Genomic DNA, 72,089 nt, shown 5'->3' with positions numbered 1-72,089 from the left:
GAGAGAGAGAGAATGTAGAAACTCCAATAGTATGTGTGACTAGCCTTCCCTTATTCAAATGTCACTGAAAGAATAAAGAATGAAGTGACAATGACGGGCACCCTGTAATATTCCCGCGTACCGTACTGTAAATATTAACTTTCCGTATACCGTGTAAACCCCGTGCAAAGGGTATCTCTCGCATTTGAATTATTAGGCCGCGTAATGTGTGAGCCGCACAAGAGAAATAGGATCCTCTGCGAGTGGTAAACTGAACCGGGGAATAAAAACCGCTAACCGCACGGGAACACCCTCTTGGGTGGGGCAATTCAATTAATTAAAGGCAAATTTTTTTATGTTTATCCCTTCCCCCAGCCGATGCATGGCTGGAGGAAAGGGAGTGTGTGGGGGGGGATGGGAAAGAGGAGTTTGCATGGGAAGATCCCCCACGTGGGGGAAGACCCACTCCCCACCCCCACGGCCTATATAAACACCCCCTTGATGGGGGGTGTGTGGGAAAAGGAGAGAGGAGGAGGATTCTGCCCGCGGACACAGGGAGAGGGAGAGGACTGTGTTGAGGGAGGAGAGAGGAGAGCCGCCCTCTGCCGTGGGAGCCCTCGCCGCCGTGTTGCTGCCTCCAGCCGCCGTCCTGTTGGCCGCCAGCCCACCACCGCCGCGCTGTCGCCCAACTCACCTCGCCAGGCCGCCAGCTGCCACACCCCCGTCCGCCGCTGATCACCTCGCCAGGCTGCCATCCTGCGCCACGTCGCCCACGGCCTATCCACGTGCCCACCAGAAGCTCTTTGGAAGCTTCTATAGAAGCTTCCATAGGGGCCTCCCTAAAGGCCTTTCCCACGACCCCCCAACCACCTATTCCGTGCCACCAATTTTAAGGGAAAATTTCCACCCTTGGCCCAAAGGGCTTTTTCCACGGCATATTTCCCGAAGATCCCTTAAAGACCGGGATTTCCAAAGAAGTGGAGACGGCGGAGCCTTAATCCATCGAGTGATCTCCGCAAGAAGGGTTAAGCCGCAAGCCGTCCAATTACCGCGCCGATCCGAATTCGTGGAGAATCCGAAGCCTTAGTCAAAGTTCTACTCCGAAGAGGAAACCATCCGCCTACAAGCACAAAGGTAGATCGTAAGTCGAAATTACGACTACGATGGCTCCTAAAAGATCCCAAGAGGCAACCGCGGGAGGTTCGACTCCAAACGTGCAAGTGGACATCACCCCGACACCACAAGTCCAGGTTCTTCCGAGTTAAATTCCGCATAAGAAATGATTAGGCGCGCTTAGGAAGGGAAATTCAAGTTACGTTTAAATTAAAAGCATTGAAAGAAATGCATCTTTTTGGAGCATTATGAAAGATTGAACGGTTAGGGAATTAGATGCATGTAGATGGTATTTTATTAAGATAAAGAATCTAATCCTAAGCAAGAAGACGAAGTTTATATGTGCATTAGTTGCCATCCTAGATATGATGAATTAAGCGTATATGCACATTATGATTTCATAGGGAAGGTCTAGTACCATAAGATTTCAGTCGGAAAGAACTAATAGGGCACTAAAAACAAACGTATGACTTGCAACATAGTTATACGATGGAATAGAGCAACACTAGTTTTCGCTTGAGTATCATCACGACTTAGTGACTAGGAGAATGTTATAGTCTTCATGGGAAAAGGATCAATCATTAAAGAGTCGTAACTAGGTGTAAATGCATGGGATGCCAAGGGATAAACTACAAGGTAGTAGGTACGATTGTTGATGCAAGACCTAGTAGGCCCTAGGGAAAGTTAGTAACCAAATTAGCATGCACCAAGGAAAGATTGTATGACTCGCCAATGCATAAGTTCAAGAGCATAGACTACAAAGTAGTAGGCTGGATTAATTAGGAAAGTTAGCGTACATAATAGTAAGTAATTTACCTCACCAAGAAAACGGCAATCAATCGCTTGTTTACGCGAATTCGATTTCGTAGATTTGGTTTATCACCCTAGAAGGATCATCCTTGTCACAAACAGGCATAATCGGATTGGCTAAGTAATATGAACCACAAGGAATCATATAAACACAGGAATCCTAAGAGATAACTAGGATTTAGTGCAAGGATAATTTGACCTCGCTTAGACAAAAACTGTGAACCTAAGGATCATGATGGAACTCCGACGGAGTTGCATATTCTAGAATCATGAGCCAAACCTAATTAGAAATGACTTGAAGGATACCCCAAAATTCCTGTTACTCGACTAGGGTTAGAGACCCGTGGTCAGAACACTAAGAAATGGATAGGAGGATTCCGTAGAATGGATGCAATACTTGCGAACAAGCCGCAACATTGTATAGTCATGGAGTTGTCCGCAAAGAGTCTTGTCACCTCTCGAAATGAGGTTGATAAGTTATTGAAGGAAGTTAATTTATTGAGGATGAGTAATCATCCTGTTATTTACTTTCCTTGGGGAAAGTTGCCAAGGGAAAAGGTAAGTTAAGTAAATTGCCTTGAAGCAGTTGACCGACAATAATCTAAAGCGACATGGTCGCTGGATCCTGCCACAATAAACCTAATGTAATTGGAAGGGTATGACCCTAACCCAAGGATGATGGGAATCTTGCTAAGTTGCAATTGATTCCGGATCGAATGCGGTTTGCATTCGGAGATAAGGAGTCAATCCTTAACAGTTTGCCAGCTAAAAGACCACTGAAATTGATTGTGCTTGTAACAGTTTAGAAAGGACTGTTTGCATTGTTTGCTCAATGAACTAAAGGATGAAAATATATCTAAAGCTTCAGGTTGGTGCCTGAGAGGCAGCTTCAGTTACCCCCGACTGCCTGCCTAACCCTAACCAAGGGGGTTGTGAACCGCGCCGGGAACGTGGACCGAACCCGCCGTGAGAGGTCTCTCCGTTGAGTTCTGCTTGGAGCAGGAGGACGCTTGGGTGCCAGGGGGGGCTCTGGCTGTAAATCCCTCGCCTTTCGGGCCCTGCACAAGAGACTAACGTGACTCGGGATTGGATCTCGAGGCCCGCATATTAGTCTACGGGCGGAAACTTGGGATAGTAATCACAGGAAGGATTACTGGATACGCCTACGGGCGGGAACTCCTTGTATTTCAAAGATAAAAGGATATAATGATAATAAAGGAGTTGTTTGACATTGTTTTCTTTATGTCCTGTGATAAGATTACGTGAAGGAACCAGTGCTTAACAGGGTTAATCAAAGAAGCTGTTTGTATATGTCAAACTAATGTGGTAGGTAATTACATAACTAAAACAAACCGAGGAAAGTGCAGAGGATGGACCATGGGTCCGTCCTATGGATGGGTGGTCCCGGTTAGCCGGGAACTTTTCTCAAGGACTTCAACGGACAGAGGATGATCGTCTTCACCAAAGCAAGAAAGGAGAACGATGACTTAGGAATACAAATTACCCGATTCAGGCTGTTTTAGGGGGAACGGAATGGGACTATGCCTTTTGGCAGAGAGGTCGAGTTTTGCATCCCTCTCGTTTTCCATTCTCCTTGAACCAAGTGCAGCATGAATCCGCTTCAGACCGGGCGATCTGCGTAAAGTAGTTTGATCAGGTCTGACGCTAGACGCTGTTAGCAAATGACCAACAATTCCATTCGATCCTAAGTGGGAAGCGCCTAGGACACTTCCGTTACGGGGCAGACGCGGAAAGGCCTAGATTACAAAACCCGCAACATTCCATGGGAGTGCCGGGTGGAGTCTCCTAGACAACCTTTCCGATGGACTGCTAAGACGTGTCGTAGAGGATGTTAGTGGACACGTTACACACCCACTACCTATAGTGTACAAGTGTGTGGGTATTGTTAGTGTAACTAATACATGCCCAACTAGACATAGGCACCTTTTCCCCCAACAACACTCTACATGTGTGTAGGTGCTAGTGTTGTTTCCCATAGTACAATGGACTAATGTTCCTTAGAGTGATATGCTTGAAAATCAAGTTTTCTTCCTTTCCAACTCAATCTAGATGTGTGAAAGAAAGTCCCCCAAGTACCAAAATCATGAAAAAGCTTATATGTCAAGTTGATTCTAGTGCAATACAAGTATGAGGCTCTTGGATGGAATTGAAATGCACATATAGCTAGTGTGTGGATATTAAGGGTGTGTTCATAGTGTGGCTTATAGTTGGATTATGGTGGTATACAAGGATAAGTGTTAGAATTATAAGTGGGTGTGAGAGTGTGAGTGTACAAGTGAATGTGGATGAGACCTAATGGACAAGAGCTTGTGATGAGAGCCTGGATGAGAGGTTGTGATGAGAAGGTATGATGAGGACTACTGATAAGAGATCGTGACAAGAGGGTATGGAGTGAGCTTGTGACTAGAGGATATGGCAATGAAAGGTGAGAAGGATCGAAGCTTGGACTCCAGAGCTATGGCGGGAGAGCAAGAGCAAGAAAGAGAGAGACAAGAAATGGGAACTCCAATAGTCATAATGTGTGACGGGGCCTTCCTTTATTCAAACTGTCACTAAAAGAATAAAGAATAAAGTGACGGTGACGGTGACGGGCGTCCGCCACCTGCAGTGTGTAGTGGCTGTGTGACTGTCAGTGTAGTAATACACAGGCGGCTAGGCGGAGGCGCCTTTACCCCCAACTGCAAAGCCCTTAGGCTGCTACATATAAATCTCATCATGCAAGTCCCCATGTAAGAAAGACATCTTGACATCCATCTGGTATAAATCCAAGTCAAGCTAAGCAACCAAAGCCAAGACTAAGCACAGGGTGGTCATCTTAACCACAGGAGAAAAGACCTCATCAGAGTCCACACCATGCTCCTACTTAAAACCCTTTGCTACCAATCTAGCCTTGTATGCCGGCTTGGGGTGTCCAGGGGTACTTTTCAGTTTGTACACCCACTTGCATGGAAAAGCCTTCTTGCCCCTAGGCAAGGAAACCAAATCCCAAGTGTCATTCTTATGCAAGGAGTCTATCTCAGACTGCATAGCCCTCTCCCAGGAGTAACTTGCATGGCAAAGCCTTCTTGCCCGTAGGCAAGGAAACCAAATCCCAAGTGTCATTCTTATGTAAGGAGTCTATCTCAAATTGCATAGCCCTCTCCTAGGAGTGATTGTCACCCCTGCGCATAGCCTCATCATAGGTGAAAGGCTCTCCTACATCTGTAACCAATACATAATGCATCGAGGGCTGAAATCTATCAGGTGGACGTCTGTCTCTAGTAGACTGTCTCACAGTAGGCTCTGCTGCCTGCCCAACTACCTGACTATGAGCATCTGCTGCAGCTGTAGCCCGTCCAACTGGCTGTGCGGGAGCTCTCGGCTCCTCTTGAAATATGACCCTGCGGATCTCAACAACTCTCTCAGGCTGTCGATACATCTTGTCTTCATGGAAGACTACATCATGACTACGGATGACTTTCCGCGCCTGCAGATCCCAGAGACGATAACCCATCTCACCTGCATCCCCATAACCAAGGAAAATGCATTTAACACTCTTAGGATCCAGCTTACTTGGTGCGCAGATCGGATGCTGTATGCTCGCGTAGTGAATGCCGGAAGGTCCCCAAGAACAATAGAACTCTACTTTTTGCACAAAATTCAATGTGAAAAGCATGAACGATATGAACAAGAGACCAATTGGGTGCAATCTCCCCCCATGCCTTGTGTGAGCGCTCCACAAAGCATGTATTTTATGTATTAATCATCTTCAAGCTCAAATAATAGCCCAAATTACAAAATAGCAAGCTTTTAGCTTTTGAGTTTGCTTTAGCACAAAATAGAAATAAAGCTAACGGACGGTGCCCAAAGAGTCTGGCATGCCCAATACAATGTCCAAGTAGAAATAACATAATCGTGCGCCCATGCGCATATAAAATAATAATAAATATCCGACGCCTCAATAAATAAGCGTGACAAAATATAGGCGCCATGCCTAAGGTATGCGCCCATCAAAATATAAGTAATAAATCGAATACTCGCTATCCTCCAATGCTTTCCTCTACCACTGCTGCTATCTCTACACATCAACTGAAGCATTCACAATCGTTAGTAAAATAATACAATTAATCCGACAAAAGTGAATACCTAGCAGTCATCAGCTACATAAATAAATCAACTGGTTAGAAATCAATCCTAACCTTAATTTATTACGAGTACGCACTCTAAACTCATAAACGTTTATTAATTTAATATGCATTTTGCGGAATCACCCGCTATGGAATCACCCATGTACACACTAAATTAATGAAACGCCCGAAAAGGACAGGCGTCCCCATCAACTTCTCGCACAAAGAATCCACTTTGTGTATGAGCCTTGGTCATCAAAGTTTACAGAATCCACCGTAAAACCTCACAAAATCCACCGTGGCACAAAATCCACCATGAAATATGCCTCCTGGCATCATAAATATGCATTTTGCGGAATCACCCGCTATGGAATCACCCATGTACACGCTAAATTAATGAAACGCCCGAAAAGGACAGGCGTCCCCATCAACTTCTCGCACAAAGAATCCACTTTGTGTATGAGCCCCGGTCATCAAAGTTTACGGAATCCACCGTAAAACCTCACGGAATCCACCATGAAATATGCCTCCTGGCATCATTACTTCTCTTGTCCCTGGGCACATGGTAAAATGCCTCACATCCAAAGACACGGAGATGTGCATAAGAGGGAGATTTTCTAGTCCATACCTCCTCTACAACTTGGAAATCCAAACCACTAGAAGGTATTCTATTTATGACATGCACAACTGTATTAACTACCTCAACCCAAAATATCTATGGTAGGTCTGCGTGACTAAGCATACTACGGACACGCTCCTGGATGGTTCTATTCATCCGCTCAGCCAAACCATTCTGGGGCGGGTGTAGGGGGCGGTCAACTGACGCTTAATACCCCTCTCATCACATAACTACTCAAAAGCACGTGAGACATACTCACCTCCATTATCTGTCCGTAGGCATTTTAGCCTATACCCAAACTGGTTCTCAACCAATGCAAGCCATCTCTGAAACACAGCCAAGACATCGGATATCAGGTTAATGGGATAAGCCCAAACTTTCCGTGAAAAATCATCTATGAACGTAACAAAATACTTTGCACCACCCATAGACTGACAAGGCATGGGCCCACAGACATCCGAATGTACCAATGCCAAGGGCTCAGTCATGCGTGCCCTACTGGACTTCTTACGCATAGACCTAGTTTGCCTGCCATAAAGGCAATGCTCACATGAATCAAAACATACATAATCAAGGGGCGGTAAGTACTGTAAACTAGAAAGTATTTTCATTCCCTTCAAAGACATATGGCCCAAACGGGCATGCCAAAGAGATACATGTGGGATAGAACCCACAGACAAAACATGATCAAGGGAAGAAGCTGATACAATCAAGGGATAGAAGCTTCCAGCCTTGGCACCTCTCGCAATCACAAGTCTGCCATAAGTGATCTTCCATGCAGAGTCTCCAAAATATACATGATATCCTGCATCATCAAGCTGTCCAACTGACATGAGACTGCGTGTCAAGGCAGGTACATGACGTACATCCTACATAACAAAACTACTGCCAAAAAGAGACTGTAGCCTAACATCACCAATGCCCACAATATCAAGAGAGCTGTCATCACCCAAGCGCACAGAACCCGAAACAGTACAGTAGAAATGAAACCACTCTCAGTAAGGTGTCAGATGATGAAAGGACGCACCTGAGTCCAAGAAGCAACACTGTGCATACAGTGTATATATGTCATCTGCAAAGCACTAGAAGAAGCTGCTAGGATATAATTATCATCATCAACATCCTCAGGCTACATAACATTGATCTCTTTAATTTTAACACTGGACTTTGCAGGCACTATGCTGCGATCAGAAGACTTGTCCTGCACTTTGTCTTTCCCCTTATCTTTGCGCCTTTCATTGCGCAGTTCATGGCATTGTGGCCTAATATGGCCCTTTTTCCCACAATGGTGACAAGTAACATCTGCATTCCTGCCACAGGATTTGCTACGTGACTTCCCACGACACTTGGACCGAGATTTTTAAGAATCCCGTTCACGATCACTACCACTGCCATGCTTTCCATATCCATCATTCCTGCCTCTAACTGTCATAGCATGCGACACACGAGAGGCATCCAAATTCTTACGGTTAACCTCTTCCTGCAGAAGAGCACTCTCAACATCAGATAATTTCAAGGTAGCAATAGAGACACATAATGCAGTGCGGAATACATCCCATGACTCATTAAGAGTACCAAGCAAGAAAAGAGGAGTGACATCCTCTGCAAAGGTGATGTTCTGTGAAGTCAAGCTCTTGAGTATAGCATGGAACTGGCTCAAGTGAGCAGAAATAGCTACATTCTCCTTCATGTGCAGATCCATAAACTGTTCAACCAATACATCTGACTCGCTGGACTTTTCTTGTCATAGAGATTCTCAATTTTATCCCACAACTGCCATGCACTCTGTTCTTCCTCAAATACATTGTAGTGAACCTGTTCTGTGAGGGAATACAATAGTGGACTTGCATAACTCATCAAGCTCAAGCCATTCCTCATCTGGCATTATTGCAGGTGGATGTCTGCTCAACCTCAAAGGTTTGATCTGCAATTTCTGCACCAACACCTGCCAAATCTGGCTCTTCCAATAAGATTAATTCATGCCATCAAGCTTAGTGATGTTGAAAATAGCATGATCAGTGGACGAACTCACCATAATGCAAGCTGGATGACTGTAGACAGTTCAAAATTGCTTGCTGTTTACTGCAGAAAATGACCAAAAATCACCAAAAAATGAGAGAAAATGGCGAGAAAAGTGTAACCAAAGCTGTTGCCCACCAAGTTCTAGTGAAAGTACATCATTTCAGAATGTTTTAGCATGAAAAATCCATGTCAGTCCATACATATATGCTTGCTGTAATAAATTACAGATTTCAGTAAATAAGAGCTAACAGTGTCAAAATCGAATCCCAAGGCAATCAGATATTGCCAAGACCAAAGTTGGCATCATGTGGACATAACATAGGCCTATGACAGTCGATAAGCATGAATCCAACACCCAAGCATGTCATACAAACATCTGCTAGTAGGCACACCCCCAATCAACGGGGCAAAGTGTTCCTACCACTACCAAAACTTGACACAAGTAGGTGTCAGCTCACAAAGATACGGATCCAAATCTGGGACTCAGCTCATAAGTATACTGTGAACCAAGACATATAAACCATGCATCATCCCAAAGGGTAAGAAATCCCAAAGTCTCAAGTGTCTGTGAGACTGCTCAATAGCATGTAACTGCTCAATGCATAAAAGCACCGCCTGCTCAATGTCTGATAACCATTCAAGAATGCTCCCACTGTCACAAAAGCCATACGTACGAGCTCAAGAGCTCAAACCAAGGCAAGACACAGTGCCAATGACTTATTGACATAAGTCCAAGACAATACATCAATAGTACATCCCGAACATGTAGGCGGTAGAGCATCCATATGTAGCATCCATAAGGATGTAAGACATCAAGTACATCCCAATCCAAACTCTGACAAGCCAAGTAACATCCAAGAAAACTCCAGATAATCAAAAAATGCATCCAAGGTAGAGCTTCAATGAGCACTCAAGCTCAATGTATGCATAGGGTAATCAACCGAGACATGAGCATCAAGCCGTAGGCAATGGGTATGCATAAACCCAAGGAGCATCAATGTCAAAGCATATACCACTATCAAGCATGAACCATGTCAATGAGTGCGTAATGTCAAAGCTCTTCCAAAAGCATCCAGAATGAAATCCACCGCCATTCGCGAAGAAGAGAAGGAGGTGTACAGAGGGCGAAGAGGAGCCACCGTCGCGAAGAGGAGCTGCCAAACCCTTCTTCGAGTCTTTTCGGTGAGTGCATTCTCTCTCTTTTTTACTTGTTTTTTGTATAATTTGTGTATATTGAGAGAGGGAGAGGAAATGAGAGAGAAAGAGAGGGAGAGGGAGAGGGAGAGGGAGGGGGAGGAAATGAAGAGGGAAAGGGAGGGAGAGAGAGAGAAAGAGAGGGAGAGGGAGAGGGAGAGGGAGAGGGAGGAAATGGGAGAGAGAGGTGGAAGAAATGAGAGAGGGAGAGGGAGGGAGAGTGCATTCTCTCTCTCTTTTACTTGTTTTTTGTAGAGGGAGGAAATGGGAGAGGGAGGGGGAGGAAATGAGAGAGGGAAAGAGAGGGAGAGAGAGAGAAAGAGAGGGAGAGGGAGAGGGAGAGGGAGGAAATGGGAGAGGGAGATGGAGGAAATGAGAGAGGGAGAGGGAGGGAGAGTGCATTCTCTCTCTCTTTTACTTGTTTTTTGTATAATTTGTGTATATTGAGAGAGGGAGAGGAAATGAGAGAGAAAGAGGGAGATGGAGAGGAAGGGAGAGAAAATGAGAGAGGGAGAGGGAGGGGGAGGAAATGAGAGAGGGAGAGGGAGGGAGAGAGAGAGAAAGAGAGGGAGAGGGGGAGGAAATGGAAAAGGGAGAGGGAGGGAGAGAGAAAGAGAGAGGGAGGGAGAGGAAATGAGAGAGGGAGAGGGAGACTTTAAACATAATAGGGAAATGAGAGAGGGAGAGGAAGGGAGGGAGAGGGAGAGAGACATTAAACATAATAGGAAAATAAGAGAGGGAGAGGGAGGGAGAAGAAATGAGAGAGGAAGAGGAAGAGAGGAAAAGGAAATGAGAGAGGGAGAGGGGAGAGAAAAAAATGAGAGAATGAGAGGAGAGAGAAACAATGAGAGAATGAGAGGAGAGAGAAAAAGAGAGAAAATATGTTAAACATAATAGGGAAAGAGAGAAAGAGAGGTGAGGGTGAGGGTGAGGGAGAGAGAGGAAATGAGAGAGGGAGAGGAGAGAGAAAAAGAAATGAGAGAGAGAGGAGAGAGAAAAAGAGAGAAAAATCATTAAACAAAATAGGGAAAGAGAGAAAGAGAGGGTGAGGGTGAGGGTGGGGGAGGGAGAGAAAGAGAGAAAAGGAAATGATAGAGGGAGAGAAGAGAGAAAAAAATGAGAGAGGGAGAGGAGAGATAAAAAGAGAGAAAAATCATTAAACGTAATAGGGAAAGAGAGAAAGAGATCAGGGTGAGGGTGAGGGAGGGAGAGAAAATGAGAGAGGGAGAGAAAGAGAGAAAAGGAAATAAGACCTTACAATAAGCTCATCCTAGGCTCATAGGGATTAGGCTGATCCTCAACAAACCTAAGGGATATATGGCTAGAGAACCCTAGCACACTTGTGCCTCCTAGCATAATGTTCTTTCTGCAAAGAGACCTCTCATACATGGGGCTTGTTCTAACCTCCACCACGCAAGTATACAATGAAGGCAATCAACCTATCAGTTAGAAAAACATTCATTTTTCATAACGTAAATCCAAAAATAACTTTGGATATTCCATAAAAATCAATCTCTTCTTAAAAAGACAAATACAAAAAACTAAAATAACATCATTCATATGCTTCGCAAAACTAAAATAGCATCACCACAAGATCTCTTAGGAAACTCATCTTCAACTATCAATTTTAATTTTAAAATATAATATAAAATTACTTGCAAGGAAGGACACTCTTTTATTATTAACCCTCTTTCTTCCTTAGAATAGTCGTAGGAACAAATTTCTACTCTAACAAGCATATATTTGAGCATAATAACTATTTTAAGGTTTATTCCATGAGTAGTAGTAGTATATATGCAACCATCAAGCTAGAGATCCCAATATCATGCCCTCGTAGAGACTATAGTGTGCAATAGTGTGGAGATCAGAAGGTGGGTGAGTTGTAAATGGTAAATGAGAATTCTATTGATGATGGAGAGAAGATGAGGTGAATCGCCAATTCTATTCTTAGTGAGTGCAACCTACCCATAGTATGGCATCCATGATAGATTGAAATAAGTAAGACTTTGAAATCCTACCTCAAGTATTATAACTATTGTTTTGTGGTGGATTTTGTTGCCATAATTCAATGTCAATTTGTGCTTGTGTTTTCCATGGTGTGTTGACTATGGTGTCAAATTCTCTAGTCGGATCTCTCTCTCTTCTCTCAACCCTTCTCTCTCCCTCAATCTTCCCTCTTTCTCTCTTCCTATACTCTCCCTAAATCCTTCTATCTCCCCCTATCTCTTTTCTCTCTCTATCTCTATTTCTATTTCTACCTCTCTCACTTCTCTCCTCTTCTTCTCTAACTTTACTCTCTCCCTAACTCTTGTCTCTCTCTTCATCTCTATATAAATAGTTGTAGTCGTAGTCATGGTCATGGTCGTGGTCGTAGTGGTGGTCGCCGTGGTTGTGGTCGGGGTCATGGTCGTCGTTGTGGTCGTGGTCATGGTCATGCTCATAGTCGTGGTCATGGTCATCGTAGTCCTGGTCGTAGTCATAGTCGTAGTCGTAGTCGTCGTCATCGTCATCGTAGTTGTGGTCGTAGTCGTAGTCATGGTCATGTTCGTAGTCGTCGTCATCGTCATCGTAGTTGTGGTCGTAGTCCTAGTCATGGTCATGTTCGTAGTCGTAGTCATAGTCATAGTCATGGTCGTGGTAGTCGTGGTGGTCGTGGTCGTAGTCGTGGTCGTGATCGTGGTCGTGGTCATGGTTGTGGTCATGGTCCTTGTGGTAGTCGTGGTCGTGGTCATCGTAGTTGTGGTCGTGGTCGTGGTCGTCGTAGTCGTAGTCATAGTCATGGTCGTAGTCATAGTCGTGGTCATCGTGGTGATTGTGCTCATGGCCGTGGTCGTGCTTGTGGTCATGGTGGTCGTGGTCATGGTCATGGTCGTGGTCGTGGTCGTGGTCATGGTCGTATTTGTGGTCGTGGTCATGTTCGTGGTCGTAGTCATAGTCGTAGTCATGGTCGTGATCGTAGTCGTAATGTAGAAAAAGAGAGAGAGATGGAAGGAGAGGATAACAATTTAAGAAAGAAAAAAAAAGAGAGAGATGGAAGAAGAAGATAACAATTTAAAAAAGAAAAAAAGAATGATAACAAAAACAAATTGTTTGTCGTAACATAGACAAAATGGAAAACGATGAAGATCCTGTTGTTCAAGATTGCGAGACGTATCTTAATCAACATGTCCCATGTCCTTGCTCTCAATGCAAGCTGGCAATTAGACGAAAATGTCGATTGTCTATAGAACACGTACGACGATTTGGCAAATTTCAATCTGAGATCATTGATGAGGCGATTGCGGATTTTTAGCAAATGGTAAGGAAAGTTAATATCAATCATGCATTGTACTCGCAAGCTAATTGAATACCATATACAATAAGATTGGGTCTGACTGGCAAATTTTCTATCTAGCGAGGTGACATCTCGTCCCAAGGAGGAGTGCACCCTTTGCGGCCAATTAGAAGAGTTTGTGGGCGTGCGATGGATGGAGTGCATGAGCCAATCCACAACTTGCAAGGCCAATCTATACCGTCAATGCTAGAGGAGACAAGCAGCCTTCCAGACCTACCTACAATCTTGGAGCCTAAGATGGAGGCAATGATCGATGCATTGATTCCCATGGATCTCGAGACTTCTAATCTGCTTAGAGAGGAAGCATCCATATCATTATATGATGGGTGCCGAGTATCTCGCCAGAAGATACTACTGGCACTCTTAAGTGTGCAAGCAAAATACGCGTGGAGCGATGCGAGCGAGTTGTTCAGGTATCTTATACATACGCTTCGTTGATTTCTTTTCGGCACTATTAGTAAAAACATTTGTGCTTTTTCAAGGTGTTTTATGATTTTTTTCAAGTTATTGAAATATCATTTATTACCACCTGCAAATACCATGCCTAAGTCTCGTGATGATGCACGACATGTTTTACGAAAGCTTGGCATGGACTACAACAACATCCATGCATGTATCAATGATTGCATACTGTTTCGAGGAGAATACGAGACTATGGAGACATGTCCAAAGTGTGGTGCTCACAGGTATCGACAGAACTTGCAAGGGCAAACCATCTCTCAAAAATTTCTCAGACACTTTTCATTTATCCCCCGCATAAACCACGGTGGGTAGCGGCGTCGCTATTGGCGTCGCTATTTGCATCGCTATTTGCGACGCTCCACAGGGAAAAAAGTGGGCCGAAACCGAGCGCGGTTTCATTTCGCGTTTGCACATTTTGTGTTTTGAGAGCGAGAGCCAGGGAGAGAGCGACCGTCGTGAGAGAAGGAGAGGAAGAAGACTTGCCGCCACTGCCGCCGCCACCACCGCTGCCGTTGTTCGCGAAGGAGAGGAGGAGCCTTCATCGAAAAGAGGAGCCGCCCCACACTTGTCATATCTCATCGGTGAGTCTCCCTCTCTCTTTCTTTTGCTTTTTTAGGAGAGGAAATGAGAGAGAAAGAGAGGGAGAGGGAGAGAGAGGGAGAGAAAGAGAAAGAGAGGGAGAGGGAGAGGGAGGGAGAGTGCATTCTCTCTCTCCCTCTCCCTTTTGCTTGTTTAAGGTCTAAATCACTTTCTTTTTTGCTTTTTTAGAAGAGGAAATGTGAGAGAAAGAGAGGGAGAGGGAGATAAAGAGAAAGAGAGGGAGAGGGAGAGGGAGGGGGAGGAAATGAGAGAGGGAGAGAAAGAGAAAGAGAGGGAGAGGGAGAGGGAGGGAGAGTGCATTCTCTCTCTCCCTCTCCCTTTTGCTTGTTTAATGTTTAAATCACTTTCTTTTTTGCTTGTTTAGGAGAGGAAATGAGAAAGAAAGAGAGAAAGAGGGAGAGAGAGGGAGAGAAAGAGAGGGAGAGGGAGAGGGAGGAACTGAGAGAGGGAGAGAAAGAGAAAGAGAGGGAGAGGGAGAAGGAGAGGGAGGGAGAGTGCATTCTCTCTCTCCCTCTCCCTTTTGCTTATTAAAGGTTTAAATCACTTTCTTTTTTGCTTGTTTAGGAGAGGAAATGAGAGAGAAGGAGAGAAAGAGAGGGAGAGGGAGAGGGAGAGAGAGGGAGAGGGAGAGAGAGAGAAAGAGAGGGAGAGGGAGAGGGAGAGGGAGGAAATGAGAGAGGGAGAGAAAGAGAAAGAGAGGGAGAGGGAGAGGGAGGGAGAGTGCATTCTTTCTCTCCCTCTCCCTTTTGCTTTTGGAGAGTGTTAAGATATATTGTGAGAGGGAGAGGAAATGCGAGAGAAAGAGAGGGAGAGGGAGGGAGAGGGAGAGAGAGGGAGAGAAAGAGAAAGATAACATATATTGGAACGATAGCATATCCATGATTATGGTAATGGTATTCACTTTGCTTTTTTTATGGGTACCATTACATCGACTCCTTAAGAGGGCTAAAAATTAGTCATACACTTTATAAAGTCTAATTAGGAGATTTAAGATGCATGATAATAGACTTATCGATAATGGTATGCAATGTGCTTTGCCATGGGCCACGTACATTGGTGACTCTTTAAGATGGCTTAAAATTGGTCATGTCCTTCATAATGTCCAAGTAGGGGATTTAATTGTGATATGCATAATTCATTGTTTTTGTATTAACTTTATAGGCATAACAAATTAGAAATCATGCCAACTAGTCAACGGAAGGACTAAAAGAAAATGATACCCTAGCTAATGGTCATTACGGTACTTCATCAAAATGAACCCAAAAGTATTGTTATAGAAGAAGAATCCCTTAAATTGAGCATAGGATATTTTCTCTCAGGTCTTATGACTATGAGTAGAATTGATTGAAACAAATTTTATTACTATAGTTGATAAATTTCATAGATGGCATTAATTTTAATACGCGATCCTAGGAAAAAAAAACCACATTTCTAAGATGCTTTTTGTTGAGACTGATTTATTATTAGACTAAGAGATCCTCAATGATGCTCATAAATGGATTACTTATACTCAAAGCCCTCTAGTGTAGTTGTATAAGTAATCCTAGTAGAGCCCCTCTAAGATACTCAAAGTACATAACCTAGAGACCATAGCTAGGTATATAAGGTATAATGGTTGTACAAGAAGACACCTCAATAATTGACTTATCACCATTAAATCCCAAAGAAGAATCATGTTCCATCCCCTTCACCTTGTGAAGAACTTCATTAATCATAGCATCCTTGTCACCAATCTTTTTGTTGCAATGATGAAGTAACATATTCATCACTTTTCCTTTTAGCATCTAAGCCATTATCCAATCTTTTAGTCAAGTCCAAACATTTAGTCTTCGACTCATGAACCTTATGTACTAATGCTTTTTTTTTTCAATAACGAATAATTATCTACCGGGACAAACAAATCTTGAGCATGATATAGGGCCGAGATATAACATCAATAAATCTCTCAACTACTATGTACAATGCAAGAGCTTATGGTCAACTTGCAACTTGACATACATCTCCATAAAGCTATCCATTTGAGCCTCGTTTGCTATAATGTAGATAAGATGGAAAACGAAGAAGGTCTTACTGTTCAAGATCGCGAGGCGTATCTTAATCAGCGTGTCCCATGTCCTTGCTCTCAATGCAAGTTGGCAATTAGACGAAAACGCCGATTGTCTATAGAACACGTACGACGATTTGGCGAGTTTCAATCTGAGATCATTGATTAGGCGATTGTGGATTTTCAGCAAACGGTAATTTGAAGTTAATATTAATCATGCATTGTACTCGCAAGCTAATTGAAAACCATACACAATAAGATTGGGTCTTGTTGGCAAATTTTCTATCTAGGGGGGTGATGTCTCGTCCCAAGGGGGAGTGCACCCTTTGTGGCCAATTAGAAGAGTTCGTGGACGTGTGATGGATGGATTGTAGGAGCCAATCCACCACTCGCAAGGCCAATCTATACCGTCAATGTTAGAGGAGACAGTCAACCTTCCCGACCTACCTACAATCTTGGAGCCGGAGATGGAGGCAATGATCGATGCATTGATTCCCATGGATGTCGAGACATCTAATCCGCTTAGAGAGGAAGCATCCATACCATTATATGATGGGTGCCGAGTATCTCGGTTGAAGACATTGCTTGCACTCTTAAGTGTGCAAGCAAAATACGGGTGGAGCGATACGAGTGTGATCGAGTTATTCAGGTACCTTGCACATAGGCTTCATTGATTATTATTATTTGACACTATTATTACAAACATTTGTGCTTTTTCAAGGTGTTTTATGATTTTTTTCAGGTTATTGAAATATCATATATTACCACCTGCAAATACCATGCCTGAGTCTCGTGATAATGCACGACATGTTTTACGGAAGCTTGGCATGGACTACAATAACATCCATGCATGTATCAACGATTGCATACTGTTTCGAGATGAATACGAGACTATGGAGACATGTCCAAAGTGTGGTGCTCATAGGTATCGATAGGACTTGCAAGGGCAAACCATCCCTCAAAAAGTTCTCAGACACTTTCCGCTCATCCCCCACATAAACCACATGTTTTGCACGTCCGGCATGGCAAGCTTGACAACGTGGTATGTGCAGAATAGGTCCATAGATGGAGTTCAACGAATATTAATGGATTCACGTGCATGGAGCCACATTGACTCTACCTTCCCAGGCTTTGCGCGAGAGCCAAGGAATCTTCGGCTCGGTCTCGCAATGGATGGTGTGAACCCATTCGGTCTGCGCTCAACTTCTTACAGTGTGTAGCCTATAGTGCTTGTCAACTACAACATCCCTCCATGGCTTTCTACGAAGAAAGGACATCTCATCCTTAGCTTGCTCATCCCAGGCCGCTACAAAGTAAAAAATATGGACGTGTATCTTCGTTTATTAGTCGATGAGCTTAAGATTTTGTGGGAGGAGGGGGTCACTGTGCAAGATATGAGCAGGCGCGATGGTCGGCGGTCAGCCAACATTCGAGCCATTCTCATGTGGATGATGCATGACTTTCCGGGATTGGGAGAGTGCTCAGGTGAGCAGACCTTCATTCTTACTGGTAATATCTATATTTTATCTCATTCAATCAAGTATTCACTAGGGCCTGGCTCGCCTTACAGGTCTGGTTACCTCAGGTTATCATACATGTCCATTGTGTGGGCCACAGTTAGACTCCCGAAGGTCACGAACCATGAAGAAGATGGTATATCAAGGACACGCCACTTTCTTGCCGGAGGATCATGAACTTAGGGTAGGTTTCCTTGGACGACCTCGAACATGTATGAACGCTGCAAGCTGGTACGAGCTGAAAATGGTAAACCCGGAATCATATCCAAATGGAATGCGACGGTTCTCAGTTTTCTACGAGTTGCCATATTGGACCCACTTACAGGTCAACCACTTGTTGGATCCCATGCATATTTTCAAGAATGTGGGCAGCTTGCTATGGGACCACATCACAGGAAAGAGAGACACTATAGGGGCATGAATGGATTTGAAGGAGGTAGGTAAGATGGAGGCGCTTTGGCCGCAGTCGAGTGCTAATGGTGGAGTGCAGCTTCCTCGCGCTCCTTGGGTTTTGTCCACTAAAGAAGAGCGCATTGTGAAGCAAGTAATTAAGTCTATCTGCACTCCGACGGGTATGATGCGTCTTCACTGGTGGATTTAAACCAGCACAAAATTTTGGCACCTGCTGTGTCATGTCCGTCTGTGGCGCATACTTAAGAAGTGAGATGAATTTAGAGTAGTATGCATCAAGAGTGAGTCCCAGCTGTTTCAGCTCGTAGAACTCATTCATTTTCTGCGTGCGATACGCAAGTGGTAAGTATCTTCCTTGCACGACTTTCTTTAGTTTTTCCCAGGTAATGGATCCTTCTGCGATCCCTTGATCTTTGCACCATTGCTTCCACCAAAGCCTAGCTTCGCCGGTGAGCTTCAGCTCTAACGAGCATAGCCTAGTTGGCGGATGCAGTACCGGCTGCTTCAAAGTAATCCTCCATAGACTCTATCCAAATTTTAGTATCTTCTTCGGATTCGGCAGTTGGAGAGAAGACCAGAGGATATTCAGCTAGCTATTGACAGGTTGAAGGTTGCTAGACTAAGAAATAAGGACAGGTTTGACAGCAGGCATCGCTTGCGGCCTAGAGCAATACAAGAGGGAGACTGGGTATTAGTCTTTGATAGCAGCCTTGAAAATCAACATACTGCACTTCGAAAGATGGTGAAAAGATGGTTTGGGCAGACATGTCTTTGATAATGCAACATATGAGTTGACAGAATTGGATGGGACAGTGCTTAGAGTGCCTATTGCTGGAAAAAGAATCAAGATTTTCAAGAAAAGAGATGATGAAGATTATGCATTGGAAGAATTTTCAAGAGAAGAGCAATGAGAAGAAACTCCAATGGAAGAGACAGATGATATGACAGAAAATCTTGTTGATATACCGGAAATGCATAAAGAAGAGATTGATATGTTTGTGGATCTTGATGATAATGATCATGGGTAGTTGGCCCATCCGGAGGATGCGCAGGATTAGAGGGGGTGGATGTCGTACTGCTGTGCATCCGAGATGTGGAATCCACCAAAAAGGTTATGCTGAACATGGACCATTTGTCAAGGCACTTGCTTGTTATCATCACATGTAATTAGAGGGTGTCTGTCCAGATGTTGTCAGCCATTAGACATGGGTTTCAACTATATTACAGTCAGCGAATGAGACTTTTACATATGGAATAAGTGGATCTTTTTGGTATTCCACTAGCTCAGTCGTACAAATACTTCTCTTCGGTATCATTGCAATGGAAATTAAGCGAAGGGCACCAAAGGCTCACACTATTTTGGAACTTGTTCGACGTCGCTGGGGTCATGCTGTTAGCTTTGTAATCTTTCAAAAATATCGATTCAGGTCTATTCATCAGATGTCTATCCATTGGGAAGCATTGGCAATGTCTGGAGAAACCTCAAAACATATGCCCATTCTGTACCAGTTTCAGGAAATAAAGATGGCAGTTATTTGTCAATATTGAGCAAAGGGGGTCTAGAATTTGCAGTCCTGAATTTTATTACATCATTTGGATGGACAGATCAAGCATATTGGCAGGGGGAGTGATTTTGATATTGTCTATTGTATTCATGGCAGTAACTTCTGCAGGATCTGCAGAATTTATTGCAATGAGTTCTCTTTTTACATACGATGTTTATAAAGCACATATTAGGCCTAAAGTTGAAGGTAAAGAATGGCTTTATGTTTCTCGAACTGCAGTTCTCATAATTGGGACCGCCATGGGAGGATTTTCATGCCTCATTTACATGGTTAAAATCGACGTGAACTTCCTCTTTCTAGTTATGGGATTGATGGTTTCATCAACAGTTCCTCCGCTCTCATTTATGCTAATATGGCCTGTTGTTTCTAAAGGAGCTGCAATAAGTGGTGTCATTGGGTACAACTCGTGAATATTAGCATGGAAAATGGAAGCTTTTCTAGGGCCGCTTTATTAGTCTGAAGGCGAATTTAGGAGCCGCCTAAAACGGAAGAGCATGTCGTCGATTGGAAGGGGGGCGACTGAAATTCTTCGACAAGAGGGTTGAGGTCCTGTACCATTTTATGTATCACCCAATTCAAGGAAGAGAAAAAAAAAAGCGGGCTCTGCAAACTGGGATTTTCGCAGTTCACTTCAAGGCTAGTCTGGTTCCGAAGGATCTTGGCATTTAGGTGCAGGGCGAACCCGTGCAGTCAAAGAAGACTACCTTTTGGCACGTTACCAAAGCAGAAAGATTTAGGTATGGAGGGATGAAACTTGTATCAACTCTAACCTGTCCTGAGAAGAAGAAGAAATGCCCGTCCTGAGGAGAAGAAGAGCCATCCTGGAGAGAAGAAAAACAATCGTTCTGGGGAAAATTAGGACAGTCATCCTTGGGAGAATAACAACAGTAATTACAACTGGTACTTGAGCTTGGGAAATAGTATGTTTTCCCATACAGTGCTAATAGTTATGGTCTGAAAAGCTTTTGAATTGGAAAACCCTCATCCAGATGTTGCAAAGCTTTCTTCTAATCCAGATGATGGCATGTCAATGCTTCATGAAGAGCCATGTATAGATGCTCATCCCACATCAGTTTTGTCTTGAATCAAGTACCATTAGTCCTTGAACCATACCATCAAACTATCTTGAAGAAAGAAGTCGTGTTGTCCAAATTTCCAGTTCACCGATTGCTATTTCTGTTTTTTATGCCTGTGCATCATGGTTGATGAGAAAACATGAGATTTCAAGGCATATTCTAAGCTTTCCTTTGACCATCCATATTCCCCAACAGAAATTATGTTTGTTCCTGATAAAGAGTGCCAGAAATCTGACTTATTAGCCACAACTGATGACTATCTCTGGGTCTGACAGATCTAGGAACATGGCAGATTGAAGGCTAACATAATATGTAAATATGGAAAATTTGAAGACTGTCTCTAACCGTAAGCCATCTCAATATTAGTAAATAGTCACCATGATGGAACTTGGATCAGAAGATTATCCATGTTCATCAACTTTCTCACTCATCGATGAAGACCATACTCTTGGAAATTCTCTTTGATATGTATGGATGGCCTATGCCCAGAGGTTGCTTGGGTTTCTTCTTCTTGTACCTTGTATTTATTATTGGCAGAAATAAAATAGAGTCTTGGCATCATTTTCTCATCTTGCTTATTCACCTATTTGATCTTCTATCCTGAAATTAGTCAAGGTCTTCAGTAGACACGACTTTGCTTTGCTTTGGCAAATCCTTCGACAGCGTCTGTATGTGCATGTAAAAGAGCGTGTAAATAGACGCAAATTTTATGTCTATATATCTGCGCAAATAGATGCGAATATAGACGTGTTTTCAGACGCGTCACTACAACAAGCAGCATTATAGATGCGCGCATAGACGCGCACTAAAATTTTTAAAAAAATTTAAAAATATAGGCGCAATTGCACGTCTATATTTGCGTCTAATTTGCAGGTGAAATCGCATCTATGTGCGCATGTATATGCGCATGTATAAGCACGTGTATAAGCGCGTGTATATGCGCATCTATAACTGCGTTAAACTATTCATATATAAGCGCGTCTATAAGCAATTCCTGCTCTATATACACGCATTTATAGACGCGCACTAAAATTTTAAAATTTTTTGAAAAATATTGCTTCTGTGTCATTCTTTTCAAAGTAGTCCCGTCGTGCATTTCTTTTGGGTTTTTTTGACAGGCGCACGACACAAAGAGAGGAGAAAGGAAGAGGCAAAGAAGAAAGGGTAAAGAGAGGAGGAAGCAAGAGGCAAAGAGAAAGGAGAGGGAGGAGGAGTTTGTAGCCCTGTCGCCGCCCATCACAACACCGATTCAAGGTGAGTCCTTCTTCTTGTCTCTCTCACTCACTCACTCACTCACTCTCTCTCTCTCCCTCTCCCTCCCTCCCTCCCTCCCTCCCTCCCTCCCTCCCTCCCTCTCTCTCTCTTTCTCTCTCTATCTTTGCTTTGAGTTGTATTTTGCTACCTTCTTAGCTTTTGGTATGTTTGTTGCGACAAGGAGAATAGCCAAAGAGCAAGGAGATGGAGGAGAAGAAGGAGTTTATAGTTGTGCCGCTACCCATCACAACAAATATTCAAGGTAAGTCCTTTTTCTCTTCTCTCTCTCTCTCTCTCTCTCTCTCTCTCTGTGGTTACTATGATTTGTATTTTGGTTCCTTCTTAGCTTTGGGTATGTTAGTTGTTGCTTGCTTTTCCTAGTTTTATTTTGTGCTTCACTCCTAATTCGCATCTACAAGCACGTCTGATACACAGAGTAGACGCTCTCGTAGACGTGCAAGCGTTGAAGATCCATAACACCTCCTAGGTTTTTTTGAGTTTTGTGGACCTAGCGCATATAAGAGCGCGTTTGATCCACAGAGTAGATGCGCCTATAGACGCGCTCGCATTAAACAACCACATCACCTTTGAGGTTTTTTTTTCATACACTTTTTTTCGTGTCTATAAGCGCATCTATGTGCACATGTATATGCGCGTGTATATGTGCATGTATATGTGCATGTATGTGTGCATGTATATGCGCGTGTATATGCGCATCTATAAGTGCGTCTATAGGAGCATCTATCTTCGGGTGTATATGTGCGTCTATATGCACGTGTAGTTTTCACTATAAGCGCGCTTGTAGACGCTAAATTTTAGACGCGCTAGTAGATGCGGTAATAAACGTGCCCGACATTTTTAAACACAATTCAAATATTGCGTCTACAAGTGTGTCTATGGAGCCTTTTTGTTGTAGTGTTCTACTTTTATAGATCGCATTGCATTTCTAAAAGTGTATGCTGATTGCTTTTCTCTGTCGCTTCCAAGGCAACTACTGCCTAAAAGACTTGAAGATCATCAGATAGATTTGATCACTAGCAATAGCCCTCCTAATAAGCCATCTTCTAGAGTCAGTGCAATCCAACAAGAGGAGATAAAGAATCAGATGAATGAGATGTTAGAAAAAGGTCTAATTCAGCCCAGTCTCCCTTTTATTCTCCAGTGCTTCTGTGTAAAAAAACAATGACTTGTGGCATATGTGTATTGATTATCATGCATTGAATGAAATCATCATAAGAAATCAATTTCCAATCCCTCAAATTGATGACATTCGAGATAGATTGCAAGGGGCAACTATTTTCAGCCACATTGATTTGGAAAGTGGATATCATCAAATATGTATTTGACTAGAGGATGTACCAAAGACAAATTTGAACATTTTTCACGTTGTATGAATTTCTTGTCATGCCTTTTGAACTTATGAATTTTCCTACCACTTTTAATTGGATGATGGATCGCATCTTTAGACCATATAGAGGATTTGTGGGCACTTTCTTTGATGACATGATTGTCTACTCAAAGAATGAGGTGGATTATAGAAAGCATTTAGACATTGTGTTCAATGAATTGCGTAAGCATAGATTGGTCATTAATGACAAGAAGAGAGTTCTTCTTGTGTGAGATCCACTTTCTAGGGCACGTTGTATTGGTTGATGGCATTCATATGGACCCTATAAAGGTTGAGGCAATACGTTCATGGCCATTGTTGAAAAATATGCATGAGATCCGTAGCTTTTTGGGTCTATGTTCCTATTATAGGAAGTATGCACACAACTTTGCTAAAATTGCACCTCCATTGCATGCTTTGTAGAAGAACGGCGTGCCCAACTATGGAAATTTTAGCATTTGAGAAGCTAAAGGAAAAGATGACTTCAAATCTTGTGCTTGTGTTGCTTGATCTAAGAAAATCATTTGTTATTCAGTGTGATGTATATGGAAACAACTTTTTTTTTGCAAATAAAATGTAGCTAATTGTATTGATTCAAAGAAAACCTAAATACAAGGAAGTGCTCATGCTCAACAGACTAGGTGGAGCTGATGCAGAGTCACATATATATCAGATGTACAAGCCTCTCAGGGTGATCTAGGGGGGATGGGGACAAGAAGCCATGGAGGGGGGAGTGTATAGCCATCTGGGGCTACTTGCATGCATCACGAAAAACAAGTCTTGGCCGCCCCAACTGCGCATGAAATGACAACGGAGCTCCTGAAGAGCCCTGCACTCGCCCTGCACTTGATCCCATCGGCTGCTGCGGAGGGACCAAAGCTCTACTAAGGTTGCCTATACTGAAAGTCTCACTCTACCAAATGCCTCTTGACACCGCGCCTTCCAGATATTCCATCCAGTAAAATCACTATGATCTCCCATACCTCAAAGTGGTTTGTTGTGGGCTCTAGTACTTGACAGATGGGTAGAGCCTCCAAACCGACCACCACGCACGACCTTGCCTCGATAATGAATATCGTGTCTTGCATCCCGATCTCATACAAAAGGTGACGGCTCTGGCTGACCGCCTACTAGCAGAAAGCTCCCCATGAGATACATCCAAGGCTGGGCGCTATACGGCGAAGGATGCGGCATGCTCCTCTCCACACGAGTTGCGCCGCCTCACACAACCAAAGGCAGTGCTTTGGGGTTTCCAAAGGGTGATGTGTGCAGTACTTACAACCTCCCTCCTTTTGCATCTGGGCAAGCCAACTTCCCACCGCCAAGCCTCCATGTGCCACCAGCCATAAGAAATACGATACCCTTCCTGGCCTCTAGCTATCCCATAGGCGGCGCCAAAAGGTCCGTTGGAAAGGCTCCGTGATGTTGTGCTCCGCCTAGTGCCTGCTACGTGACGGTGCCCAAACTATGTCCTCCTGCATCAATACGTGTCTACCAATCCCGACAGTGTACTCCAGGAACCTTGGTGGCTTCTTGGCGACCGCAATGGCCGGCCATAGCCACTCTTCTGGATCCCACTCCAACTCATCAAGTCGCCTACCCTCCCAGATCTAGAGGCGCCACTGCATGAGCTCCTCCCAAAAGACAAAAGGGTCCAGCCACCATGTCTTCCCCTGAAGACCAAACACCCGGACCCTCCTCCATGAAAGGAAAAATATTCCCTCATCCTATTGCCCTCTGTCAAGAGCCAGACGCCCCCCTCCTACATAGTGAAGAAGGTCCCAGGTGGAGCGCCGCCCAGTCTACCTACCATCTGTAGGGGGATACGTGCTGGTGAAAACCTAGTGGCCTATACCTCGCCGGGCTCTATCCGCTCTCGTATCGAGGGAGCAAGCCACTCTTGAGATATTGCTGCATCTATCTCTCTTCTCCTCAACTCCACTCCTCTCTGGCAGCGTGATACTCACTACAACACCTCCTTTTCCACCATCCTGTATACCTCCGCCATGTCCTGATGGTACGCACCAAGCCGGCCTCCCAACCAGCCCAGTGGATGTGGGAGCGCTCGTCAATCTGTGCCCCTTCTCGATCTTTGACGTGGGGGTTCCAGATCATCAATTGACAATCTATCTCCTCCTGGAAATCTAGGGGGCTCTCGATTAGGGCCTTACGGAAGCCCTGCCACACATAGAGCAAGTTGTGTAGGAAGGGGGATCTAAGAGAGGTAATCTGGGCTATCGTGAACATCCATTTCAGAAATGACCTCCACTCACCGCCAAGCCTCGGTCCACAATCCTGAAGACCCTTCTGCAATAGGACCTTCCAAGTCTACCCTACTAGTGTGAGGCCGCGGACTACTAGCTTTCCAAGAGAGCCATAATCTGATACTCTAGGTCTATGATCCCAAGCCCTTCCTCTACTCAATACTGGATGATGGTCACCCATGCTACCTTGGCCCTGGAATCCTTGGAATTGTCAGACCCGGACCAAAGGAAATTCCGCACTAGGCGGGGAAGCTACACTACATAGGATGAGGAGAAGCACCAACACAAGGCAATGTACCAGGCCGTCGATAGGAAAACCTGGTTAACCACCAGGGCTCGGCCTGCTAGTGAGAGGCGTGCAATACTCCAGTAGGTCAGCTTCCTCCAAATAGAGTCGAGGACTGGAAGAAACTGCTAGGCGGGAGTGATGTCGAGTCCCATCTGAAACCCTAGGTAATGGACGGTCTACCCTCTTCTCACACATTTAAATCCCAGGTGGACGCCCCACTCCGTGCTAGAGCCCGGGTCTTTGAGGCAACTGACCAACTTTCACCAGTTGATTTTCGCTCCCGCTCCAATACAACACACCTCAAGAGCCAGCCTCACTCTCTCCAACATCAACTCATCATCCTCTATGTAGAGTGTTGTATCAAGTGCATACTCTGAGTCCAACAACTAAGTCTCCTCTCTCACTAGAAGTCAGAGGCCGCGTAACCCGCTCACATGTGACCTGAGGAAGTGAGACATCATCTCTGCAAAGAGTAGGAACAGGCATGGAGCTAGGGGGCAGCCCTGCTGGACTGATCTCTCGAGCCAAAACTCCTCCCCTCGCCTATCACCTATGAAAACCCTACTACCACCTCACCATGGTGCCCTTTAGGAAATCCCAATCCACCCTATCATAAGCTTTCTCGAAATCCAAGAGTAGTACGGCTAGTCCCTGCCCACTGTGCTGAGCCCACTCTGTCGCCTCAAAGAAGGTCAATACATTGTCTAAGATGGTCCTATCCTAGACAAAGCCTGTATATGTGTCATGAATGATGTTTGGAAGCACAAAGCGTAGTCACCTACCAATCATCTTTGCCAGTGCCTTATAGGCCCCTGACAATAAGGTGATTGGTCTCCACTGGGGAAGCTCCAAGCAGTCTCCCCCCGTGGGGAGAAGACTGATGAGGCCTGCAGAAAGACTCCCTGCTATCTGTCCTGAAGTAAAAATCTCTTGGAAGGCCATCAGTAGGGGATCCTTCACCACCTCCCAGTAGGTAGTGAAGAAGGCCTTAGAGAGGCCACATGCATTTCTGCATGTCCTTTGTATGGAAAGCCTCCTCTAGTTCCTTCTCTGTGAAAGGGGCTAGGAGGGAGCGTCCCATCTCCTCTGTGACGAGGGACGGGATGTGATCCAAGACCTGCTCTCTACATCGTTGTTCTCTAGCTAAGGCTATCTTCGGTTGGAAAAGGCATCTGTAGTAGTGAGTGGTAATCTCCATCACCTCGTCTGGGCTAGAACAAGTTCTCCCATACTAATCCCGAAGGCTGCGTATCTGCTCTCTTGAGGTGCAAGGTTGGTGCACCTGAAAAAACTCCCTACACATCGTGTCCCCCTTCCGCACCTAGAACGCTGCTGAGGTGCAGAAAGAGAACTCTGAGCACCTGTCCTCTAGGCCAGCGATGCCTGCTCGCGTGCGCACCTCCTGTGCATGGAGGGTGGGATCCCTTGGTGCCTCCTATAATAATCTTTGCGTGGCTGCAAAGTCCCGCCGGAGTGCTCTCTCCTCCTCCCAACTCTGCTACTTGGCCTATATAGCTACCTCCTGTCAGATACTGCTCAACTCGGCTAGGATCTTTGCAACCTCCTCTGCGATCTGATCCCTCTTGTCCCACTCCATGGTCCAAATCTACTCAATCTGTCTCTTCACCTCCTCCCTCCTATAGATCAAGTCAAGGATCCATAGGATCATGTGTCTAGGGCAGATGCTGGGGGATCAAGTGTTAGGAGAACCGGGCAATGATCGGACAACATGGTGCCGGTCGGTTGTCCAATCTGGCCTCCACGAGAGCATCCCCACTCTCTCACAAAACCTATCCAACCACTCCAACAGGACTCCACGTAGCTACTTGTATCCCCAAGAGAAGTCCAATGACCTCTCTCTTTGTGGAAGGTAGGGTCTCTCTATTGAGAAACCCTTCACCTGCAGTTTGCGTTTTTGCATTTTCCGTTTAGGGTTTGCGTCTAGGATTTGCAACCCCAAAAAGGGGCACCATCCTAGATTGATGGTGCCTATTTATAGACCACTCTCTCATTCATTCCTCACGGCTGATTCATTTAGTCTGTCACCTTTTCTCTCCAGCCTCTCCACTACCCTCACACCCCTTTAGGAGGACATTGTAGTTCGTGGTTTGTGGTTGTCTTCATCATCTTCCTTGTGCTACGGCACCCTTGTTCCCTTGTATCACATTCACTCCATGATTCAGAACTTCATCATTCCATTCATCAGAGTTTCTTCTCTCTTCTCTTCTCTTCTCCATGTTTTCCTAGTTCACTCCGTATTCCTCCCCGCAAACCCTACTGTCTCACTGGTACGTCATCTTTTGACACTCTCCAAGCATTGTGTACTCCTACTGCCAGTAGAAAGACCTCTCATGCCTCTTGATCCTCCCCAGCCATGCCCTGGTAGTTTCTGCCTCTGCCTTGCTGGTCCTGTAAAGTCTCTAGGTTGTTGAAGTCTCCTCCAATGATCAAAGAGTCCTTTAGCAATCTCCACCTAGAACCTACTGCATGCCCTAACCTCAGTAGGGGCATAGACATTGAGGACTCCAAGGCATGAGTCCCCAATATTCAATCTGATCCATAGAAGCCTCCCTACCAGTATCGTCCCGTGGTCTCGTACACAAGCGGTGAGACTCGGGCCAATAGAGTTGCATTCGCCTCCACTCCTGTCGTGGACACCGATGGCGTGCTCCCAGTAAGTGTGGGAGCTACTCGAAAGTACCTTCCGTACCCACTGGGCTTGGGCAGGAGTGAGCTTGTGCTCCTGCAGAAGTAAGATGTCGACGATCCATCCGGCAAGGGCAAACTGCAGCTCGTGTGCCGAAGAATCAACTTCCTGGAACCAGGTGCTCCACTATAGTGGAGGCTATTCACATTCCAGGATGCAAGGTGTAAACTCATACGAAGACCTGTGACTGACCGAACAAGCATCTATTCGGTGTGGAGGCTGCTGACAAAGAAGAGAAACTATGAGGTATTCGTATATGCTTCATTGCCAGCCTGGATGGTGAACTCCATTCCCCCATGGTAGCCCTCGGGTGGACCATGGGGATGATGGATGCACTTGATGGTACCACCAAGGCATCTATTAGCCATGCTGAGAGGCGAGACTCCGTACACTGGTAGAAACGGGCCGTCTATGCTAGGGGCCACTCGATCACATCCATCGGCGCTCTCCATTGCGGAGAGGCTTGAAAGATAATGCTTAGATGAGGAACCTCGGTCCTAGTCCACCAATAAATGTCCATCATGCAACCCGGCCACTGCTAGGAGAAAAGTGCCCATCCACCTTCTCCCATCTACTGGGAGATGTAGTTTGCCACCTAGCTCTTCACCTCCTCCTCTATCTAAGTCATCATCTAGTCTCCTATGTGAGAGGTCTGAAGGAAGAAGGCATAGTTTGGTCCATCCGATGGTGCTAGTAGATGAACCTTACCGCTCCTAGACTTGCGTACCACGAAGATTCCCACCTCTAGGGGTAGTGGAAGCACTTCCCGCTCTGCAACTCTCAAGTAAGACCATGGCCCAAGACCACGGCCCACTACGAAAAAACTCCTATGGTAGCAGCTACACCTGTCTCAGGAAAGTGTGACGGGTGGTATGGATGGAAGAACTGGTGGCTATGTGAGGGGGGGAGGGGAGGCTAGACTGCCCCGGTGGGTGGAGGATGTCAACGTCTGGGGCTCCTCGCCTCCTGTGGGAGAGGGAGGATCGAGGAATGGTAGGGTGGTCGGAGGCACCTGGCGGGTGTGGGAGGGCCCAGTAGCTCTGGGGGGAAGGGAGGTGTGGACTAGGGTCAGGGGGAGAGTCGTGGGAAGGGAGGGGTGGAAGGGGTGGAGGCTGTGGGCCCTCAGGTGAGGCAGCCTGTGACACCTCTATGGAGGGTGGATGTGTAGACCTGTGGTCTTGTCAGGTAGGGTGAGAAGGGAGGGGCCGCATGGTGCTTTGTCGGAGAGGGCGACCCTCACCCTTCTGCTCTTGCTGCCGTGGCTGTGTCTGAGGAGCTGCTTGTGGCTCCCCTTGCCGTCTTTCTCTCTGTCATTTCTGTACTTGTGTAAAACTATCCACATCCACCTATGGGCCTGTCGACGAAGCCGCCCTATCTTCGAAGTGCGTGCACTCTGCTACATGGTGCCCAAAGTCATGGTAGCGTAGGCTTTTCCCTAGCTGCCCAATCACAATGGCCTGCTACCTGAAGGAGTGTTTGCCTGCCTCAATCTCTAGAAACTATGGAATATTCTTGGTCTCTTTCACTGCCACCCATACCTTTGGGACTCCTGCGGCTGTCAGTGCATCTGCGAAAGACACGGGAAGGACAGTGCCAAAGAGCCGTCCAAAGTCTTCCACCAACTGGCGATACTCTATCGCCAGTCCGGGAAGGGTAACCGGGTGTCTAATGAACTTTTTGTGGAGCACGAATGCCTCCACTATGAAGCCACTATACAAAGGGACCATGTAGATGACCCCCTCCACAAGCCGGGGTCGTAGGTAGGGATACAAGATATCAGAATTACAAGATCTCCCTCGACGGGGATGAACAAAATACAAGACAATACTAGACAAGATCTCGTACTACGAGATTACAAGGTGACAAGACAATAGGAGTATAATGAAAGACAAGACAAGACTAGATACCATGATTAGACAAGAACTAAAACTAGAACTTGAAGCTACTTACTTGGAGGTCTCAACTCCTTGAGCTCCCAAGACTAGCATTGGCAGATTGAGGAGCTCTATTGTAAGCCCCTCCTTTTATAGATGTTGGAGGGCAGCTAAAGATCTTCTAGAATGTTCCATGATGGCATCATCGATGGTATAGGCAATGGCATGGCATATGTTCTAGAAGGTTTTATGATAACATCATCGATGATGTAGGTGATGATGTGGCATATCTTCTAGAAGGTTCTATGATGGCATAGGAGGGTTGGATTCTCATGGTTGGCTCGAGGATGTCCTGTTAAGGGTATGTTTTCTAGAGTGTGGATTCATATGGCATGAGCAAGAATTAATAAATACACTTGATCATGGCATGTCCTTGACATCACCCCGTCCTCTAATGACGAGTTCCACGAGGAGTGGCTTGGTGGTTTGATCCAGGTTTCGTTGGATTACTCTTGTGAAATTCTTTAACTTTGAGAGGTGCTCTTTGGAGATATTCTACAAGTTCCCAAGTGTGATCATTGATGTCATATTCTTTCAGTGAATAAGGTATTCCAATCGACCTTGGGAGATCCTGGAGTCTAAGACATGCTCGACCTCAAATTCTTCATGATCTTCAATCTGGACAGGTGGTGATGGATTCGATCTCTCCACCCTCTGCGGGTGAGCTATGGTATGGCTCGAGCAAGGAAACATGGAAGATTGGGTGGATCTTCAAAGTGCAAGGGAGTTGGAGTCAGTAAGCAACTAGGTTGATCTAGGCTATGATAGTGAGGGGCCCAAATCTCTAGTGGTCTAGCTTAGTGGAGGGTGTTGAGAAACCCTTCACCCGCAGTTTGCGTTTTTGTGTTTCTGTGTTTTGTATTTAGGGTTTGTAGCCCCTAAAAGGGGCGCCTTCTAGACTGACTAGGCCTATTTATAGGCCACTCTCTCATTCATTCACTACGGGTGATTCATTTAGTCCGTCACCTCTTCTCTCTAGCCTCTCCACTACCCTCACACCCCTCAGGAGGACATTGCGGTTCCTGGTTCGTGGTTGTTATCATCATCTTCCTTGTGCTACAACACCCTTGTTCCCTTGTATCACATTCACTCCATGATTCAGGACTTCATCATTCCATTCATCACAATTTCTTCTCTCTTATCTTCTCTTCTCCATGTTTTCTGAGTTCACTCCGTGTTCCTCCCCGCAAACTCTATTGTCTCGCTGGTACATTATCTTTTGACATGGTATCAGAGCTGGATCTGCTCAAACAGCGGCAAAGATCCTCCACTCCGGTGAAGGCAAAGACCGGTAGTGAGTTCGGCATCCACTTCTCTTATTCTTCCGCTACATCAAAATCTAGTTTTTGCCGATTTTAGGTATTTCAGCTTGCTTCCCACACCCTAAATGCGGAGAACATCACGGTCCAAGCTGGCCATTGTTGTCTACAAAAGTCTGGCACATGTTTCCAGCCTATCACACATTGTTCGGAGCTGATTTCAGCATATTGATTGTTGCTGCTGTTTTTTTTGCGTTTTTAGTCTCTCTCACCTCTGCTGCCTACGTTTTTAGTCTTTCTCTCTCCTCACCTGCGTTTTTTTTACTGGCTGCAATCTCTTACTGCTGGTCACATCCTCCTCCCACTGGCAGCTCACTTCCAGCCCTTCCACTACCCTCCCACCCCTTGAGGCGGACATTGCGGTTTGTGGTTCATGGTGGCTGACCTCTTCCTTCTTCAGCAAGGCACACTGGTATCCATGACTTCTTTACCAATAGATGACCAGACTACTGGGTGCTCCTATTGTGGCATCATCGGACACACCACCAATGCTTGCCAACTTCAACCCTTGCTCCCCACCCCCCCAAAGTACATGCGTCTTCCACCAGGCACTCCTTGTGCCACCTCTCTTTTCTGGGCCATAGAGATTATTCTACATCAACTATCAGAGTACTATAATCAAGGCAACAAGACGCATCCAATGTGCACTAAGTCCTTTCGAGCACATGGAGGATTGATTGGTGCTATGACCTCCTGGAGATCGTCGCAATGCTAGTGGCAGTCTTCTCCCACTTATTTTCAAGTATAGTGGCTTCCACAACCTATGGATGTGTAGTCCACTCCATCGAGAGACAGTGATTGTTTGATACCGTCTCCTCATCAGTCTACTCCTTTGAGAGACAGTGGCTACTCGACTCCTTCCTCTCCTTCGGCTACCCAGTCTGCTCCACTAAGAGACAGAGACTGTTGCCCATCTCTTGCTCATTCTAATCCCCACCTTTTCCCACCCTCGACTACTTAGGTTTGAGAGGCTACCTCTGGGAGCTCTTTGGTACCCTAGATACCTTCTTCAGCATGACCGGTGGCACTTCCTTCATCATCGAGGACATTTCAGAGTCTGTGATCCATGAGTTTTTGGATTCCCTATCTACTTTAGAGGGGGATTCAGAGGGGGATGTTATTTCTTTGCCCTCAGAGGGGGCATCTACTTCTTCTTCGACTTCAGCGGGGGCCCCTACATCTCCCACCTCAAAAGGGGAACCTACTCCACATGAAGCTCTTTACCTATCCTCTACTTTCTTAGGGTGGTTGTCTTCGACCAATCATCTCTTCTACTGATATCCAGGATCTTTAGGTACCACCTAGACAAGGACCTCAAAGGTTCAGCCGCAACTTGGTGGCGCAGCCTTTGTATTCCTTCCAGCATGGATGCATGGAGCTAGTGGCTTCTCTCCGGAGGTTGTGTTTTGGGTTCTCTAGTTCACTCTGTCTACTAGTCTTTACTTTAGGTTCCCTTTCCAATGGAAATCTTGGATCTTAGGGATCCTCTACATCTTCTTCCTCCTCTTTTCTTCTTGCCTTGGCCACTTAGTTAGCATGGAGCCACATCCTGAGATCGAGTACAGACATATCCTTATGGTTCTTGGTACCACACAAAGTTTGACATTCCCCCTATGCATTGCATGTTTTCATCATCTTTGTACTAGGGCACTTGAGCAAGTAAACAATTTCCCCACGAGGGACATTGTCAACTTGGCATGTGCTGCACGAGCATTCTTCAGCATGTAGCATTGCATCTCCCCCTCACTCTTCTCTTTTTCCCCTTTTTGGGCCTAAGAAGGGGTGTCCAGAAACCCTTCACCCACACTTTGCGTTTTTGCGTTTTTGCTTTTTGCGTTTAGGGTTTGCGTTTAGGTTTGCAGCCCCAAAAAGGGACGCCTTCCTAGACTGACTAGGCCTATATATAGGCCACTCTCTCATTCATTCACTACAGCTGATTCATTCAGTCTATCACCTCTTCTCTCCAACGTCTCCACTACCCTCACACCCCTTCAGGAGGACATTGCGATTCGTGGTTCGTGGTTGTCATCATCATCTTCTTTGTGCTACGACACCCTTGTTCCCTTGTATCACATTCACTCCATGATTCAGGACTTCATCATTCCATTCATCTGATTTTCTTCTCTCTTATCTTCTCCATGTTTGTCGAGTTCACTCCGTGTTCCTCCCCGCAAATCCTACTGTCTCACTAGTACGTCATCTTTTGACAGAGAGCCTTGTTGTTTGGAGGTTATGCTTGAGTAACCATACTTTATCACTGACTTTGTATGCTGGATGTTGGAGATGATACTCGTCTGCATAGTGCTTGTACTGAGTTGCTAGGTGTTGAGCTTTATCTCGGGCGGCAGGGTTCTTTACTTGATTGGAGAGATGTACATCCATCCTTGGATGCTGGCCATAGTTTGCAAAGAAAGGAGTTTGCTTGGTAGATGCATGGATACTATTATTATAAGCAAACTCTGCAAAGAGCAAGAACTCAAACCAATCATTCTAACTGTAGTTGATGGTGCAACGGACATATTGTTTCAAGACTTGATTTACCCATTCTGTTTAACCATCAGTTTGTGGAGGATTGGCTATGGATAACTTAACTTGGACTCTAAGGAGGTTGCAAGCGCTCTTCCAAAAACTAGATATGAATTGGGGACCCCAATTGCCAATGATGTCGTCTGGGAGTCTATGTAATCTGAAAATGTATCCGAGGAAGAGTCTAGCGGTAGCTGCGCCTGTGATCATCTTGGTGATAGGAATGAAATGTGCAATTTTTGTAAACCTATCTACCACAACAAGAATAGAGTCATATTTGTCTAATTCAGGAAGGTCTATTTTTTATGAAATCCATAGACAAAGAAAACCAAGGCCATGCTGGAATGGGCAAGGGTTGTAGGAGGCCATGTGGTTTGTGATAAGGTACCTTGGCCCTATTGCAGTTATCACATGATTTTATATAATCCTTAACTTCTTTCCGCATTTGGGACCACCAAAAATCTATTGAGATAAGCTCTAAGGTCTTATTAACTCCAAAGTGTCCAACTACTGAGATGTCATGGCATTATTGGAGTACCTAGAGTCTCGGCTTTCCTTGAGGGATGTAAAGTAGATCCTTATAGTATAACAATCCATTAGTTTCCTGAAACTCACAAGCTTCATTTCCTTTTCCCTCTTGATTTTTTCCCTTGATATTGTTGGCCAAATCATCATGCGGCAGGGCTTCATGGATTAACGAGATCAAGGTAGGGTTGAGTGATAAAACTAGAGATGGCTACTAGCTGGAGGTGCTCTGGCTTGAGTAGTATTGCTCATTGTTGATCAAAAGCTTCTTCTCCCTTCTCAGGTGCCTGATAGGACCATGATAAAGCATTTGATTGGCATTGTTGGCATCCTAAGCGATAGGTGATCACAAAGTTAAACCTAGATAAGAAGTTACTCCAACAGGATTGTCTTCGATTAAGAATGCAGGTTGTCATAAAGTGTTCTAGATTTTTGTGATCTGGATAGATGATAACTTTATGGGCTATGCCCTCTAGGTGATGATGCCAAATATCAAAGGCATCTACAATGGCAAGGAGTTCTTTGTCATGAATCTCATAGTTTATCTCTGGAGGGGAGAACTTCCTTGAATGAAATGCCACTAGATACATATGACCATCATCACCATGTTGGGACAAGATGGCTCCTAAGACATAGTCTAATGCATCAGTCTCCAAGAAAAAGGTCTTGGTAGGATCTGGGTGGACTAGGATTTGAGCAATGGTGAAAGCAGTCTTCAGGGTCTGGAAGGCCTTCTTGGCTTCTGGGGTCCATGAGAACTTTGAGTATCCTCTGATTTTGGTGAGTGGTGTGACTCGAAGTAACCATACCTTGTATGGAAGGCTATATTCCATTCATCTCCTTCTCTGATCTGTACAAGATTGTAAGCCCCTCGCGCATCAATCTTTGTGAAGATCTTGTCTTTTCCAAGGTGTTCCAAGAGCTCTGGTATCAACGGTAAGGGCATTTGTTATTTTGTTGAGTCCTAGATAACCCACACACATTCGAAGTGATCCATCTTTCTTCTTCACGAACAAAATTAGGGCTCTAGCAAGAGACTTCGAGTGCCTAATGAACCCCTTGGCTAAGTTCTCATCAATGTTCTTGCGTAGCTCAGCTAGTTCATCAGGGGATAGCCTGTAGATGGGTCAAAAAGGTGATTGAGCCCTCTCATGGAGTTCTATAGCATAATCATATGGTCTATGCTCGGGCAAGAGATCTACATTCTTGTTTTCAAAGACATCTTGGAATTCTTGATACTGGCTTGGTAGCTTGACTGACTCATCCTTACTAGATTCTTAAGTCAGTATATGATATATCATGTAGATCGGCTCCTGCCTTGTGTGCATAAAGGCTTTGGCTCCTAGATATACCGACTTTCCTTGATTTTCACAACATGTAATCTTTTGCTTAACCCAATCAATTTCTAAGTTGCGTTTCTTTAGCCACAAGCATCCCAAGGATGATTAGATTTGTGGGACTAGATATAACATCAAAGCATACATGAGATTTGTGGTCACAAAGAGTTACCATGAGTGGTTGGGTTTCCTTTTGGTAATATCTCCAAATGCTAGAGGTCTTCCATCCACCACTTCAACTAGTGCAGGAATGGTCTTTTGGAGTACTAGTTTCTGCTATCTATTCACAAAGCCATCATCAATGAAACATGTGGAGGCCACGGATTCGACTAGGGCTTTGAGGCAAAGGGTCTTTCTTGGCAGGATCATCTGGATTGTGACAAGGAAAGTTTCCATGGGTGTGGCTGGAATCAAGAGACCCTTTCTTATATCAAGGTCTAGTTGTATGGTCTCATTTACAATTGGATATCCTTGTTTTCCTGCTCGAGGGTGGTTGCAACAACTCTTGGGGTTCTTGCCCTCTTATTTGGGTAATTTGGGGCGATGTGTCTAGGGTTTCCACAATATATTTATAGATGATTCTCTCTTTGTCTTTGCTTTTCTTGTGGGGTCAAGGGCTTGAATTCGATACTATCTATTTGCATCGGTTTGGGCTTGGTTTCTTCTTTGACTAGGTCTCTGATTGGGGCTGGGTCCCATTGGCGAGGCCTTAATTCTTCTTGCTTTTCTTGCTTCCTCATGAACAATCTATTATCACACTAGATAGCTTGCATGATATAATCGCTGGAGTGTTTTTGCCTCAAGCATAGTGAGCATAAGGTCCTTCATGTCATCTTGAAGACCCCATCTAAATTGGTTGATAAAATACTCCTCATGGCAAGTGAGGTCACAAATTAATTTCCTAAATTCAAATGCATAAGCATAGGCAAGGCAGTTACCTTGTCGTAGCTTCCCAAGTGAGGTCATAGAATAATTGCCTAAATTTAGACGCATAAACTGAGGCAGGGCACTTACCTTGTTGTAGCTTCCGAAATTTTGTTTTTGCTACTCGACCAATGTCTGCATCTCCAAATGTGGAAATGAGCTCATTAAGAAATGCCTCATAGTAATAAAGTATTGGCATATTCTTTTCCAAGATTGGAGCAAACCATGATAAAGCTTGATCACAAAGCAAAGTCCCAATGAATCCCACCTTGGAAGCATCATCTGGATACCTATCTAGTTGAATGTAGATATAGAGCTTTACTTGTTGCAGGAATCCTTTGAACTTCGAACGGTCACCATTGAAATTCTCTGGCATGCTAATCTTGGGTTCTCTTGTTAGGGGTTGATAAACATGCAGAATCATTTGATTACTTCCTTCGTTGTTCTATAAGTCTCAGATTTGGTCTTGCATCTCTTCAGGCGCAGGACCTAGATGAATAGGGTGTTCTATTCGAAGTTGCGCTTGTCGTTCATTCAAGTCTTGAATTTGTTGTTGGAGCTTTTGAAGGGAAGCCGCGATTCTTTCAAGATTCGCCTCCATGGTGCTCAGTAGTGCTAGAAAGTAGTCTTGCCAAACTATTATGGGAGCACTAGACTTTGCTCAAGAGACCAGACTAGATGCAAGATTTGTTACAAGAATTCTCAATACAAGATAATCCCGCATAGGGGCACAAGGTACAATGATAACTTAACAAGATACGTAAAATCCCACAACCCGGGACTGTAGGTATAGACAACAGGACTCGATAGAATATGAAGGATCCCACAACCCGGGACCATAGGCAGGGATATAAGATATTAGAATTACAAAATCTCCCTCGAGGAGGATGAATAAGATACAAGACAGTACTAGACAAGATCTCATACTACGAGATTACAAGGTGACAAGACAATAGGAGTATAATGGAAGACAAGATAAGACTAGATACCATTACTTGAAGGTTTGGACTCCTTGAGCTCCCAAGTCTAGCATTGGCAAGACTGAGGAGCTCTATGGCGAGCCACTCCCTTTATAGGTATTGGAGGGCGGCTAAAGATCTTCTAGAATATTCCATGATGACATCATCGATGATACACACAATGACATGACATACCTCTAGAAGGTTCTATGATGACATTATCCATAATGCAAGCAATAGCATGGCATATCTTATAGAAGGTTCTAGGATGACACGGCAAGGGTGGGCTCGCATGGTTGGCTAGAGGATGTCCTGTTAAGGGTGCGTTCACATGGGGTGTGGATTCATATGGCATAAGCAAGAATTAATCCGTGCACCTAATCATGGCATGCCCGTGACACAGACTGGAAAATAGACAATGTCTTTCATATGAGCTTATTGAGGCCTTTTCATCGTATTGTGCCTAAGGATGTATCTGCTGAAATTCAGCCAGAAGTTGAGGAGTAGGATAAGATTTTGGTACCCAACCGGAGAATTTTGGCACATAAAGAGAGAAATATCAAAGGTAAAGTTTCCAGAAGATATTTGATGAAGTTTTGGAACTATTCACTAATGAATCCTAAGTGAATGGAAGAGAATGACTTGGCAGACCATCCTCAGTTGTTGCAAATTTATCTCAAGGCTTTTTAATTAGAGCCAACATTGAATTAAGCTCAATCAAGTTCAACAAAGCAGGGGTCCAAAGCATTTCCTAATGATCAAGAGGGAGGTAGCAAGAGGTAGCACTTCCCCTCCTCCAATGTGAGTGCGCAATGGAAGAGATGAAAATACAGAGAGAAGTAGAAAGAGAGAGAGAGAGAGAGGAAGTAGAAGATGAGGGGAGAATATTGTACTAATTGAAGAAGATTGTTAATACAATGATGATGGAGTGATCAATCCTCCTTGCACACAGCCCAAAGTGTTAGTGAGGGCACCAAATCAGGCTAATGACAATGGCAACACCAAGCACGGAGAGTCCAAGTGTCGGAGTGTGCACCTGTAAAGGGAAGACTGAAGATTGAAGTGTGTGTGTCTCTAGCAAGTAGGGTGTGTAGCTATAAATAGCAAGAGCACCAAAAAACTAGCCGACTTGATCCAACAAAGGCCATAAATGCTGGTAGACCAGTAATAAATGTTGGTCACATAGAAAGAAATGCTAGAAAAAATAGGGTTTAGGATAGAAAGTGAGAACAGAAGTGTCGAGTATGCACTCCACCTTACACAGCCACAACGAATAGTTTGAACCATCGAGTTTGTCTTTTTTGAGTAATGAAGGTAGAATAGGCGCCTGTACAGAAGGTATCAAGGATGGCAATTCATTGAGGATGGAGTCTTTTGTGAAAGATGAATAGAAGGGGGAAGGGTGTGAACAAGGGACTCCTCATGTTGACTATAATTGCGATAATCACGTCTCTACTCAAAAGAGTGTTTGGAAAGAAGCTCGTCCTCTAAGTCATCAAAGCTCATGAATTGGTAAGATATCTTCAAACCTGCAATCACCCAAAAAGCTGCATGTGACAAAGACTATCGTCTACTACCAGGAGACTATCATCTGTGGAAAAGCTGTCACCCACATCAGAAAGCTGTTGCTAAGGTTGAGGAAGTTGTCGCCTGCAAAAATATGCTGACGCCTACAGGAGGGAGTGAGCACTAGCGAAATTGCAAATTTGTGTTTTGGGCAAAATGCAAAAGGTAATGCCACCATGCAGAAAAGTTTCCTTCTGGTCCTTGGAGATTGTCGCCTAGCTATCTAGGGGTGCAAGCATACTGTGGACCACCTATTTGAGCTACAAACCTACTAAACATAGGCTGAAAATTTGCGTTTTGGAAATGTAGGCTGCTACTCCATGATAAAAACCTGTTTTTCAAGAAGAAATCTCTAGATTGTGTCCTCACTAAAGCTCTAATACCATGTCAAAGTGCACAATGGAAGAGAAACACGTACACTGAGAGAAGCAAAGAGAGAGAGAGAGAGAGAGACAGAGAGAGAGAGAGAAGGACTGTGTGTGTAACGTTGCGCCCCTGTGGGGTTGCGACCTGTGAGCCACCAGCTTGCATCTCAGCTGCTTATCGCCTGTTCCTGCAGCGATTGAGAGAGAGAGAGAGAGAGAGAGAGAGAGAGAGAGAGAGAGAGAGAGAGAGAGAGAGAGTTCTGCCCTCACCCCACGATCAGACAGAAGGACCACGACTGCAGTGGGCGGGTGCTGTTATTCTGTTGGACAGTCATAGGCGCTACCAGTCTGGCCATGATCACGTCTACCACATGCAAGGGTGTGAACTAGCTAGTGGGAGCAGTATATACAGGAGGTTTCTGACACAGCAGAAAGAATTCTATGATACAGCAGAGGGGCGGCCTCAGTAGTGTGAGAAACAGGCATACAGAGGTGCAGATTTCTAACACCAGACAGAGATCTGTGATACAATGCACACACACACACACACACAGGCCTGTGATGTTTCTGTCTTCCGTGAGCTCCAGGCTCAGCATCCAACCTCCACAAGTGGTGATACAATATGGATGGTCTGGATATGGCCTTTCTTGACCAAACAGTGGCAACCCTTGGTTCGGATTCTGATATAGAGGAACCAGAGGATATGGTTCCTTGTATGGAGGAGATGTCCCTTGGTCCTAACTTCCAGCTTGCGGGCAAACGCACCAAGTATACTTTGGAAGAGACAATGGATCATCAAGAACATTCTTATGCGCAGGTTGCTTCTGATTCTGTGGATTCTCAGGATGTTGATTGGGAGCATTTGTTGGAGTTTGCCAACACTCTGCTTGGCGATTGTGTTCAACATAATCATGAAACATTTTCTGACTTTGGAACTGAAGATGTTCTGGAAGCCACTGTGGACCCGAAAAATGTCTTGCGCTCACTCTCACTGTTTTATGAACGTGTTGTTATACTCTTCTTCATTGGTAGGATTCCAGTGCTTTCCTATATTCGCCAGTGGTGGCTGCAAAGTCTACTACAAGGGGAGTGTGTTGAAGAGATTTTTGTTGGGCCCCAAGGCTTTTATGAGGTGCTGTTGAATTCCGAGAAGCATCGTGCCGATCTGCTGACTAAACTGCCATTGTTTTTTGATCGCCGTTTGGTCCACATTGTGCCATGGTGCCCAATGGAAGATTTTCAACGTCTGCTTCAACATGAATGCCTGGTGTGGGTTGAGGTGGAAATTTGTCCGGTTGTCTATTGGCCACTATTAAAGGATCCCATGGCCGTTGTGGGCACTGTTTTGGTCCCCCCGAGCCTAAGGGCCACGAATCGTAACCGTTTGTGTATGTTATGGAGCACTGCTCGGAAAAGGCCTGCTTGGTTACATCTTAACTGCTTTGGCATGCATCCTTTGCACTTTCTTCTGAAATGGGGTAACTTTGCAGGCCATTGTTTTTCGTGTGGAAAATTGGGGCATTTTATGGCCGAATGTCCAGCAAAGCAACCGACTTCAGATGCTGAGCATGTTTTGCCTTCCAGGGAAGATATGGTGCTTGATGCTCCGTCTCGCAGGATGCGACCTAGCCCCCTAAAGTTTTGGATAAAGGCAAACATGTTTCGGGCTTGGATTCCTGTGACAATGATTGGGCAGATGTACGTGCCAAAAAAGGTAAAAGGTGTGATGCTGGCATGGCAGATACTATGCCTAATGCTTCACAAGATTCCTTGCGTACTTATACCTGCAGGAAAGACATGTTGTCATCAGAGCACCCTTCTCCATCTATGGTTTCTTCTGTTCCTCACAATCAGCCCACTAGTAAAGTATATACGAATGGTCCAAAGGGCCCACCTGCTAAGTTGGATTTTGATGCTAGAGGTAATGTGATTACCCCAAGGGATCGGTGTTATCCCCGTTCCATCCCCAAGTCAGTGGATACACCGTCTACCTCTAAATCTACCCGTCGGAACTCTTTTTCCGTGTTGGCTGATTTTTTGGATGAGGGAGTCCTTGACTTTTTAGCAGAAAATATTAATTCGAGGCAAGCGTTGCCTCGTTCCTGATCTTCTTTTTGAATGTACATGAAGATAGCCATGTGGAATGTATGAGGTGTTTGTTCTCGCAATAAGCAGCATGCCATGTGGAGTTTATTGCATGAGAATCAGTGGAATGTCTTGTGTGCTGTTGAGCACAAGAGTCACGGCGAAGCAGGAAAAGTTGTGGATTGTCATGGCTTTCGCTTGTTTTATGCAGGGACACATGCCATGCATTATTCTAATGTGCTTATGATTGTACATGAGAAATATCAACCTGTTCTTATAAAAAATGATGTACATGGTCGTTTTGTGGTGATTGAAGATTTATTTAAAGGAGAGATTTTATGGTTACTTAGGCTCTATGCTCCAAATGACCCTTTATCCCACCGGGATCTTTGGAATACTTTGCAGACCTCCTTGTCACTTGGCAGAGGGGGTTTCCTGATGCGAGATTTTGATATGTGTGTTGATCCTTCACAGTCCACATCAGTGCATTTGGTGATGGATACTCCGGAAAGCCGTGTGTGGAATGTGTTTGCTCTTGCCGTACTTAAGCAAGATCTCTGGTCATGGCTACACCCTTCTTCTACAGGTTTTACTTTTCATTCTGCGTAGTATACATCTACATGGTCGCGGTTGGACCACATGTACATCATGTAGGATGATGCTTTTCTTCCTGAGATGCTGGAAATGAAAGTGTTGCAGCAATACGCCTTGTCGGACCATTTTCCTCTACAACTTGAGATGCTTGCACAACCCATTGCACCTTTTAAGCAATTTCTGGATAGACTCACTTTGCGTTTCAAGTCGTCTTATTTGAAGCATTCAATCTTTCAGGGTTATATGCAGCAATTGATTGATAGATTTTTATTGGACTTCCCTTTTGAGGGCAATGCTTCTTTAAAACAATTGCTCTCTAATGTGCAGCGGGTTGTACGGCAGTATGGGATCCATCATGCCTCTCTTTGTCGGCGGCGTCGACACGCAGCGGAGGAATTAGTGGTCTTGGTTCGTTCTCTATTGGTGGAGACTCCAGATGATGTATTTCTACTACCACTAGCTATGCGTTTGGCTGATCTTATTAAAGAGTTTCAGTTGAAATCTTATCAACAGGCCAAACTGCAAAATTTGACTGAGAATTGCAAGATAGTGCTTGTGAGACTCATAAGTTCTTTCGAGCTCTCCATGCATCTCCTGCTCGAGAGAATATGACTAGACTCCAGGATGCAGAAGGTCAAATGGTCATTGATCCTCAGACTATTGTGAATATGTGTAGGAATTATTTTCTAGACCTTCTTGGTTCTACTCCTTCACCTTCTGACCAAATTACTCATGCTCGCTCAGTTTTCTATGATTTGTTCCGCAATCAAGTTCCACATGACATGCAAACTACTTTGGAGACAAATATTCGTGAGGTGGAGGTTATGGATGTTTCGTTACACTTGCCCAAGGATAAAAGTCCCGGTTGGGATGGTCTCACCAATGAATTCTTTGAGGTTTTTGCTACTCGACTGGTGAAACCAATGACGGCTATGTTTCAGCAAGTTTGGGAAACGGGGTTCATGCCTTCCTCATGGAAAGAAGGACTTATCAAACTACTTCCAAAAGTTCCTTCGCCATCTATGTTGAAACATTGGCGATCAATTTCTTTGATGGGTTCTATGTATAAAATCTTTTCCAAAGTGATGGCGAATCGGCTCCATAAGCATCTTCCTGCCATTGTGCATCCTCTTCAATATGGTTTCATTAAGGGCTGAAACAGTCTGCATAATGTCTTAAATGTGCAAATGGCTATTGACTATGCAAGGCACTCTAATCAGGAGGTGGTATTGATTCAATTGGACCTGGAAAAGGCTTTTGATTATTTAGACTGGTCTTTCATAGAAGAACTTATGTCTACTATGGGCTTTGGTACTCGGATGTCTTGTTTGATCTACACCATTAGTGCTGCGGCTTCTTCGCGAGTTATGCTGAATGGTGGTGTTACCGAGCCATTTGTCCTTGCACACTCTGTGAGACAGGGTTGCCCTTTGAGTCCTCTTTTTTTTTCCCTTGCGACTCATCTGGTTCTTTCAATGTTATCTCATATGGCAACTTCTACTCAGTTGGCTGGATTGTCTCTTCCTTTTGGACAACACTTCATTAGTCAATCCTTGGCTGATGTGACAGCTTTATGATTTTGCATGCAGACAAGGATAATCTTCGCAAAGCATTAGATGTTTGGACTCTCTTTGGTCATGCTTCTGGTCTTCATATCAATGCTTTGAAATCAGCCATTCTCAGCTGCACGGAGTCAGATTTGCAGTCACTGGACTGGCAGGGAATGGTTGTTCCCCGTGGTTCCATTATCAGGCATCTTTGGTACCCTTTGGGTGTTGATGTTCGGCCGAAGCAACTACTAGAGTGGATTTCACAGAAACTGACAGCTAAGTTTCTGTATTGGAAGTCACAAGCTTGGCCTTTCCATGTTTGCCTCAAAGTGGCTCAGACAATTATGTTGCCAATGCTCACATATTTCTTGCCATTGCTGCCTTGGACTACTACTACATTGAATGCTCTTACTTAGTGCATTCGTTTCATGTTATGGAAGAAGAACTCCTTGCATACTGGCATTTCATGGATTTCTTGGTCGCATGCATGTACCCCCAAATGCATGGGTGGTGGGGCTATTTTGGATGCCGAAACTCATATATTGGCACTCCATTGGTCTCTTTTTCGTGCCATGTGCTTAGATCATCACCCGTGGGTCTTTATAGCCTGTTATTTTCTTGAGGATCACGGGCTTGTGCATGGAATACCCAAATTTGGAGCTCTTGGTGGCATGTTCTTAATGCAGACTCTCGATTTTCTAGTCCTTCATCAACCCTGCTTGCTCATTTGGTATGGTCCTGGAAATTGGTTTTCAGAAGGCTCAGTGGCATCCAGCGGAGGACCGCTTAGCTACTAACTCTTGGCAGCCTCGCGATTACTTTCTTGGGAAGGCAAACATGAGCTCATGCCAAAATTTAACCGCATGGCACGTTTGGGCTTGACCTCAGTTGTTTGCAGATGCCACCCTTGCCAGTCGCAATGTGTTGATATCGTTTCGTATAGCCATGAGGCTTTTCAGGATCCCTCATGGATACTGTGATTTATGGGGATAGCTTTTGATGGTGCTCCAAAGCAGACAACCCTTTTGTACCCTTGCTTCAAATCGTCCTTGGCAGGATTGGGACCTTGCAGACGAGCTGAATTTGGAAAAGGTCTCAGCTAACCAGATGTATCATCTTCTGATTAAAGATCATCAATGGTTGGTTACTAAAGCTAATGCTGTATGGGGATTGTGTAAATCTCAGTCATGGTGGAAGGTAACTGTGATGGAGAGCTGGTTGAACAAGACACCTTTCAAATGCAAGGTCTTTCTTTGGAGGGTAATGGTTGGTGGTCTTCCTCTTGCTTCTGCCCTTTCCAAGCGTCGAATCTCCAACAACAATTGTTTCTTTTGCACCACTAGTGTGGAATCGGCCCGTCATCGATTTGTTTCTTTCCCTCTTGCTAAGAAAATATGGTCACTCTTGTCAGCGGTTTCGCGAACAGTGGTTGGTTTCTCACTAAGCCCTTTTGATTGGGTTTTTGCGCAGCCCAAATACCCCACACCGGCACAGTCGTTGATTCAGCCTCTAATGTTCAGGGACATATTGCTAGGCTTAAAGGTCTCTTGCATTGGCAGATAGATCTCATTCGACACTCTGACTTACTCCCTCGGGAGGACTTACTTCCCTGGCATATGGCAATTTCCTCTGTGTCTTTGCCATGACTTTTGTAACTCTTTTGTCGTTGACTTTTTTAACTCTTTTGTTGTTTAGTACTTTATAAATATAACATCCATTACGAGAAAAAAAAAGAGAGAGCAGAAGATGAGGGAAGAATACTACACTCGTTGAAGAAGAATGCTAATGCAATGATGATGGACTGATCAATCCTTGTACATAGCCCAAAGCATCAGTGAGGGCATCAAATCAGGCTGATGGCAATGATAGCACCAAGCACGAAGAGTGAAAGTATCGGAGTATGCATCTACAAAGGGAAGACTAAAGAGACTGAGGAGAGTGTGTTTGCCAAGTGGGGCGTGCAGCTATAATAGCAAGAGTACCAAAAACCTGGCCGACCTGATCCACGAGAGGCCATAAATATTGGCTGACAACAATCACATAGAAAGAAATGCTAGAAAAAATAGGGGGGACAAAATCCTAGATGGCAATGGCAATGTCGAGCAGGTATAGGCAAACTACGAAAAGCGGTAACTGGCCTAGGAATGCACACAAGAAGCCAACAAAGAAAGAAAATGCACCTAAACTACCAGAGCTCCTATGTCTCCATCAAACTCTAACAGGAGCTCACAACCAGGGGATCACAAACTGACATGACTAACACAAGCACGCTAACAAGCTCTTGTGTATAGTGGATCTCGAATGTATTCAACATGCATCCAAGGTACTTTGCTAACCGTATATCTACCGTGAGGTCACTATTCAGTGTACTAGTCACTAAAGTTTGTATGCAGATGAGTATGGTTTTCACCATGGCTCTAAAACCATATGTTTGCATCAATTTGAGATTAGTTAGAGATCAATTTTGTGATCATCATATAAATTGATTATGATCAGTTTATGCTGAATTTTCACTAATATTCAGCTAGTTCTATGGACAACAACATGTTTAATAAATGCCATTGACAGTTCTATTAACGGATATGTCACTTAATGTGTGAATCTATTCATGTTTCATTGGGCTGGGTACAATTAGATATTTTAGGAATTTTATATTTGTCATTTTCATGGTGATTTAGGCATTTATTGCTAGCCGATGCCCAATCATATTAATGGCATATTTTTGGCTTATTTATTCAAGCACTCACTCATCCTATGTCATTCATTGTATCACGCTACATACTTCCATAGCAGATCCCTTCCAGCTTGCTAGTAGAGGTGATGCAGCACATCCCTCACAACTCTCTAGTGCTAGAGAGGGAGTGTGAGAGAATGGTGAGGTGGGGTAGTTGTGCCTCATCTATATAAGTATACAAGTGCACAGGATCTAGCAAGGGGTTTCCTTATTACATTGACCAAAATCTGGTAGGTTTTCAAATCCTGGAGCTAGAATTGAGATCCAAGTTTATGATGCAGGGAGCGGGCTTGGCCCTAGTGGCCCTAGTCTGAGTTCACATGAGGGGACACTCTACATCTGGCCAAAGGCAAGGAATCCATGGTCATTTATGTGCTACGGCATTGGTGAGAGGATGGTCACATGTGCTATTTAAGAGGTATTGTTGACAAACATAGAAAGTTGCTATGATTATTCTCTCTCTTTGGGAGTTGGTATGATCAGCATCAACATTGGGTTCTCTCCAAGGCACCTTGGTAGTGGCTTGCACAACCACTACTTGGGTATTCATGGTTCTATCTAATTGACATTGTTGGATGTACTATGATGGCTTATTATCATTGTATATTGTATTGTACCAAATCACCCATGATCTCAGAGAGGGTGTTAGAGGATATGTTGGTTTATGTGTGAGTCTGTGCATGTTCCACTAGGCTGGGCATGGTTAGATATTTTAGGCATTTTATATTTGTCATTTTCATGGTGATTTAGGAATTTGTTGCTGGCCAACCAACATTCAATGCTGGCCAACCTACTCTTATCGATGGCATATTTCTGGCCTATTTATTTAGGCGCTCCCTCCTCCTATGTCATTCATTGTATCACTTTACATACTTCTAAGCACGAACTGGTGGAGAGAGGGAGCCTATGATAATGCCCATACAGCCGGTGACTCACATTGTTTTTGTACAGTCTCATGCTTTGGTATATGGATTCCATTTCTTGGGCATTCTTTCCAAGTTCTTGTGCAGTGTTCTTCTTTCCTTTGCATTGTTTCTTCTTTTCTCTTCACTCTTGTGTTATGCAGTTTATTACAACAGTTTTCTACACTTCCATTGTTGCATTCACTTCTGACAAATTCAGCCATGGTTTGTGCTCCGTTTATTCTGTACTATGGTTTCTTAGCCAAAACAATTGAGAAACATGAAAAATAGATGTATCCTGTGAGTTTCTGGCAACAATTTTGAAATCATTTTCAATTTTATGTTATTTTTATGCTAGTTGGAAACTTTTAGCAAGTGTTTGAGTAGCATGGTTAAGCACCAATGGCAAACCTTGTTTTGACTATGCTATCTTATGGAAATTCCAGTGCTGTATACTTTGCTTTGCCACATTATAGTGCAATCGAGGACAATCGCAAGATTTCAAGGGGGAAGTCTATCCTAGTGACATGAAATCTTAATGCTTTGCTTAGCATTTGATTAATTTATTAACTAAATGTGTAAATGTGAGATGTACATGTGATGTGCAAGCAAGTTATTTCATGATAGCAAGCCAAGGATCCCAAAATATAAGTCAATGCCAAATGCAAAAGTTGTAACAAGTTATGTTAATTAGGTTCATAGTGGTTTCTAGTGTAAGATATTGGCCTAGAACACTCTAATTAGTTATAAGTGTCCGTGGTGACATTAGACACTTGGCATCAATTAACTAATTAATGCCAGTCTAAGGCTAATAAGTGCTCCGAGATACTTGGGGGGAAATTGGCCTAGCCAATTTAATTGCTGGCTAGTTAGATTTCTGTTCTAGACACAAAAATAATTATTGGATTTTTTTTTAAACTAAGAAAATTAATATAATGGGCTCGATAATGCTTGCAATTTAGTTTAGAAGGTTGCCACTTACCAAAACTTGCCTATACAAGTTTGGGAAGGCTGAATTGGGGCTAAAGGGAGAAAAAAATCTTGGTTTTGATTTTGGAGTTAATGGAAAGAGATGTTGGATTAGTTCTACTTGCTTTTGGGACCATTTCTTCGTTATTGGAGACCGTTTTGGTGAAGATGACTACATATTCTTGACCAAGAGAAGCTAGCAATTGCTGTTGATACACTTTCTTCTAAAGATTACAGCCTATAATGCTCTCTTTGCTATTGGTAAATCCATTTGGGGTTGGAAAACTAGATTAGCAGCTCAATTTCACCAAATTTTCATGACAAATCTTTGAATTCTCTCTCTTGATAGCATTCTCTCTCTTCCTCCAATCATTTTCCACCTTTGCTCCAAGTTTTACAAAGATCTAGCCATTGAAGATGGAGATTTTGGTGAATCTCTACCGTAAACCCTAATTTACATAAAAAATTAGGGTTTGACAGCCACCTCTGAAAGTGTGCCTAGATTTGAAGGCTTAGAACTTGAATTTTCAGAGCTAAAATCAGTGTATTTCAAAAGGATTCAAGAGGTCACCCAACGAGCATTGAATTTGGGGTTAAGTTATTTCCCAAGGAGCACAGGAGGCAACCCCTAGCAAATCAAGGGGTAAATCGATTTGAAGGCTTGCTGGTCATTTATGATAGCGAGGCACTTGGATTAGTGGAGGAGGTTGAAGAATCTCAGTTGTACTTGTGAGAATGGAGATGGAAGCTTTCAGCTCTAAGAGTACACAGTAGACAACAGAGTGAGTGAGAGTGAAGACACAACATGACACACGATGCAATTCCCAAGTGTGTAAGTGAGAGTAAAAAGTATAACCCTTAAGACCTTAGGGTTGTTAATGTGCATTCACACCCAAAAGGTGTAAAACACAGTAAGTGACTGAACTGTGTAACATAAACACATAAAATAGAAAATAATGTAACTAGGGGAAAAAAACCTCTCGTAAGGAGAGTAAAAAGTGCCCAGTGTCCTACTACGGATCACTGACACTGCTTTATGTGAGTGTAGGTGTGTGTGGAAAATTGAGGCATTTTATGGCCAAATGCCTAGAGAAGCAATAGACTTCAGATGCTGAGCATGTTGCGCTGCCCATGGAAGATATGGTGTGTGATGCTCCGTCGCAGGATGCCACCCAGCCACCTAAAGTTTTGGATAAAGGTAAACAACAGGTTTTGGGTTTGGATTCCCGTGGCAATGACTGGGTAGATGTACGTGCAAAAAAAGACAACATGCTTGTTGCTGGCATGGCAGATACTATGCCTACTGCCTCACAAGATTCCATGCGTACTTATATGCGCAGGAAAGAAATGTTGTCTTCAGAGCACACTGCTCCTGCTATGGTTTCCTCTGCTCCCCGTCATCACCCCACTAGGAGAGTGTATACGGATGGTTCAAAGCATCCACGTGCTAAGCTGGCTTTTGATACTAGAGGTAACATGATTACCCCATGGGATCGTTGTTATCCCCGCTCCATCCCCAAGACAGCGGATATGTCGTCTACCTCCAAATCTAGTCGTCAGAACTCTTTTGCCGTGTTAGCTGATTTTTTGGATGAGGGAGTCCTAGACATTCTAGCAGAAAAGGTCAAATCAAGGCAAGCTGTGCCTCGTACCTGATTTTCTTTTGAATACACATGAAGATAGCCACATGGAGTGTGCAAGGAATTTTTTCTCGCAATAAGCAACATGTCATGTGGAGAATCAGTGGGATGTCTTGTGTGCTGTTGAGCACAAGAGTCACGGTGAAGCAGGAAAAGTTGTGGATTGTCATGGCTTTCGTTTGTTCTATGCAGGACACATGCCATGCATTATTCTGGTGTGCTCATGAATGTACATGAAAAATATCAGCCTGTTCTTATTAAAAATGATGTACATGGCCGCTTTGTGGTGATTAAAGTTTTATATGAAGGAGAGATCTTATGGTTACTTGGCCTCTATGCTCCAAATGATCCTTTATCTCGCCGGGATCTTTGGCATACTTTGCAAACCTCCTTGTCACTTGGCAGACGGGGTTTTTTTATGGGGGATTTTAATATGTGTTTTGATTCTTCACAGTCCACATGAGAGCATTCAGTAATGGACGCTTCGGAAAGTCGTGTGTGGCATGAGTTGGCTCTTGCCGTTCTTAAGCAAGATCTCTAGTCTTGGCTACACCCTTCTTCTACAAGGTTTAATTTCCATTCTGCACAGTATGCAACTACATGGTCGCGGTTGGACCACATATACATCATGCAGAATGATGATTTACTTCTTGAGATGCTCGAAATGAAAGTGTTGCAACAATATGCCTTGTCGGATCATTTCCCTCTACAGCTTGAGATGCTTGCACAACCCATTACACCTTTTGAGCAATTTCTAGATAGACTCCCTTTGCGTTTCAACTCGTCTTATTTGAAGCATTCAATCTTTCAGGGCTATATGCAACAATTGATTGATAGATTCTTATTGGACTTCTCCTCTCAGGGCACTGCTTCATTTGAACGATTGCTCTCTAATGTTCAGTGGGTTGTTCAGCAGTATGGGATCCATCATGCCTCTCTTTGTCGGCGGCGTCAACAAGCAGCAGAGGACCTGCTGGCTTTGGTTCGTTCTCTGCTAGTGGATACTCTAGATGATGTATTTTTGCTGTCACTGGCAATGCGTTTGGCTGATCTTATTAAAGAGTTTCAGTTGAAATCTTATCAACAGGACAAATTGCAACATCTAACGGAGAATTTGCAAGATAGTGCTTGTGAGACTCATAAGTTCTTTTGAGCTCTCCATGCCTCTCCTGCTCGAGAGAATATGACTAGACTCCAGGATGCAGAAGGTCAAATGGTCCTTGATCCGCAGACTATTGTGAATATGTGTATGAATTATTTTCTAGACCTTCTTGGTTCTACTCCTTCACCTTCTGACCAAATTACTCATGCTAGCTCAGTTTTCTATGATTTGGTCCGCAATCAGGTTCCACATGACATGCAAGCTACTTTGAAAACAGATATTTGTGAGGCGGAGGTTATGGATGTTTTGTTACACTTGCCCAAGGATAAAAGTCCTGGCTAGGATGGTCTCACCAATGAGTTCTTTGAGGTTTTTGCTACCGAACTAAGGAAACCATTGAAACGGCTTTGTTTCAGCAAGTGTGGGAAACAGGGATCATGCCTTCCTCATGGAAAGGACTTAAAAAACTACTTCCAAAAGTTCCTTCGCCATCTATGTTGAAACATTGGCGACCAATTTCTTTGATGGGTTCTATGTATAAAATCTTTTCCAAAGTAATGGCAAATCGGCTCCATAAGCATCTTACTGCCATTGTGCATCCTCTCCAATATGGTTTCATTAAGGATCGAAACAGTCTGCACAATGTATTAAATGTGCAACTAGCGATTGATTATGCAAGGATTCTAATTAGGAGGTCAAACTGATTCAATTGGACCTGGAAAAGGCTTTTGATTATCTGGACTGGTCTTTCATTGCAGAACTTATGTCTACTATGGGCTTTGGTGCTCGGATGTCTCGTCTGATCTACACCATTATTGCTGCAGCTTCTTTGCGAGTCATGTTGAATGGAGGCGTTACCGAGTCATTTGTCCTTGCCCGCTCTGTCAGACAGGGGTGCCCTTTGAGTCCTCTCTTATTTGCCCTTGTGACTCATCCAGTTCTTTGGATGTTATCTCATATGGCAGCTTCTACTCAATTGGCTGGATTGTCGCTTCCTCCTCGACAGCACTTCATTAGTCAATCCTTGGCTGATGACAACTTCATGATTCTGCATGCGGACAAGGATAACCTTCACAATGCATTAGATGTTTGGGCTCTCTTTGGTCAGGCTTTGGGTCTTCGCATCAATGCTTTGAAATCAACCATTCTTAGCTACACGGAGTTGGATTTGTAGTCATTGGATTGGCAAGGAATGGTTGTCCCCATGGTTCCATTGTCAGGCATCTTGGGTACCCTTTGGGTGTTGATGTTCCGCCAAAGCAACTACTACAGTGAATTTCACAAAAACTGACGGCTAAGTTTCTGTATTGGAAGTCACAGGCTTGGCCCTTCCATGTTTGCCTCAAAGTAGCTCAAACAATTATGTTGCCAATGCTCACATATTTCTTGCCATTGCTACCCTGGACTACTACACTGAATGCTCTTACTCAGTCTATTCGTTTCATCTTATGGAAGAAGGATTCCTTGCATCCAGGCATTTCTTGGATTTCTTGGTCGCATGCGTGCACCCCCAAATGCATGGGTGGTGGGGCTATTTTAGATGCCCAAACTCATATGCTGGCACTCCGTTGGTCTCTTTTTCATGCCATGTGCTCGGATCATCATCTCTGGGTCGTTATAGCCCGTTATTTTCTTAAGGATCATAGGCCTCTGCATGGTAATATCCAAATCTGGAGTTCTTGGTGGCATGTTCTTAATGCCAAGTCTCGGTTTTCCAGTTCTTCATCATCTCTGCTTGCCCATTTGGTATGTTCTTGGAGACTGGTCTTCCGGAAGGCTCAGTGGCATCCAACGGAGGATCGCTTAGCTACTAATTCTTTTTAACTGGAATTGTTAGCAGTCTCGCGATTACTTTCATGGGAAGGTAAACATGAGCTTCGACCAAAATTTAACCGCATGGCACATTTGGGCTTGACTTCAGTCCGCAAATGCCACCCTTGCCAGTCGCAATGTATTGATATCGTTTCATACAGCCGGGAGGCTTTTCAAGATCCCTCATGGATACAAGGATTTATGGGGACAGCTTTTGATGGTGCTCCAGAGCAGACAACCCTTTCCTGCCCTTGCTTTGGATCGTCCCTGGCAGGACTGGGACTTTGCAGGCCGGCTGAATTTAGAAAAGACTTCAGCTAACCAGGTGTATCATCTTCTGATTAAAGTTCATCAATGGCTGGTTACTAAAGCTAATACTCTATGGGGATTGCATAAATCCCGGTCATGGTGGAGGGTAACTGTGATGGAGGGCTGGTTGAACAAGACACCCTTCAAATATAAGGTCTTTCTTTGGAGAGTGATGATTGGTGGTCTTCCACTTGCTTCAGCTCTTTCCAAGCGTCGAATCTCCAACTGCAACTGTTTCTTTTGCACGACCAGTGTGGAATTGGCCCGTCATCGATTTATTTCTTTCCCCCTCGCTAAGAAAATCTGGTCATTCTTGTCAGCCGTTTGGCGAGCGGTGGTCGGTTTCTCGCTACGCTCGTTTGATTGGGTTTTTGTGCAAGCCAAATACCCCACACCAACACAGCCACACATGAAGATCTTGTTTCATTTTCTTAGATATTGGGGCTGTTGGCATAACTGGACCATTCGGAATGCTTTTCTTTTTTATTCCGCCTATAATGTTCAGCGGCATATTGCTAGGCTTAAAGGTCTCTTGCATTGGCAGATAGATCTTATTCGGCACTCTGACATGCTCCCTCGGGAGGACTTACGTCCCTGGCATATGGCAATTTCCTCTGCGTCTTTGCCATGACTTTTTGTAACTCTTTAGTCGTTTTGTTCTTGTAGAGAGACATAGTGTTTTTACACACGATGGAATAGAGCCATCGTGTATCTTGTAATCATGTAAGCTTGTACCTTTTTCGTAATTAATACAATTACCTTTTACGAAAAAAAAAGAATGCTGACCTGATGGTCTAATGTAAATATTTACTACTTAATTCAATTATCTTCACAAAAAAAAAGAGACTGCAAAACTTTGAAAAATGCAAAGTATGAATGTTGAAGACTGAAGAAGAATCTATACAAGAAGATATTGAAGCATCACCAGTGGGAGCTCTTAATCTCGCCTGCAGAAATTGAAATCTAAATATGTGTGACCCCCCAACTAAGTTGGCTATAAATAGCCTGAAATAAAATAATAAAAAGCAATTAGTCAACCAGGCTGAAACTGACTGACTGCAACAAATTGAATATAATAATAATAAAATAATCATACGATGCTGCAACTGCTGTTGGACTTCCATGTGTGCAACAAATGCTGGCGGCTGCATTAAAACTGTTTGACCTGCTTCAAACTAGGTAAATCTGCCCTAAACTATCTTGACACAACCTGTGCCCATCCTAGGGATGACCAAATCTCTAACAGCACCTTGGGTTGTTTTATCCCAAGGGAGGATCATTACTGCTAGATTACACGCTTTTTTAGATTTTGACTGGGCTGGCTCTTACCACACTCCTATATCCACAAGTGGTTTTTGCTTTATTCTTGGTAGCTCATGCATATCGTGGTAGACCAAAAAGTAGCCCACATTACACACTTTTTTTAGATTTTGATTGGAGTGGCTCTTACCACACTCCTATATCCAGATGTGGTTTTTGCTTCATGCTTGGTAGCTCATGCATATCGTGGTTAACCAAGAAGTAGCCCACTATTCCATGTTTAGCTGTGAAGTTGAGTACAAGGCATCTTTCACGAGTATGGTTGAGTGTGTCAAATGCCTCTTGGTTGATTTCAGTGTTGGATAGTTATATGCCACCACCATCTTCACTAAGAGTTAAGAGTGCATTGGCAGCTATACAAAATCCAGTGTTCCACGCACATATTAAGCACATTGAGGTGCACTATCATTATGTCAGGGAGAGACTCTTTGCATGAGAGATCAACTTGGCCTATATGCCAACACAAGACAACCATACAGATCTTTTCACAAAGGATTTGCCTTGTGAGAAGCTCAAAGATTTCTATAAAGCTTTGGGCTTACTCCTCTTTGTGGATTAATCTAGTCCACTCGGTATGGCACTTCCCTATACATAAGTGCCATCTCTCATTCACTGCATCACTCCTAGAGGGGATAACCATATTTTGGTAGTAATTTGTGTGAACACACTTAGGACCACTAGGGCACCTTTTTCCCTCTTTAGGAGGTCTTTTTTCCCCAGCCTTGTAAGTTGTACATATGCCTATTCACTTTTAGGGCATACTTAGTCTTGTAAATGTATGCAACACTCTATTTCGCATACGAACTTGTGGCTTGTTTTAGTTGCTACAACCATACTTTTCTATATACACAGTCTTTGCTCTTGTATGTTTTATGTGTGCTATTGAAGCTTCCTAACATAAGCACATGGCAAGGAAGCATCAACTATCTATTGTAATCAACTATCTATTAATAACATCTCGGACAAAGCCCCCTAACTTAAATACAAAGTACAAGAAACTCTGTGAAGAGTAACTAAGTACATCAAAGATACAATGGTTGTGTAAACAACCAGTCTGGTGGGCTAAAGCGCCAGACCATCTGAGGGGTAGTATGAAAGAAGGTGTCTGAATCCCAAATCCGCAAGAAAGCCTCTCTTTTCTTTCTCATCCTCTCAAAGCTGCCCTTGCAATCTCTTCCATCTCCCACGAAGAGTGTGGACTATCTCTGTCCAAATCCTTGATAAAGACTCCCCAGTGGGTATATCCTGAAGATCAATGACCTAGCTACATCTCGCAATCCATATGTACCAAGCTATAATGCTGGAAATCAGCTCCCATCTATGACAATGTCCCTAAGTCCACTGTGTCTGTGAGTAGTCTGGGGTAGGGATCCTGCTCAAATGCTGTCCAATGATGAGAAAAGAAATGCTCCCTTGAGTGTCATCATAGCCGCTTGATGGACCTCTGTCTCTGACCCAAGCTACAATCCCCCATGTCGCCACCATGGACTCTGCTATACCATGGAATACTATCCTAAGAGCTCTCCTCCAAATCTCATGGGCTCTCGGACAGTCCCATTGGCAATGTCTCTGTGTCTCCTATGGCTCACCACATCGCGCGCATGCCACTGGGCCAACTGCTAAAATCCTATGGCTAGAAGCCATAGAAAGAGAGATATCTTCTTGGGCCTAAATCTGTCATGTAGCTGCCTCCAAAAGTCATATAGGAACTCATCTGAGACTCCCTCTCTATGCCAATGAGGGGTGGCTGCATGCTGTGCTCTAATCTTGCTCATCTATATCTTCCGTCCCAATCTAGTAGTGTAGCCAAAGAAGGGGATGTAGGATGGCCTATTAAGGAAGGGATCCCTCCACACCCACTCTCCTGGATCCCACTGAAGTCTCGCTAAAGGCCTTTGGGGCAACTTCCATGCTACTTTTAAGTACTGATTGTGCACTGTATACTTTTACAATCTGATGATCAGTTAATTAGGTATTCATTCTTTGGAATGAGAGAGGCTTTTGGCATTACTCCTCGATGGTTACAGTGGTTGAGGTAAATGGCCTTTTTCTTTACCCAGATGAAATGAAACTACTGAAAGTAGGTTAGCTACAATGAAAACATACGCTGGTGAAGTATGAAACAAGATCTGAGTGAGGGTTAACATAGCAACTTTGAGGCAAGTGCGAAGATCTCAACCCAGTGAATTGATGGCTTCCCAGAGAGGTCCTTAATCTGATTCTTGCTCTGCTAATATCTCTGATTGCCTGTCAAGCCCTCTTATTCTTTATTCTTGTCAGTTTGGTTTGTTCTTCAGTTACTATTACAAATTTGTGCTTTATCTTTAGTTGTCTGTGCTAGTATTGTCATGGCTAGGCATTATAAAATTCTGATGCTACGTTTATTGTATCCTTTATATTGATAAAATTCCATAGGCTTACAGTCTTTGAGGTGGCTCATTGGGTCATTGGTATGTCTACTAACAATGTAAGAACTTTGTCCTCAACCAAGTATACATACTTGAGTAAAGACAAATTTGTATGGTGGTCATATTGCGCATCTTAATTCTATAACCCCTTCAATTTTGGGGAGCCTCAAAATAAAGAGGAAAGAAGAAATCAATACCAAAAATGAACCTTCACCAATGACTCACCTTCATATGAGAAGGTCAGGAATAGCCAATAAGCTTACCACCTTGCATATGGAACCACTTAAGTATCCTATGGATATACTCTAACGAAGGAAATTCAATATGGCAGCCTCTATACTATGCCAAACTCCCTTCTGCCACAAAGTGAATGAGGTAAGGGAACCACCTAGTCATGGAAGAGCGGACTAGGACATTATGCAAGAGGGAGAGGAGCTTGTGAGGGAGAAGAGAGGAAAACACAAAGAGAGAGAGAGAGAGAGAGAGAGAGAGAGAGAGAGAGAGAGAGAGCATTGGATGTTTGGACGCTCTTTGGACAGGCATCTGGTTTTCATATCAATGCTTTCAAATCAGCCATTCTTAGTTGCACGAAGTCAGATTTACAATCAATGGGCTGGCATGGATTGGTTGTTTCTCGTGGTTCCATTGTCAGGCATCTTGGGTACCCTTTGGGTGTTGATGTTTGGCCAAAGCAACTACTAGAGTGGATTTCAAAGAAACTGGCAGCTAAGTTTCTGTATTGGAAGTTGCAGGCTTGGCCCTTCCATGTTCGCCTCAAAGTGGCTCAGACAATTATGTTGCCAATGCTCACATATTTCTTGCCATTGCTGCCTTGGATTGCTACTACTTTGAATTCTCTTACTCAGTACATTTGTTTCATGTTATGGAAGAAGGACTCCTTGCATGTGGGCATTTCATCGATTTCTTGGTTGCATGCATGTACCCCCAAACGCATGGGTGGTGGAGCTATTTTGGATACCGAAACTTATATGCTGGTTCTTTGTTGGTCTCTTTTTCGTGCCATGTGCTTGGATCATCACCCGTGGGTTGTTATAGCCCGTTATTTTTTGGAGGATCACGGGCTTGTGCATGGTAATACCCAAATTCGGAGCTCTTGGTGGCATGTTCTAAATGCAGACTCTCGGTTTTCTAGCCCTTCCTCATCCCTACTTGCTCATTTGGTATGCTCCTGGAAATTGGTCCTCCAGAAGGCTCAGTGGCATCCAACGGAGGACCGCTTACATACAAACTCTTTTCAACTGGAATTGTTGATAGCCTTGCAATTACTTTCCTGGGAAGGCAAACATAAGCTCAGACCAAAATTTAACCGCATGGCATGTTTGGGCTTGACTTCAGTGTTGCAGATGCCACCCTTGCTATAGTCACAATGTGTTGATATCATTTCGTACAGCCTGGAGGCATTTCAAAATCCCTTGTGGATACCGTGATTTATGGAAACAGCTTTTGCTAGTGCTCCAGAGCAAACAACCGTTTCCTGCCCTTGCTTTGGATCATCCTTGGCAGGATTGGGACCTTGTAGGTCGCTTGAATTTGGAAAAAGCCTAAGCTAACTAGGTGTATTATGTTTTGATTAAAGATAATCAATGGCTGGTTACTAAAGCTAATACTGTATGGGGATTGCGTAAATCTCAGTCATGGTGGAAGGCAACTGTGATGGAGGGCTGGTTGAACAAGACACCTTTCAAATGCAAGGTCTTCTTTGGAGGTGTTAACCCCAACACGAAGAAAGCAAAAGGAAATAAAAAAGACGTAGGGCAAAGGTGGAAAAAAGATAGCCCGACTGAAGAAAGAATAGGAGAAAAGACCAAAAGCGCAAGGGCAACCTTAAAAGTCTAAGACAAATGCAAAAGGGGAAAGGCGCATTTTAAAATAAAAAGGCACACCCTAAAATCTTGTAAAAGAGCGCTCGGCTCTCACCCGTGCAATTTGTAAATATAGACGGGCGGTGGAAAGGAATCTAGGAAGATAGAAGGACAATGGGAAAAATGGCCATGTAAAAAAGAGGAAAAGGGGATGACCGCCCAAAAGGGATTTAGGGTTTTGTATATAAAGTTCAAAAAGTGAATGAGAAGATCATTCTTGTGTGTGGCCAAAGCTTCTTCTTCTTTTCCTCTTGTTTCTTTCCTTCTTGCTTGTGCTTGAGAGAGGGATTGAGAGAGTGTGAGAGAGTGAGGGAGTGATTGTGTGAGAGTGAGGGATCTTGGAGAAAAAAAAGCTCTCCATCTTCTCTCTTCATCTTTCCCTCCTCTCTTTTGTTCTCTTGTCTCGCGCATGGCTATGGAGGATGAAGCTCATGGGAGAGGGATTGAGGTTGCCTGAGCTCGCCTCAAGGATCGTGGAGCTACCGATGTGCAAGAAAGAGGAGGGTACTCGATCGAGCATCAAGGTAAGCTCACTACACCCGTAAGGTAGGCATTGCGCGTCGGCTATGTGAGAGGTAGCCATGGCCGCTCGGTTTGAAACACTTGAGCAATAAGTGGTCCATAGGTCTCGGGGTAGAGCTTGTAGCTCCCCTTCAGGAGGGTCATGATTGGTAGTCTTCCTCTTGCTTCCACCCTTGCCAAGCGTCGCATCTCTAATGACAACTGTTTCTTTTGCACCACCAGTGTGGAATCGGCCCGTCATCGATTTTTTTCTTGCCCTCTCACGAAGAATATCTGGTCACTCTTGTCAGTGGTTTGGTGAGTAGTGGTTGGTTTCTCCCTAAGCCCTTTTGATTGGGTTTTTGTACGGCCCAAATACCCCCACACCGGCACAGTCACATATGAAGATATTGTTTCACTTTCTTAGATACTAGGACTGTTGGCACAATTGGACCACTTAGAATTGCTTTCTTTTTTATTCGGCCTCTAATGTTCCGGGACATATTGCGAGGCTTAGAGGTCTCCTGCATTGGCAGTTAGATCTCATTCGGCACTCTGATTTACTCCCTTAGAGGTCTCCTGCATTAGTAGTTAGATCTCATTTGGCACTTTGATTTACTCCCTCGGGAGGACTTACTTCCTTGGTATATGGCAATTTCCTCTGCGTCTTTGCCATGACTTTTGTAACTCGATGGCTTAGAGCCATCATGTATCTTGTAATCATGTCAACTTGTACCTTTTTTTGTAATTAATATAATTACCTTTTACGAGAGAGAGAGAGAGAGAGAGAGAGAGAGAGAGAACTACAAAAAATAGATGAATCAATAAAACTTAAGAGGGCACAAGAGACAGATAACCCTCAAGACATAACCAATATACACAATATGGACACCAATAGCATGGGCTTATTACATTGTAGAGCATGCATAAGCTATAGTAAGGGAATGAACTCCATAAGCTCATGAGAGAGAATGGGGAAGGCTCAATAGGGCTGAAGAAGGCCTCTTGGCTCTCTCTTGCAAATTACAAAGGAGAAGGCATCTTTATATAGGCCTTGAGGGTGAGGAGGTTAAGATAGAATAGGAATCAACACCACCAAAGCTGCATTAATGCGGTTCCACCAATGTGGAAGCTCCATCTAGATGTTTTGTTGACCAATTTTGTACTCAATCAAGTTCCATCATAGGTGAGTTGTCTCCATCCCCCCCCCCCCAGCTTGAGTCCAAGAGCTCTCCTCTAAAAAAATATAGAGAATCTTCATAAAATAAAATCATATCTAGCAATAATGGAGAGAGAGTAGTGAGAATTCATACATTGCTACTACAATTAAGGATTATTTGAGGGTGATTTAGGAGGAGAATTCTAATGGTTTATTAGCTTGAGAGAGAGGAGAAGAGAGGGGAAAGAGTCTAATGAATGATGTTTTATGGAAGTGTTAAGTGTGGGGAAGAAAGTGTGGGTGTATATAAAATTGGGAGGTGGTCTCCACCGCAGTTGAAAAAATTTGGTGTCCACAATTTTGGCCATATCTCCCGACTCATAGCTCCAAAAAAGTATTAAAAAATACCAGCCAAAACTTCAGCTCACGTGCTATAACTTTTATGTTGAAATTTTTTTTAAGATTGGAGTGAAAGTATTTTTAAAAAAACTTACAAAATCATGTGCCTGATTTTTCTTCCACTAATGCTTCCAAGAAGGGTCCCATTTGTTTGAATTATCATAAGGCTCCAAAGCCATGAAATTATGAGCCTCACATGCCCTTTGGATGGCTCCAAATCCATTTCATGTCTTTTCTTTTCACATTACACATTTTCCCTTCACCTTCCTCCATTGATCTTTACTCTTCACCCCCCTTGGTAAACCGGTCCATGAAATATTTTCATCCAGTGATTTCTTGGATTTCCCAAGAGGTTGTTCCCACCCTCTTATTTAATTCAAACCTCCAAATGTACAAAAAATCAACAAAGTGTTAGACAAATATTTTTTTTGGTGATTTTCTAGGATCAACTCCTATGATAAATAGAGGAGCCCTTTAGAGTGATCATGCGTGATGCGTATACCAATAATGTGCATAGTATGCCCCAAATTCATAATATCAAAGCTCTTATTGAGAAAAGTCTTCAAAGCATCCAAGTCATCATGAGCACTCCTAGCAATCAACATATCATCCACATATAGTACCAAAATGATAAGGCATCCATCTTAGCCTTCTTTGTATAAAGATACGGATTCATATCACTATGGGAATACCCTTGTGAATGTATGAAAGCATTGAGCTTGTGGTACCATTTCCTATGCCTGCTTACGTCCATAAAGACTCTTCTTCAACTTACACACGAGATGTTTCTTGCCCTTTTACACAAAGCCCTTAGGCTACTGTATACAAATCTCATCATGTAGGTCTCCATGCAAAAAGGCCATTTTCCCATTCATCAGATAGAGATCTAGATCTAGCTATGCAACCAAGACCAATGCCAATTGTCATTTGGATCATAGGAGAAAAAACCTCATTGAAGTCAAATCCTTGCTCTCACTTAAAACCCTTTGTAACCAATCTAGCCTTATAAGCTAGCTTCGGGTGACTAGGGGTGCTCTTTAGCTTATACACCCACTTGCATGGAAATGCATGTTTACCATTTAGCAAGAAAACTAAATTCCACATATGATTATTTTTAAGTGAGTTAAACTCATACTACATAGTCTTCTCCAATAATTGGAATCATATTTATGCATAGCCTCCTCATAGGTTAGTGGCTCAACAAACTCTATCACCATGACATAATCCATAGAGGGATCAAAATGATCTGGAGGGTCTAGTTCTAGTAGAATGTATCAAAATTCAAACTATAGATTGATATGACCTTGCTTCCCACAATAGTGACATGTCAATGAGGACTTATGATAACAAGACCTACTATGGGAGATCTCTCTGAGTCTCTACCATGGTAGTCATGATCGCTCTTACCATCATGTTGGCCTCTAACAATCAATAAATAAGAAGAGCGGGATGTATCCACATTCTTTTTATTGATCTCTTCATTGAGTAAAGCACCCTTTACATTTCAATCCATCCTTAGGTATATTATGTAATGTCTCTATTACTTAATTTATTCTTATAGACAATGTGTGTATACATTCCAAAAATTGATTTATGTTAAAACAAAATTGTAAAATTTTAAAATTGTCTCTAAAGATGAAGATAATTGTTATTATTAATGAGGTATTATATGCCAATGCATGGAAGAAAGAATTGGAAAACCCTCCCAAGACTAGCTATGTTTGTAGTATAGAACAACAAAAGGAACTAGCCTAGTGGATAGTCACTTAGCAGTTAAGTGCACTTGGGTGACGACATTGTCGGGATGGGTAACCTCCTGGGAAGATTTTTCTACAAGCTAGTGGGAGCTTCTCATGCGGCGCAGCCGATGGTGCCAGTGTAGCCCATTGCTAAGTATGCCAAGGTTGATGCCTTGGTTGCTGCCTTGGTAATGAACCTTGGAGTGACACTCGCTTGACAATGCGATATGCGGGGCTTACCCATATTTTTGTAGATGTCATAAAAAAACACTAAAAAACAAGCGTCCTCTCTTCCCTCCCTCCCTCCTCCCCCCCCCTCTCCATCCCATTACTATATAAATAGGGATAAAGTGTCATGCAAGAACACACAACGGCCCATGCTTTGTTGTTGACACGACAAAGCTTTGCTACAATTAGCCTCTCTCTCTTTCTCTATCTCTCTCTCTCTCTCTGCACCTATGTAGAAGCACTGGACAAATCCATCAAGCTTCTTTCATTGCTCCCAAAAGATGTCGAGATGCTGAGGGAGGTCATTCTTGGAGAGCTCTCCAAAGAGAGGAAGTAGTCGTTGTTGAAGGAACTCAACACGCTGTTGAAGCGCAAGCAGAAGTTACCCCCGAATCCATTTAACCCAAAGAATCGATTATGCCACAATAATCTAAGGTTGTGGTCCTAACCCGTAATCATGATGGGTGGCCGAATGGAGATAATTAGGTTAGCACATAAGAAAAGGATTATGATTAGTTAGAACTTACCTAAACTTGCAAAAGCATGTTAGTATTATCAATTGCTTTTTAGGGAAGAACGAATGAATTGATGGAGGGATAGATTATATGCATCACATTCATTGACAAACGTGTTAAAAATGTTTTATGGCTGTGATTACTTTTGGATTTGTGAATGATGAATTATGTCTCTTATTATTTTGGGCTTGTATAAGTCAGACGAGTTGTGATGGTGGTGGTTTGGGACGTTCGGATCCCCAACCCAATGCTCCCTAACACTTTGTGGAGTGTGGAAAAACTCACATGTGGGTGGGGATCCTGCGCTCTCGAGGGATCCTACACTAGATAGAGCTAATTAGATCGTGACTCTCCCAATACCGGTAGGATTAGTTACTAGGTTTAATACCATTTTAGGGGGACCGGAGCTAATATTTTACCTTATGGGTAGGGGGTTCAAGTTACAGTCTCCCCCATCTCTCACTCTCTTTGAACCAAGTGCAGTGTTAACCTCACTCTTGCCTTTGATTGATTACAAAGTGGTCTTTCTTAGGTGGGCATTAGATTGATGTTAGGGGTGACTTGTCCACGCTTCCCTTGTAAAGTAGAACTGAGGTTCCCATGTTCAATGAATTTTGAGGTTTCCCATGGGCAGAGAGGATGGCAATGTGCATGGATATGAATTTCAGTCGACTAGTAAGAGGACTCATTCAGGTCTTTTGGAGGAGGAACCTCACATATTAGCACACATGGCTATATGGAAAGTGTCCCATGACTTAGAAAGTTTCATAAGACAGAACAGAGGGAGAAGATTCTCCTAGAACTCAATGCCTTGTGAAGTTAGCTAGTTGAAAATACAATGAAATTCATTCAAGTGTGCTAACACACTCATTCCTTTCTTCATGTGAAGATCCATGAGTTGCTTCAACCAATATGTATGTGATATGCACAACTTTGTTTGTCATAGAGCTGGCATATTTTCTCCCATAACTACCAATCATTATCCTTAGGCACAACAACATTGAAATAAACCTGTGTTCAAAGAGTAGAGAGAGAAAAAGGAAAAAACTCCATATCCATGAGCCTTCAGGCTCTCAAGCTCACTCCTTCATTTCCACACACTGAACTGAAAAGCACACACCCACTACAAGATAAAGTGACCTAGTATAAATGTAGAATAGACTGACTAACTCTAGTCAGGTCACTGACTGACTACTAACCCGACTTATTTAATGTAGTCACATGTAGATAGCTGTACACACTAGCTATCATAGATGTCGGTCATAGATAAAGACACACTGACAGTGAGCTTGATTTCTAACACTCCCCCTCAAGCTCAAAAACAAAACTCAAATCATCTGCATCACTCCAAGTAGCTGTCTAAAGTGAATGAACTTATCTTTACCAAGTGATCTTCACATGCTCCAAGTCAATCTGATATGCTAAAACCATTTCCCTGATGAAATGGTAGTGAACATCAATGTGTTTTGATCTTGCATGATAAACAGGACTGCTTGCTAATATAACACTACTCAAATTGTCACATTATAGCTTGACTTTGCTGTCCAAGTGTACTCCCAAGTCATTCAGTAACTTCTGTAACAACTTAGCTTCACAGGCCGCTAAGGCCGCACCACGATACTCTGCTTCCGTACTGGACAATGCAACTGTAGGCTGTTTCTTACTCTGCCAACTGATCATGCTACTACCCAATCCAAATGCATAGCCACTGGTTGACCTCCTGTCATATGTGCAACCAGCCCAGTCAGCATCAGTGTACCCCATCAAGTCAAGGGTTTTCCCATATGCATAAAACAACCCATGATCTTTGGTACCCTTTACATATCTCAGAATTCTTCTGACTGCATCCAAGTGTGGTTTGTGAGGCTTCTGCATGAACAAACTGATCAGCCCCACAGCAAAACTCAAGTCAGGTATAGTGATCGTGAGATAGATCAAGCTGCCTACCATCTGTCTGTATATAGTAACATTCTCAATCTCTGTCCCAACATCAATCTGCAGCTTGACATTCTACTCCAAAGGCGTATCCATAGGCTTGCAATCAGCCATACCATATTTCTGTAACATGTCATGAGCATACTGCTTCTGTAGCAGCCATATGCCTCGAGGTGTAGAGACAACCTCAATCCCCAAAAAATATTTCAGCTCTCCAAGATCCTTGACCTTAAACTCAGCTTGTAAACATGTCTTTATTTCTGCAATCCCATTTTCATCATCTCCTGTAATGATTAAGTCATCAACTGTAACGTGTCCCCTAGAATCATCCCGGACACGTCTTAGCAGTCCATCGGAAAGGATGTCTAGAAAGCTCCGCCCGGCACTCCCATGGAATGTTACGGGACTTGCGATCTAGGTCTTCCCGCGTCTGCCACGTAGCGGAAGTATCCTGGCCGTTCCCACTTAGGATCGACCTGAATTTGGGTTTTCCTGTTTGGTCATTAGCTAGCAGCCACTAGCGTCAGACCCGAGCGAACTACTTTACGCAGAAACGCCAGGTCCGAAGCGGAATCACGCTGCACTTGGTTCAAGGAGAATGGGAACGAGAGGGATGCAAAACTCAACCTCTCTGCCATAAGGCATAGTCCCATTTTGTTCCCCTAAAACAGCGTAAATTAGGTAAAACATAATTCTCGGTCATTGCTTTCGATGAACCTCCCGCTGCTCTTCGAGATTTTTGAGAAAAGTTCCTAGCTAACTGGGAACACCCATCCGTAGGACGGACCCATGGTCCATCCTCCGCACTTTCCTCGGTTTGTTTTAGTTATGTAATTACCTAACACATTAATTTGACATATAACAAACAGCTTCTTTGATTACCCCTGTTAAACACTGGTTCCTTTACGTAATCTTATCACGTGACATAGAAAAACAATGTCAAACAACTTCTTTATTATCATTTTATCCTTTTATCGTTGAAATACAAGGAGTTCCGCCCGTAGGCTTGTTCATAATCCGCCCGAAGGCTATCCAGTAATCCACTAGGGATCACTATTCCAAGCTTCTGCCCGTAGACTAGTATGCGGGCCTCGAGATCCAATCCCGAGTCACGTTAGCCTCTTGTGCAGGACCCGGAAGGCGAGGGATTTACGGCCAGAGCCCCCCCTGGCACCCAAGCGTCCTCCTGCTCCAAGTAGAGCTCAACGGAAAGACCTCTCGCGGCGGGTTCGGTCCACGTTCCCGGCGCGGTCAACAACCCCCTTGGTTAGGGTCAGGCAGGCAGTCAGGGGTAACTGAAGCTGCCTCTCCCTTCAGGCCTTCAACCTGAAGCATTTATATATCTTTTCATCCTGTAGTTCCTTGAGCAAACAATGCAAACAGTGCTTTCTAAACTGTTACAAGCACAATCAATTCCTGTGGTTGTTTATTTGGCCATCTGTTAAAAAGTGAATCTTTCTCTCCGAATGCATCCAGCATTCGATCTAGGATCAAATTCTGACTTGGCAAGATCCCCAAGGGTTTGTTTGTTCCCCCTTTTATCCTTGGGTTAGGGCCATACCCTGTTAACCCAACTTAACCAATACCTTAGGTAATAGTAAATCCTGGCGACCATGTCGCTTCAATTTATTGATTGGTCATTTGCTTCCAGGCAAATACCTAACTCTCCTTTTACTTGGCAATTATTCCCCAAGAAAGGTGATGTAACAGGATGATTACTCATCCTCTTTAAATTTGCGCAATAACTTGCCAACCTCATTTCAAGAAATGACAAAACTCTCTTGTGGACAAGTCACAAGTCTATGCGATGTTGCAACTTTTTGCACATGTGTTGCATCTATTTCACGGGATCATTTCACCCATTGAATGGCGTTTTCTGGTCACGGAATTACCTCCAGCCGAGTAGCAGGGTTTAGGGTATCTTCTTACCCAACCCATTCCTAATTATATTAGGCCACGGTCCTAGGAATTTCCAACTCAATCGGAGTTTCATCATTTGAACGAGTGATCCTTAGGATAGAAACCTTAGATCGTTTTATGCATGAGCATCCAATTGACTCAACATTTCGTGAAAGTGGGTATGATCTTTGGGTTTGAGGGTTTTGACTTGGAAACAAGTGTAAAACTAGGTCGACTCCTTATCGTGCTACCCTAGTTAGCACTTGGGATATTTGCCATATCGACTGAACCATGCCCATATGAATCCCTTGTGGGTTAGGTGATTTAGGCAACTCAACATACTTGTCTTGTGACAAGGATGAACCTTTCCTAGAGATAATAAACTAGATCTAAAGGAGGAAAAATAGTTACAACTACACCAATACATGTAAACATGCGATTCATTGCTTCTACGCATCACATGGTTCACAATAACCCTATCTTTCCTTGGTAAAGTAAAAATGCCTGATAATCTGGACACTAACTTTCCTAGGTCCTACTAGGACTCACATCAAATAATCATGCCTACAACCTTGTTGTCAACACTTTAGAATCTCATGCTTTGATAAACCATGCAACCTTTCCTAAATGCGGCTCCTGATGAATGAAATTTTTGCATGACGACTATGCAATACGCAACTTTCTCCTAGCTACAATGTAGTCAATGAAGTTCATACAAAACTAAAGCTAGTGTTAACTTATTCCATTTTACATGCCACTTGCAAGTCCATAAGATCATTTTCGTGCTCTTCTATTTCTTTTCGGATAACATCTTATGGGTGTTAACTCTTCCTCATGAATCATTACAAGGAAGATGTTGCCTAAAATGCGACACACTCTTATTCCTACCATGTCTAGTAAAAAATGCACTTATCAATTTCATTTCTTTGCCCTAAGTAATATATGTTTAGACTCATTACTTTGAAAATGCACCAAAATAGCAACATGCGGCTAGTCTTCTAAGGCGGACAACTCTGGAAATGCAACCGTTCCAATTTCATGACATGCATCAACCTTGTCTAATGTTTAAAGAGATAATTTATCAAATGTATTTTTATCGCTGCCACATGCATTAAAAATAAGCGTAAAATGCATTCTCCCTTATGGAATTAAGCGTGCCTAAACATTTCTTTGTGTGAGAATAAACTCGAAAAAAAACCTGGACTTGTGGGCTCGGGGAGATATCCACTTGAATGCTTGGAGATGAACCTTCCGCAGGCGCACTTTGTGACTTTTTTGGGGCCATCGCAGGTGTGGTTTCGGCTTCTGGTTTGCCTTTGCGGTCTATGAATTGACTTGCCTTGGTATGCAGCCTCCAGACCTTTGCTTTTTTCCCTCGTACACAGGAGATTCCTTTGCGGGACTTTGGATAAATGGTGCTTGGGGAAGAGGGCTTTATGAGTTCTTTAGGAAAAACCGGGTGGCTAGGAATGGGTTCACGGATGGCTTGTGGCCTTTGAAGTCTAATTACGGGAAGCCTCTTACGAAGGAGCTTGCAGAAGGCTTTATAGCTTCTTCCTCTTCTCTTCAAAGTCCCGGGGGGGGGGGTATGAATGGACTTATGGGGATCTAGTGGGAAGGGGGCTTAAGAAAGCCCCCTTAGAAGCTTCTTAAGAAGCTTCTAAGAAGCTTCTAGGCTTCTGCAGCAACGTCGGGGGGGGTCGTGATCAAGGCGAGGTGGCGGCGGGCTGTGGCAGCCTGGCGGCTTCCTGCACGGCGGCGACGGCACCCTGGTCTCCCTCCTTTCCCCAACGGCGGGGCAGCAGCGTCCCCTCCTCCCTCTCACAGCACCGTCCCTTTTCCCTTCCCTCTTCTCTCCCTAACGGGAGTTCATATAGGCAAGGGGGGGGAGGGAAGAGAAAGCCTCCACACATGTGGCCAGTGCATGGGTTCCCCCCCTCCCATGCAGGCCACGACTCATCCATGGGCCATCCCCCCACACTCCCTCTTCTCCAGCCATGCATCGACTGGGGAAAAGGGATTAAAGTAAAAAAAATTTGCCTTGAATATTCAAAATTGCCCCTCCCAAGAGGGTGTCTACGCGGGAATTTCGATTTTGAACCTCGACTTGCTTTTTCCAATGCGAATGGTCTCGATTTCTCACGTGCAGGTTACACATTATACTGCCGGTAGATCCAATATGCGGGATAACCTTTGTACAAGGTTTACGTAGTGTGCGGGAAGTCAATATTTACGGTATGCAGTGTGCGGGAAGTCAATATTCACTGTTGGGAATATTACATTCTCTCCCCCTTAGAAGAATCGAGATGTCCTCATCTCGAGATAAACTGGGGATATTGAAGATTGAGAGAGCTTTCATCCATCCAGGTAGCATCCTCTTCGGGGTAATCTTTCCACTGGACGAGGCATTCCTTCAAGGTTCTAGATCTTAACTGTCTCTTCCTGACATCTAAAATCTTTTCCGGTCTTAGTCCAAGGACTCCTTAACTAGGCATTACAACTTGTTGGTCATCAAGTACATGGCTAGGATTAGGTACATACTTGTTCAATAGGCTGATATGGAATACATTATGAACCTTTAGGTTCTCAGGGAGTTTCAGTCTATAAGCATTGGGTCCTAGGTATTTGAGGATCTTGTATGGTCCACAATACCTTGGACTTCGCTTCTTGCAATCCCCTAAGGATAGAGAACTCTTCTTTGGGCATACGTGAATGAAGACCATGTCTCCTTCCTCAAATATTCTATCTTGACACTTCAAATCCGTGTATGCCTTCTGTCTATCCTTCGCAGCTTTGATGTCCCGAGAAAGTGAAATCATGAGCTTCGCACAATCTCTTCTGTTTAAGTAACTGGCTTGCCGGTATACATGCTCTCATCCTATAGTAGACATGTCCATTATTGACAGAGAATTCATGATACTTAGCCTCTAGCTTTTGTTCCTGGTCCTCGATAGAGATTTCCCTTAGCATCCTTTGATAGGCTAGATCATGGCATGCTTCCTCTCTAGCTAATTCGAAAATAGGATTGCTTGGCATAGATACCTTTGTAGCCAGAGATCTAGCTATTGATGGATTTTTAGAGAATTAAGGAATGCCTTGTGACTGAGTGCATTAGCAACTACATGCTCCTTTCCAGTTCGGTACTTGATCTTAAGGTCATACTCCTCCAGCACTTCAATCAACTGACATTGCCTCATGTTGAGCTTGTTCTAGGTAAAGTTCCACTTGAGACTTTTTTTATGATCAGTCATTAGTGTAAACTTGTTACCCCGCAGGTAGTGTCTCCGAAGCTTGACAACTAAAAGTTCAAGATCATGGGTAGCATAATTCTTTTCATGGCTCTTCAGTTTCTTGAAGATTAGGCTATAGGATGACTTTTCTACATAAGCATGCCAGTATCAGTTACTACCTCTACTCCTTACTGTGGTCTAGAAGTTTTAGGATCGGTACTAATACCAAACTTTGCTTCAACCTATCAAAGCTAGTTTGTTCGGTAGTTGACCATGCAATGGATGTTTGCTTCTTCAATAATTCTGTCAAAGGTGCTGCAATCAAAGCATAGTTTTTGATGAAGACCCCATACCGTCTTGTCAATCCAAGAAAGCTGAGTATTTCTTTGACAGTTGTTGGTATTTGGCCATCCTAGAACATTTCTAACTTAGGCTGGCTCCACTGAGATTCCTTCTACCGATATGATGAATCCCGGATAACCAATTTGATGTTTGGGGAATGCACATTTCGTCATCTTAGCATACAGCTTGTATGACCTCCTTGTCTCAAGGAAAATCCGAAGTTGGGGTTCATGATCTCCTTCCTGTTTGGAATAGTCTAGAGTGTCATCAAAGAAGACGAGCACAAAGTTTATCAAGATATGGTCTAAGATATCCTTCATTAACCTATTAAATGTGGCGGGCACATTCGTAAGCCCTAATCCAGTAGTTGCTTGAGTTGTTCCTTCAACTCAATTGCTTCCGATATAGACATTCTATAGGGTCTCTTCGCAATTGGCGCAGCTCCTATTACTAGCTTGATCTCATGATCTACTTCTCTCTTCAGAAACTACATCCACGTATTCCTTCAGCCAAGTGACCAAATCACTTTACTTCTTTATCAATATTCATAGTCAAGACAATCGGAAAAAAAAAAGTTTTATTCCATTCATATCAACATAGCCCTT

This window comes from Lygodium microphyllum, chromosome 6 (genome assembly GCF_053477565.2).
Source record: "Lygodium microphyllum isolate KBCC chromosome 6, Lygodium_microphyllum_v1.1.10, whole genome shotgun sequence".
Classification (NCBI taxonomy): domain Eukaryota; kingdom Viridiplantae; phylum Streptophyta; class Polypodiopsida; order Schizaeales; family Lygodiaceae; genus Lygodium; species Lygodium microphyllum.
Note: the sequence above shows the minus strand (reverse complement) of the source record.